Consider the following 72,089-nt stretch of genomic DNA (forward strand, 5'->3'; position numbering starts at 1 on the left):
ATACAAGGCAGGAAGAACAGTGTTATGCTATAGCAAACGTATTGCTCTACAGACATGGATTGTGGGTAGTTGCAAAGCTACTGGTAATTTACTGGAATCTTCAGTCATTTCAGTAATTCAGATAATCTATGCCATTTATTGTAATTTTGGTCATTTCTATTTGAATAATATACATTTAGTATTCATTTTTTAAAATCTGTGTCCATCTTGTCCATGCGTTTCTAGTAGATAAACTATATGGTTCAAGAGAAAACAGCCTAATCAATGAAAAAAGCATCTAAATCAACTCCGCAACTCTTTCAACTGTTGACTTTTTCCACAACTGGAAAAAGTCAATTTGACACAAAAATATTGACAACAAATACATACTGACATAGTCAAATAAGTGTTTAAAAATTATAAAGGATATTTCATGCTGAAACCCTCATATTAAACACCAATGGTATTCACTTAGTTTATGGTTTATATTTAGGATAATGTTTCACAGCTTTGTCATTCAATTTTTTGTTTAAAATCATTTGATTGATTTCATTATTTTTGCGTGGCAAGTCCACACAGAGGGCCGGAGATAATTACAGACACCTGTGATAATCTGAAGTTCCCAAAAGGGTCTTGTGATAGATTACATACAATTCTTGAAAGATACCAAATTTCTGGTCGTTTACTGGTAAACTTAGAAAGTTTCCAGTAATATATCCTCCCTTTGCAAATCAAATTGTGGGTACTGATTTGATGTCAGATACTACAATCACCACCAAGGTGTTCTAAAACATGGCCATGGCACAGAGGAAATCATATTCCTGGGACTTAAGTCTATGCTTTATCACAACAACTTGTGGTTAGACTGCATCATGTGAGAACAACCCAGAGCAGTCACAACTGAAGTTGGATATAATGTTAATACTGTCATAATGTCATATTAATAAGTACTTTTTTAATAAGTATTTTTTTTAGTTGTTGTTCTATGATTATTGTGCATAGTATGTGGTTATTTCAAAAGTTGTACTAAATGTTGCTTAAACAATGCACCCTAACGTGTAAATGATTCATCACACCTCTGTCTGGCTCATTTCCCTAGGTCACCCTGTAAGCACAGATGGTTCCTATTCTGGTACACTTGATTTAAGCTGCTGGGACAAAGTGTTCTGCAGCGGATCGTGAACTTTGTGTTGACAATGCTACTCCTTCTCATCACTCTCTCCCTTTCTATCACTCTCTCTTTCTATATATGACACTGGTTTACAAGCCACTCATCAACATGCTTTAAAGAGCCAATGCAGCCATTTTTATCTGAATATCAAATCATTTCTGGGTAACAATTATGTACCTTACTGTGATTGTTTTCATTTAAAATGGTTGAAAAGAAACAAAAATAGCTTCTTAGCCAAGAGCAATTTCTCAAGCAAGAATTTTGCTAGGACTGTCTGTGAGTGGTCTGAGTGAGAGGTTTGAAACTCTTTCTTATTCTTCTATGTACTAATTTACTGCCTGGCCATGTCAAAACTCCATCCCACCAAAACAGTCTGACATTTAAGATAGTCTTTTGAAACCACTCCTACACTAAAAGGGCCTCATTTTCACAATTTTAGTATTATTATTTTAGCAGTTTTAGCAGTATTATTCCAACCTCATACTATGGAAATATATATAAAACACAGGAAAATCACATTTGACTGCACTGGGCCTTTAATGATGTTTCTGTGGCCTATGACCCTGGCTGTGTATCAGTCAGCTGTCAGAATGCGGGACCTGACTTAGCCATTTCTGAAAATTACAGCATGTTTCTCTACCCCTCTCTTAGGGTGTCAAGTCCTCTGTGCTCCTACTCTTCAGGCAGGCCGTTTTGACCTGTTCAATTACGACTTGTGGTAGTTCAAACTCAGATATGGTTGTGTGAGGCTGAAATATAGATATGGGGTATTAAGTTGGATGGAGCCACATTTGCCACATCAAACCAATTACAATATCCGTTTTGCAAAGCAACGCCTGATAACAGCTCAGAGATTCTGCCAAATGGAATCAACCTTCGACATTTAACCTGGCCCTGCACACGTTGACAGATCGTTCAGATTCACAACAAAGATTTACCATCAGACAACTTCATTTCTGAGTGTAAAAACCTCAAAGATAAGTTTATTACTTGGGACTAGACAGTCATTTTTACAAATAAATAGAAACACAACATATCATCAACAGTCAGTTACATTACACATCATAGACTTGCTCTAAAGATATACATTATAAACTGAGTGTACGAAACATTAAGAACACCTTCCAAATATTGAGTCACACCCCCTTTTGCCCTCAGAACAGCCTCAATTTGTCGGGGCATGGACTCTACAAGGTGCCGAACGCGCTCCACAGGGATGCTGGCCCATGTTGACTCCAATGCTTCCTAGAGTTGTGCCAAGTTGGCTAGATGTCCTTTGGGTGATAGAAAGAGCAGGTGTTCTTAATGTTTTGTGCATTCCGTGTAGCTCTACAGTCAGAATAGAACATGCATTATTATTAATTCATGTGACAGACTATGACATTGACTTATGATTAGTTACTTTGTAAGACAAGAAAGTGATAGATTAAATTCTATAGGCAGATTAGTGTAGTAAAACATAAACAGAAATATGTTGGTAAGTTTTCAGTCTAATGAGCAGATGTAATCATTTTGAGCCAACGGGTTGACGATACAAGTCTATCAGTCTTAGAAAGGGAGGCTTTCATAGTCACAGGCTACTTCTATGATAAATGTATCAAACATCTATTATTAGCTTCCTGAAAGTTGTTGAAGGCAGGATGGTGTGAAGGTACTGAATTACCCAACCAATCTGGGTTTGACTTACATGTGATGCTCTGTTTGTTTAAATGATAACGCTAATGAGTGTGCCTTTTACTTTTCAGATTTATGTTGATAATGCTTTGTTTAACCAAAGAACGTTTCTGACCAAAGGATTCTCTTTACATTGGCAGTCTACCAGGCAGGCAGAAATAAGGCCACAAAGCTACTTACCGTAATAGTTAGAGAGATAAACAAACACACAACCAGACACAGTCATGGTTCCACTGCTACCATAGAAACAGGAGCTCACATTTCTTATTACTACCAAACAAGTGAAAGATTCTGCTGTGCCCATCAACAGGCAGCAAATACACATCCTGGACCTCACAAGACAATCTATATCTCATGACACAAGTAACATTCTTTAACCAGCAAAGCCTTAGTTTTGAATATTTATAACAGTGTAATACAAATCAAGCTAAGAAAATACACATTTTGACCTCACAAAAATACACTATCTATACACAAAAGTATGTGGACTCCCCTTCAAATGAATGGCCACACAAGCTCACAGAAAGGGACCGCCGAGTGCTGAAGTGCGTCTCTCCTCAATTGCAACACTCACTACCGAGGTCCAAACTGCCTCTGGAAGCAACGTCAGCACAAGAACTGTTCGTCGGGAGTTTAATGAAATGGGTTGCCATGGACGAGAAGCCAAACACAAGCCTATGATCACCATCCGCAATGCCAAGCGTCAGCTGGAATGGTGTAAAGCTCGCTGCCATTGGACTCTGAAGCAGTGGAAACACTCTGGGGTGATGAATCACACTTCACCATCTGGCAGTCCGACAGACAAATCTGGGTTTGGCTGATGCCAGGAGAACACTACCTGCTCGAATGCATAGTGGCAACTGTAAAGTTTGTTGGAGGATAAATAATGGTCTGGGGTTGTTTTTCATGGTTCGGGCTAGGCCCCTTAGTTTAAGTGAAGGGAAATCTTAATGCTACAGCATACAATGACATTCAATACGATTCTGTCCTTCCAACTTTGTGGCAACAGTTTGGGGAAGGCCCTTTCCTGTTTCAGCATGACAATGCCCCAGTGCACAAAGCAAGGTCCATACAGAAATGATTTGTCGAGATCGGTGTGAAAGAACTTGACTGGCCTGCACAGAGCCCTGACCTGAACCCCATCAAACACCTTTGGGATGAATTGGAACGCCGACTGCGAACCAGGCCTAATCGCCCAACATCAGTGCCTGACCTCACTAATGCTCTTGTGGCTAAATGGAAGCAAGTCCCCACAGCAATGTTCCAACATCTAGTGGAAAGCCTTCCCAGAGGAGTGGAGGCTGTTATAGCAGCAAAGGCAGGACCAACTCCATATTAATGCCCATGATTTTGGAATGAGATGTTCAATGAGCAGGAGTCCACATACTTTTGGTCATGTAGTCTATATCAAATTCTATTTTTGAAGGAATGTAATTCTAAAGTACATTTGGAAAGGAATCACCTACTCTCCTCTTACTGTGAATCTCATAGCTGCAGACTGAGTCACTCTAAGCCAAAGCCCTCTGCGTTTGAGATGGCGATGGTTAACTTCTGCTTCAGTTCCTTCCTGCTTTTATAAGGTGGGAGGCAGATCTGGTTGAAGCAGGTGTGAGATATGGGTAACCTGAAACAGACAAGGATAACCTGTCTAAACAATTACTGTAAGGGCCCTTCTGTTGCCATTGCACTAAACCTGGCTGCATTATAACAGATTACAATGACACCACATAATATCTGTCCACTTACACTCTACAATACTGTATGCTGCTCCTCAACATATAGCATTTGCAGTCAACCAGTTAATTAAGTCAACATATAATAGCTGGTCTATTTAGATATTGTTCTATATGGTTGGATATATGTGAGAATAAGAGGCAATGAGTGATGAGACGACTGTACAGTACCAGTCAGTGGACACGTCGATCTTGGCGATCTTGAAGTTGAGGTCGGCCAACCCTCCCACGGGGACACGGTCACTTCCTGTGGCGAAGTGGAGCAGCTTTTTCTGCAACTCCAAGGGGAAATCCAGCACCACATCCCAAAAACAGCTAAACACACACACAAGAAAAAAACATAGCCAACGTGACTTTTCTGTAAGGAAAGGGGGGTGGGGGGAGTGCAGCTGGAGTAAACAGGCCTGGAAGGGAGCAGAGTAACTTACAGCTGTAAGGGGGCACTGGCTGGCTGCAGGCATCCAGAGAGTGGAGGAGGTATGAAGAGTTCAGCTCTAGGTTCCTCCAACAGAGTGAAAGGCCCTATAGCACTGCATGGGTGTGTCATAATGGCTTGTTGCTGTAGGCTTTGTGATATTGGATATTTTCTACTCCACAGCAGGATCAGGGGTTGCTGGCCAGGTGAAAGATGAAAAAGGTATGCAGAGTTGTATAGATTGGGTGCACTGGGTGTTTGTGTGCATGACCCTTACCGTACTGTGAGGTCAGCTTTGCTGTAGCCCTCGTACTGAGCTGCTCTCTGTAGGGCGCTCATGTCCAGCTCTGGACTCCCACACACCAGCATCTCCACCTCCTCTGGCCTCAGCAGCTGCACAACCACAACATCATCACTAAGGAGTGCCCTATATTGTAAACCACAAGAGGCTGGTGAAGGGAGGATGACTCATAATAATCTCTACAATGGAGTGAATGGAATCAAACAAATGGAAACCATATGTTTGATGTATTTGATACCATTCCACTAATTCTGCTCCAGCCATTACCACGAGCCCATCCTCCCCAATTTAGGTGCCACCAACCTCCTGTGATATAGAAATAACGTCTTACATTATGCCTACTGTAATTCAGTAACATCACATATTGTACTATGCACCCAGGGCTTAGTTTGAAACATAGCTTTAGATGAGGGATTTATATCACACAGCTGAGCGCAGAGCTTTGACTTGGTCCCTGACATGAGGGATTTGCTGACAATGCCAACAATACATACGATGAGATCTTTTTTAAGTTCAGTGCTTTATCTTGTCTATCAGTATTGTGTTTGAGTCAAAGCACATAAATTCATTGTGGCCTACAATGTGTGCTTCACAGTGATTAGCATATATTCTACATGACCATACATCTTGACCATACATCTTGGTGGTAATATTTGATCTTAGTTTAATATTTGAACTCGTTTAGGATTGGCTCAGACATACAGTAACTTGGCAGGGTGCAGACCATACCCACAGTGGGTGCGTGTGTGTGTGTGTACACTTGTGGACAGACCAACACTGAACATAGACAACCAGCCACAGATCCTGGAGATGCACCAATATAAACAACGATCTTACTTATTAACTCAGTGTGTTACAATACAGATGAAGGATCTTAATTTAATTTGCACTGTATTTTGAGGTTTAAAAAAAGCTTCTGATGTTTGTAATTTCCCTTACGAAACATGTGTGAACCCCTACAAAAATGAATGACAATCCACATAATTATTCACATTTCCTCTTGCTGAGCATTATTTTCCTGCTGCAGCAAACTGGCTCAAATTAAAGATCCTACATCTGTAACTCCAAACTATTCTGTAGGTCATCAAGTTCTTCAGTGTCAGCAGGTTTTCAACCAATACTGAATGTCTATTTTAGGACGCTTTAGTGTCTCTGACAAACAGATATGTACCACCAACATTAGTATTTTGTTTGTTTAATTACCAGGCAGGTAACAAACACTAAATTACCTCTCTGTCAGGAGATAAATAAATTGACAAATCTATTGAGAGTTCACAATCTGAACAAAAATCGATTCCATTGTATTTTAGCTAAAGTATTTCAGGAATGTACAGTATGAGTAAGCATACACAGTAACAGTCAAAAGTTAAGACACACATACTCATTCCAAGGGTTTTCTTTATTTTTACTATTTTCTACATTGTAGAATAATAGTGAAGACAAAAACTATGAAATAACACATTTTGAATAATGTAGTAATCCACAAAAATGGTTAAACAAATATATATTCTATAATTGAGATTCTTCAAAGTAGCCACTCTTTGCCTTGATGACAGCTTTGCACAATCTTGGCATTCTCTCAACCATCTTCATGAGGAATTCTTTTCCGACAGTCTTGAAGGAGTTCCCACATATGCTGAGCATCATTTTTGATTGCTTTTCCTTCACTCTGCAGTCCAGCTCATCCCAAACCATCTCACTTGGGTTGAGGTCAGATGATTGTGGAGGACAGGTCATCTGATTGTCACGCCTTGGTCATAGTATTTTGTGTTTTCGTTATATATTTGGTCAGGCCAGGGTGTGACATGGGTTTATTTTGTTGTGTTTCGTATTGGGGTTTTGTAGGCATTGGGATTGCGGCTGAGGAGGGGTGTAGCATAGGTTTGGCTGCCTGAGGCGGTTCTCAGAGTCAGGTGATTCTCGTTGTCTCTGATTGGGAACCATATTTAGGTAGCCGGGGTTTCACTGTGTATTTTGTGGGTGATTGTTCCTGTCTCTGTGTAGTGTTCACCAGATAGGCTGTAATTAGGTTTTCACGTTTCGTTTGTTGTTTTTGTATTTATTTAGTTATTTCATGTATCGCTATTTTTTCATTAAAGAACATGAGTAACCACCATGCTGCATTTTGGTCCGACTCTCCTTCAACAGACGAACGCCGTTACACTGATGCAGAACTCCATCACTCTCCTTGGCCAAATAGCCCTTACACAGCCTGGAGGTGTGTTTTGGGTCCTTGTCCTGTTGAAAAACAAATTATAGTCCCACTAAGCGCAAACCAGATGGGATGGTGTATCGCTGCAGCCATGCTGGTTAAGTGTGCCTTCGATTTCTAAATAAATCACAGACAGTGTCACCAGCAAAGCACCATCACACCTCCTCCATGCTTCACGGTGGGAACCACATGTGGAGATCATCTGTTCACCTACTCTGCGTCTCACAAAAACATGTTGGTTGGAACGTTTTTGTTGGCCCAAGCAAGTCTCGTCTTATTATTGGTGTTGGTGGTTTCTTTGCAGCAATTCGACCATGAAGGCCTGATTCACGCAGTCTCCTCTGAACAGTTGATGTTGAGATATCTGTTACTTGAACTCTGTGAAGCATTTATTTGGGCTGCAATCTGAGGTACAGTTAACTCTAATGAATGTATCATCTGCAGCAGAGGGAACTCTGGGTCTTCCTTTCCTGTGGCGGTCCTCATGAGAGCCAGTTTCATCATAGCGCTTGATGGTTTTTGCCACTGCACTTGAAGAAACTTGAAATGTTCCGTATTGACTGACCTTCATGTCTTAAAGTAATGATGGACTGTCATTTCTCTTTGCTTATTTGAGCTGTTCTTGCCATAATATGGACCTGGTCTTTTACTAAATAGGGCTATCTTCTGTATACCACCCTACCTTGTCACAACACAACTGATTACCTCAAACGCATTAAGGAGGAAATAAATTCCACAAATGAACTTTTAACAAGGCACACCTGTTAATTGAAATGCATTCCAGGTGACTACCTCATGAAGCTGGTTGAGAGAATGCCAAGAGTGTGCAAAGCTGTCAAAGGCAAAGGGTGGCTCCTTTGAAGAATCTAAAATATTTAGATTTGTTTAACACTTATGTTATTTCATAGTTTTGATGTCTTCACTATTATTCTACAATGTAGAAATAAATTAAAATATAGAAAAACCCTGGAATGAGTAGGTGTGTCAACTCTTGACTGGTACGGTTGTAGAATTACAGTAATTTCGGATGGAATTCCATCTATTGCAGAATGTGGATAGCAGGCGGACGCCATTTTCACCCAGATGAATTCCATCATTGACGAATTACCTCTGTTTTTTCCAAAAACAATCCAAATTGGCAACAAATGACGTGCCCAAGTCTTTAGAAAGGCGCATTAGCCATAGATGAAAAGACCACATATGATAAGCACGCTCCATACACTAAGGTTAGAGTAAAGAATAGATCAAACCCATAGTTTAAGTCCGACATTTCTGATGCTATTTGTAAAAGAGATGTAGCATGGGCGAAGGCTAGGTAAACTTATTATAGCTCTGACTGGTTGATTTTAAGGCAGCTAAGAAACCTGTGCATCAGACTTGTTAGAAGAACAAAATCGGATTACTATGTGACTAGTTTAAAATGACTGTTATGGGAATCCAGACCAATTCTGGAAAGTAGTTAAAACATTAAAAGAACAATATGCACTCTACACTCCCAAATCAGATAGGGTTGGATACAGGTCTCATTACTGATAAGAACGCCCATGCTAATGCCTTCAACAATCACTTCATTGCAGCAGGCAATCTCGTTGAGAAAATGCCAACCACAAATGAAGAAAAGATACATATGCATTATGCATGAGCGAGGATACTGATGGTCAGGGTTTCTCACAAAGCCTCTTCACAGAGAAGAAAGTTATTGGTGCCTTGCTAGCCATAGACACTAAGAAAGCGATAGGGGCTGACAAATTTGACCCAGAGTTGCTGGCTAGAGCTGCACCACTTCTCTCTGGTGCTCTTACTCATATTTCTAACCTCACGTTGACCTCTGGGGTCATACCTAAGATTTGGAGAACTTCCTATGTGCTGCCTCTGCACAAAGGTGGGGATACTGGTGACCTTGATAATGATCGACCAATCTCTAAGCGGTCTTGTTTTGTAAAAATGTTAGTCATTGGTAAATGTACAGCTGCGCTCTTTCTTGTCTGACAACTGCATACTGAACAAATTTCAGTCCAGTTACCATCACAGCCACCACACTGGTTATAAATTATATTGTAAGAGCTTTGGATAAGAAGTTGAACTGTGTTGCTTTGTTTGTTGACCTGTCAAAGGCTTTCGACACAGTTGATCATTCTCTTCTGCTGAAGAGGCTGACCTCATTGGGGTTGGCCTCAGATACATGTTTATGGTTTCAGAATTATCTCAGTGATAGATCTCAGGCTATTATTGCAGAGGAGGTAAAATCTGAGTTTGTCACTGTTCACAAAGGAGTCCCGCAAGGTTTGATTTTAGGTCCTTTATTATTCACTATATACATAAATTATATCTGTATCTCAGTGAAAAAAATGCTGCTTTAATTTCTATGCTGATGACACAGTACTATATGCCACAGCCCCATCACTCACTAAAGCATTTGACTTTCAATTGCTTCAAGATGCACTTGTAGATCTTAGGCTGGTGCTTAATTCAAGTAAAACTAAGTATATGATATTTTCACGATCCAAAAGTATACAATTTGAATCTCTGAACAATGCTAACCATGATGGCTGTCTTTTGGAACATGTTCCCACCTATAAATAACTTGTAATTTGGTTAGATAATAATCTCTCTTTTAAAACTCGTATAACTGAGCTGGTAAAGAAGCTGAAATTGAGAATAAGATGTTTTTGTAGAAATAAATCTTGTCTGTCATCACAGCACAGAAAGAAAATTGTACAGGCCACTTATGTCAGTGCTTGATTATGGTGATGTTTTATATATGCATGGATCAGCATCAGTAGTGAAGAAATTGGATGCATTGTATCATGCAGCGTTGTGCTTTGTTACTAATGAAAACTTTTGCACACATCATTGTCTTTTGTACACATCGGTTGGCTGGGACTCCCTGACTTTTAGAAGGGCCAGACACTAGTTGATACTTGTCTATAAAGCGGTCTTATAGAAATGTCCTAATTATCTTAACTCAAACATTCAGTGGTCAAACAGTATTTATCAGACTCGGTCACGGGACATGCTAGTGCTAGAGATACCCCCGATTCACCGAGTTAGGCAAAACGGCATTTGAATATCATGCTTCACACTCATGGAATGAATTTCAGAGAGAACTCCAGTTTGATGTTTTGGTGCCTGAAAGACAGTTTAAATGCACATTACATTAACTTTTTATTATAAACTGTGATTGCTTTTTGTAATGTGTGTTTTTCTTTTTCTTTGTTTGGTTTTCAATTCTTATTAATTGTTGTGTTGTTTTTTAATTGTTGTATCACAGGGCACAACTGTAAAAAGAGACCTGATCTCAGCTTGTTTCTCCTTATAAAAAAAGGTTAATAAATCAATCAATCAATCAATAAATAAATGAGGCTACCCTGCTGGCCAAGTCTGGGCCAGGGAGAATATAAACTGGCCTGTGTCTCTGGCTGATCGGTATTCAATGGAAGTCAGCTGTGTTAGATTTGTGCTGCTGTAACGAGATAAGTAAAAACATTCTTCCCAGAAGGCCCTAATCCCTATAGTCTGTCTACATAACTAAATCAACTCATCACCTCTATTCTTGACCCACTTAAAACGGTCCTGTTTCGCAATATAGGGTGGCTACAGTATCTGAGCAATGTCAGTCAGTGCAAAATATACCCTAGCAGAGGGGGTCAGGAGGTGGCAGGTGGGTAGAAGTTGTATATATTTACATTAACAGTCAAGAGAGACTCCTTCATACAATTGTGTATGTGTGAGACGCAAGCATGCACACCACAGGTGGCTAGTGGCACCTTACTTGGGGAGGACAGGCTCATAGTAATGGCTGGAATAGAATATATGGAATATATTCCAGCCATTATTATGAGCCATTCTCCCCTCACCAGCCTCCAGTGAGGTACACATATTGATATTAGCTTATCTCCTCCTCTTACTATAAAACCTGTATTAGAACTTTCATCTGGAGGTTCTGACCACAGTGATGTGAATAACTTATTGTAACCCTCCAAGAACCTGGGAGCCGAACCGACCTTAACCCCACAGAAAGCCCAGAGAAGTCCCGACTCACCATCAGAGCGTCTGACGCACACACACTGTGGAAGCCACGATAGAAGGCTGCAAACTGCTTGTAAATTGACTTATTAAGCAGGAAACCAGCATACAGCTGAACATACTCTGCATAGAAAGAAAATAATTTAATAAATCACTCAAGCACCCATAAATTGAGACATACTCAAACAAGTTTCAGTTTTCAAGTCTTGTGCACGTGACATTGAAGCATAAGTACAGTGTGATGCATTTCTTCAAGCTCCAAAACCAACAATGCAGTAATCGATATCAACGTAGCACTAAACACAAGGTAGAACTAAAACACACAAGAAATAAAATAAGAACATGAGAGAGTAAGAAGCTACAGTTGAAGTCAGAAGTTTACATACACCTTAGCCAAATACATTTAAACTCAGTTTTCACAATTTCTGACATTTAATCCCAGTAAAAATGACCAGTCTTAGGTCAGTTAAGATCACCACTAAATTTTAAGAATGTGAAATGTCAGAATAATAGTCGAGATAATTATTTATTTCAGGTTTTATTTCTTTCATCACATTCCTAGTGGGTCAGATGTTTACATACACTCAATTAGTATTTGGTAGCATTGCCTTTAAATTGTTTAACTTGGGTCAAACATTTCTGGTAGCCTTCCACAAGCTTCCCACAATAAGTCGGGTGAATTTTGGCACATTCCTCCTGACAGAGCTGGTGTAACTGAGTCAGGTTTATAGGCATCCTTGCTCGCACACGCTTTTTCAGTTCTGCCCACACATTTTCTATGGGATTGAGGTCAGGGCTTTGTGATGGCCACTCCAATACCTTGACTTTTGCCAGAACTTTGGAAGTGTGCTTGGTAGGGATTTCTATGCATTTGCAACCGAGCTTTAACTTCATGACTGATGTCTTGAGATTTTGCTACAATATATCCACATAATTTTCCCTCTTCATGACGTCATCTATTTTGTGAAGTGCACCAGTCCCTCCTGCAGCAAAGCACCCCCCCAACATGATGCTGCCACCCCCGTGCTTCACGGTTGGGATGCTGTTCATTGGCTTGCAAGCATCCCCATTTTTCCTCCAAACATAACGATGGTCATTATGGCCAAACAGTTCTATTTTTGTTTCATCAGACCAGAGGACATTTCTCCAAAAAGTACGATCTTTGTCCCCATGTGCAGTTCCAAACAGTTTTTTATGGTGGTTTTGGAGCAGGGGCTTCTTCCTTGCTGAGTGGCCTTTCAGGTTATGTCGATATAGGACTCTTTTTACTGTGGATATAGATACTTTTGTACCGGTTTCCTCCACCATCTTCACAAGGTCCTTTGCTGTTGTTCTGGGATTGATTTGCACTTTTCGCACCAAAGTACGTTCATCTCTAGGAGACAGAACGCGTCTCCTTCTTGAGAGGTATGACGGCTGCGTGGTCCCATGGTGTTTATACTGGCATACTATTGTTTGTAAAGATGAACGTGGTCCCTTCAGGCTTTTGGAAATTGCCCCCAAGGATGAACCAGACTTTTTTTCCTGAGGTCTTGGCTGACATCTGTTTAAATGCACAGCCAACTTAGTGTACGTAAACTTCTGACTCACTGGAATTGTGATACTGTGAAGTGTAAGTGAAATAATCTGTCTGTAAACAATTGTTGAAAAATGTCCTAACATACTTGCCAAAGTTAGAGTTTGTTAACAAGAAATTTGTGGAGTGGTTGAAAAATGAGTTTTAATGACTCCAACCTAAGTGTATGTAAACTTCCGACTTCAACTGTATATACAGGGTCAGTTCCAATACCTTATTAACAATGTGCAGGGATACTGGAGTGATAGAGGTCGATATAGTGCATTCGGAAACTATTGAAAACCTTTGACTTATTCCACATTTTGTTATGTTACAGCAACATTCTAAAATTGATTAACTCGTTTTTCCCCCCTCAACAATCAACTCACAATACCCCATGATGACAAAGCCACAAAAAAAGCAAATGTATAATATATGTATATATATATTTTAATATCACACTCAAGTACTCAAAAAAAAGAAAAAGAAAAAAACAATTATACATTTGCTTTTTTTTGTTGCTTTGTCATCATGGGGTATTGTGAGTTGATTGTTGAGGGGGGAAAAACAAGTTAATCAATTTTAGAATGATGCTGTAACGTAATGAAATGTGAGAAAATTTTAAGGGGTCTGAATACTTTCCGAATGCACTGTATGTATAAGGGTAAGTTGACTAGACATCAGGTAGAAGAGAATTGTGACATAACATGGGGAACAGACAAATACACAGAAAGGTGAATTAGCTTAAAGTGAACGGCACATCGCCGATTTTCTAACAGAAATGTGGTCCCAGAGGCCCGACGTGTGATTTTATTGCGGTGTGGTCTAAATTGACAAACAGAACTAGTTGAATCAGCTGCGTTAGAGATGGGATGGAACAAAACAAAGCACATCTGTGGTCCTGTACATGTATGTCTACCCTTCATATATTAATCTACAGTATAGGCCTACTCACCCTTTCTGTTCTGTTTGTTGACTGGAATCTTGTCACCTCCAGGTTTCAGGTTATAGGACCTGACCACCCCAAGCTCCTCTTGGAAAACCTAGATATAATGATACAGTCACTAACTTAAAATGATGAGAGTGGATTTCTTGGGAAAGGCCAAAGCTTATTAGTTTATGGTCAACATTCACTTACGGTAAACATGTGGGCTTAAAAATAGCCTCTGTAATCAGAAACTAGAGGTATAGATAATGTATTTGCTCTGGTGTTGAACTCAGCTGATGAATAAAGGATGTAGAACATATGATACAGTGCCTTCAGAAAGTATTCATACCCCTTGACTTATTCCACATTTTGTTGTGTTACAGCCTGAATTGAAAATGGACTATATCGATTTTTTCCCCTCACCCACCTATACAAAATACCCCATAATGACAAAATGAAACATTTTTTGCAATTTTTGCAAATATATTGAAAACGAAATACAGAAATCTCATTCACATACTGTAAGTATTCACACCGCTTTGCTAGAACACTCCATATTTAGCGCAGGTGCATCCAATTTCCTTTGATCATCCTTGAGATGTCACTACAACTTGGAGTCCACCTGTGGCCAATTCAATTGTTTGGACATGATTTAGAAAGAAACACCGGTCTATATAAGATCCCACAGTAGACAGTGCATGTCAGAGCATAAAACTATAATGAAGTCCAAGGAACTGTCCGAGTTATAACAATTCTAAGGCATACAGTACCAGTCAAAAGTTGACACACCTACTCATTCAAGGTTTTTTCTTTATTTGTACTATTTTCTACATTGTAGAATAATAGTGAAGACATCAAAACTATGAAATAACACATATGGAATCATGTAGTAACAAAAAAAAGTGTTAAACAAATATTTGACATTCTTCAAAGTAGCCATCCTTTTCTTCAAAGTAGCCACCCTTTGCCTTGCTGGCAGCTTTGCACACTCTTGGCATTCTCTCAACCAACCTTCATGAGGTCGTCACCTGGAATGCATTTTAATTATAAGGTGTGCCTTGTTAAAAGTTAATTTGTAGACTCTTTCCTTAATGCGTTTGAGCCAATCAGTTGTGACAAGTTAGGGGTGGTATACAGAAGCTAGCCCTATGTGGTAAAAGACCAAGTCCATATTATGGCAAGAACAGCTTAAATAAGCAAAGAGAAATGACAGTCCATCATTACTTTAAAACTTCTTATAGCTTGGAGGCAGTATTGAGTAGCTTGGATGAATAAGGTGCCCAGAGTAAACTGCCTGCTAATCAGGCCCAGAAGCTAAGATAGAAAACACTCTGAAGTTTCTAAAACTGTTTGAATGATGGCTGTGAGTATAACAGAACTCATATGGCAGGCAAAAACCTGATTAAAAAATCCAACCAGGAAGTGGGAAATCTGAGGTTTGGAGTTTTTCAACTCTTTGCCTATCCAAGATACAGTGTACATTTAGTCCGATTGCACTTCCTAAGGCTTCCACAAGATGTCAACAGTCTTTAGAACATTGTTTGAGGCTTCTACTGTGAGGGAGGAGAGAATGAAAGCTGATTGAGTAAGAGGTCTGCCAGAAGGCCATGAGCGCATTCAGGTGTGCTCCCGTGAGAGGTAGCTGCTTTCCATTAAATTTCTAAAGACAAAGGAATTCTCGGGTTGAAACATTATTGAAGATTTATGTTAAAAACATCCTAAAGATTGATTCTATACCTCGTTTAACATGTTTCTACGAACTGTAATGGAATATTTTGACTTTTCGTCTGGCCTGCGCGTTGTGAATTTGGATTTGTGAATAAAAGGCGTGAACAAAAAGGAGGTATTTGGACATAAATGATGGACTTTATCGAACAAAACAAACATTTATTGTGGAACTGGAATTCCTGGGAGTGCATTCTGATGAAGATCATCAAAGCTAAGTGAATATTTATAATGCTATTTCTGACTTCTGTTGACTCCACAACATGACGGATATCTGTATGGCTTGTTTTGGTCTCTGAGCGCCGTACTCAGATTATAGCATGGTGTGCTTTTTCGGTAAAGCTTTTTTGAAATTTGACACAGCATTAAGGAGAAGTTTATCTAAAGTTCCATGTGTAACTCTTATATCTTTTATCAATGTTTATTTTGAGTATTTCTGTAAATTGATGTGGCTCTCTGCAAAATCACAGGATGTTTTGGAAGCAAAACATTATTGAACGTAACGTGCCAATGTAAACTAAGATTTTTGGATATAAATATGAACTTTATCAAACAAAACATACATGTATTGTGTAACATGAAGTCCTGAGTGTCATCTGATGAAGATCAAAGGTTTGTGATGAATTTTATCTATATTTCTGCTTTTTGTGACTCCTCTCTGTCTGGAAAAATGGCTGTGCTTTTGTCGTTAACAATAAGTTTATCTTTAAAATGGTGCAGCCCAAATAAATGCTTCACAGAATTCAAGTAACAGACACATCTCAACATCAACTGTTCAGGACTGCGTGAATCAGGCCTTCATGGTCAAATTGCTGCAAAGAAACGACTACTAAAGGACACCAATAGACTTGCTTGGGCCAAGAAACACGAGCAATGGACATTAGACTGGTGGAAATCTGTCCTTTGGTCTTATGAGTCAAAATTTTAGACCGCCATGTCTTTGTGAGACGCAGAGTAGGTGAACAGATGACCTCCGCATGTGTGGTTCCCACCGTGAAGCATGGAGGAGGTGGTGTGATGGTGCTTTGCTGGTGACACTGTCTGTGATTTATTTAGAAATCAAGGCACACTTAACCAGCATGGCTACCACAGCATTCTGCAGAGATACGCCATCTCATCTGGTTTGCGCTTGTTGGGACAATCATTTGTTTTTCAACAGGACAATGACCTAACACACCTCCAGACTGTGTGGGCTATTTGACCAAGGAGAGTGATGCATCAGACCTGTCCTCCACAATCACCTGACCTCAACCCAATTGAGATGGTTTGGGATGAGTTGGACCACAGAGTGAAGGAAAAGTAGCCAACAAGTAGCTCAGCATATGTGGAAACTACTTCAAGACTGTTGGTGAAGCTGTTTGAGAGAATGCCATAGTTTTCATGTCTTCACTATTATTCTACAATGTAGAAAATAGTACAAATAAATAACCCTTGAATGAGGTGTTTCCAAACTTGGCTGGTACTGTATGTAAATAAGGTATTTCTGTTTTTTAATAAATGTGCAAAAAAATTAAAAAGCCTGTTTTTGTTTTGTCATTATGGGGTATTGTGTGTACATTGATGAGGAAAAACATTTACTTAATCCATTTTAGAATAAGTCTAACAGTGGAAAGTCAAGGGGTATGAATAATTTTCGAACGCACTGTATGTCTATATGATATACTCAGTGGCCAGTTTATTAGGTACACCCATCTAGTACCGGGTCGGACCCCTCTTTTCCTCCAGAATAGCCTGAATTCTTTGGGGCGTGGAATCATTGCTTAATTTGTATCAAGGAACCTAATGTGTTCCAGGAAAACCTTCCCCACGCCATTACACCACCTATAACAGCATGTACCATTGACACCAGGCAGGATGGAGCCATGGACTCATGCTGCTTACAAACAACTCCTGACTCTGCCATCACTATGACGCAACAGAAATGGGGATTCGTCGGACCTGGAAATGTTTTTCCACTCCTTAATTGTTCAGTGTTAGTTATCAAGTGCCAACTGGAGACGCTTCTTCTTGTTTTTAGCTGATAGGAGTGGAAACCGGTGTGGTCGTCTGCTGCAATAGCCCATCCATGACAAGGACCGATGAGTTGTGCATTCCAAGATGCCGTTCTGCACACCACTGTCGTACCTGCACCGTTGTTTGCCTGTTTGTGGCCCGCCGGTTAGCTTGCACGATTAATGCCACTCTCGACCTCTCATCAACCAGCTGTTTTCGCCCACAGTACTGCTGCTAACTGGATGTTTTTGTCGCACCATTCTCGGGAAACCCTAGACCAGGGATATTCAGCTTTTACCCTACGAGGTTCGGGGGCCTGCTGTTTTTCTGTTCTACCTGACAATTATTTGAGCCCACCTGGTTTCCCAGGTAGAAAATCTGTCCCTGATTAGAAGGCAACAATGAAAAAGTGCAGTGGAACTGGCTTCGACGTGAAGAGTTGAGTTTGAGGGCCCTAGACACTGTCGTGCATGAAAAGCCCATGAGGCGGGCCGTTTCTGAGATACTGGACCATTGTCACCGACGATCGTCCCACGCTCAGCAGCTTAGGTCACTCGTTTTGCCCATTCTTACGTTCAAACGAATAGTAACTGAATGCCTCGATGCCTGTTTTATATAGCAAGCCACGGCCACTGTTTGTAGGAGCAAACCATTTTATTGAAATTGTACCTAATAAACTGGCCACTGAGTGCATGTCTATATGATGTGATATGTCTATAGATATAGCATAGAGGGGTAATGTATGGTGGTGGTCAGGAACTGAATACAGGTCAGTGAGTATATCTCTGCCTCATTAAAAGGGTGAAAGACCCTGAAACCTTGGGCCTCAACTCAGAGGCCAAAATGCACATTTCCAAAATAATTATCTCACAATTTTATAATAGTTCAGAGGTGTGACCACCTAACTCATGATTAGTGGTGATGGATTGATTTTGACATCTGACGTTCTTCTATCTCTACCGCAGATTCAGTCTAAGTTTCATGATGGCAATTCAGACACAGTGATAGTCACTGCTTTTCACACTGGAGTGTTAGTCTTGAGGAGGGCGTGAGAGAATGCATCTCCACAGCCTTCAGACCCTCCATACCCACACACAATGACACGTAGCTCTATTACCTGTGACACACCACCTATTAACAACCATACTGTAATACTGAATTGGTGAAGTCATGTAACTGAGTCACTCTTTAAAATCATTAAACAGCTCCTGGTCATCTTTTCTTTTTTTTACCCCCTTTTCTCCCCAATTTCATGGTATCCAGTTGTTAGTAATTACTATCTTGTCTCATCGCTACAACTCCCGTACGGGGAGAGAAGGGAGAGAAGAAGGTCGAAAGCCATGCGTCCTCCGAAACACAACCAAACCATGCCGCACTGCTTCTTAACACAGTGCGGCTCCAACCCGGAAGCCAGTCACACCAATGTGTCGGAGGAAACACCGTGCACCTGGCTACCCCGGTTAGTGAGCACTGCGCCTGGCCCGCCACAGGAGTCGCTGGTGCGAGATGAGACAAGGATATCCCTACCGGCCAAACCCTCCCTAACCCGGACGACGCTATGCCAATTGTGCGTCGCCCCACGGACCTCCCGGTCGTGGCCGGCTGCGACAGAGCCTGGGCGCAAACCCAGAGTCTCTGGTGGCACAGCTAGCACTGCGATGCAGTGCCCTAGACCACTGCGCCACCCGGGAGGCCTAGCTCCTGGTCATCTTGATGGAGTCTGTAATTAAAACCTTGTGAGGCCAAATCCTTCTGAAGGTTTGGGGAACACTTTAGCCAAACTAATTGATCCTTTTCTTTTTTTGATCTATGTACATTTGAACTTTTTAATTAAATATTTCTCACTGGGGCAATTTGGTGAACTTGTCTTGCTCAATGTGTCCTGTTCAATAGTGCACTGTTGGCCTTGCACTGTTAATGCATAGAAGAGGTCCATACCTGGAAGGTCAGATAGAAGTCTTCTTCCACATTGCCCTCATAGCAGAGCAGCTCTCCAAGCCCATGAGCCAGATCCTGAAATAGCAAATACTTTGTCACTTTTATTATTTCCTTTCAAATGGACTGTACGTTGCACACAGCGTGACACGGGTCATGTATTACTGTGTGTGCTGCATGAATAAGCATGTTATGGTAGCAAGCTTCTGTTCTAAAGCTAATGATGAATAAGCATGTTATGGTAGCAAGCTTCTGTTCTAAAGCTAATCAGCTGTCGTATTCAGCAAACCATTCAACACGTGAAACACATGTAAGCCAGTGATTGCAGTGGGAAAAATTTAACAAAAAAAAAAACTATTGGTTAGATAATTGAACAGTGCACCAGGGGTACTGTGATTCCTGAAATGCAGAGTCTGTTGGAGTATTTTTTTAAAATCTGAAATTATACTTTTGTTACATTGTTTGCTAGCTTCTCATTGACTACCCAACTTTGCTAACACTAGCTAGCTAGCCAGTTTTCTAAAAATGTGTGTTAGCTAGCTAAGTCAGCCATGTTATAATACAACTCTCATCTGCTGTCGACATCAGGATACGATTTGAGAGCTTTAGTTAGCTCGAAAAATGGTTAGTAGCTTTGGCTACACGCGGACAGTGAATTCCGAGACATTCAATGGCTAGACACACTACAAACGATTTTACCAGGTTCCCATTTAGCAATTGTAATGACAGTCCACCACAACATACCTGAGAGTTTGCTAATTAGCATGGGGTAATCTGTGTTTAATTTCATTATATACTAAAAACACAGTTTGAGATTTCGCCAGTGGTTCATACGGGGAAAATAGGCTTCCCATAAAAATCTTGTCAGAAATTGCAATAGTAATCAAGGGGGGCGGGGCTTAGCAAAGGGTCAATTGCCTTTGCAGATGGGACTGTACAGCAAAGCGACTTTCAACCGTCTTCTTGAATCGGCCCAGCTGCAAAGCAATTACATAGGATGAAGGGACAGTCTCTGATCAGTGGTATAGTGGCTGTGCCTGCCTTTCATGCCCCAAAGGGAGCCAGGGCAGCATTACTGTGGCACTGGGTGTATGCCAGGTCAGCCACCCTGCTTCATCAAAGCCACAGTATTATTAAAACAAAGTTTTTTTAGGACAGACAGGGCAGAGAACACCACCCCACTCTTATGAAACTATGAACAAAGCCCCAAGAAAGTAGGAGGCAAACATCTGGCACAGTTTAACAATTAAAAGCAAATTCTTACACAGAGAAACACCATCTCAGCAATGGGTGTGTACATTTTAGAATAAGAGACCGTAGAGTTATTTCACATTGGACAAAATGAATGAAAGGTGTAAAATACTGATACATTTTTATGAATTCAGATGAGTTTCAGAGATTGGATCCAGCCCAAAGGAAAACATTTGGGAGTAAAGAAAGAAAAGCTAAACTGTGGTTCCCCCAGCTGGTTAAAAAGGGTATTGTGATCCTCAATGGTCTGACTGACCTACTATTGAGGATGCCTATCCTTAATGAGTACATTTCTTACTCTAAATGCTGTGCTTCAGATGAACCAATCAGAGAAGACATACCGGCATGACCTGCTGCAGGTCGCCCAGGGTGGCGGTTGCCATGCCGATGGGAGTATTCTGGTCACATGGCACAATGGGTGGAGTCAAGAGCTTCTTGTAACAATAAGGAGGGAAGTGGATATCCAGAGCAATGCTGTTGTACACAGCGAGACCCATGAGCTGGCACAGAGTCAAGGACCAGACATTGATTCACAGACAGATCAGGCCATTTTAGGTGATCACTGTTCACCAAAGCAGGATCAGTGTCTTATATTAATGAATGTATTAGTGCAACACAATAACACAGGAAACTTGAACATAACGTACAGTACCATATGACTGTGAATGTTTGGGCTGATGCCCAGAAAGCACACAGAGACCAGACTGCACGAAGAATGTTTCTAAATTACACCAAGACAGAGTAAATGACTACATTGTGTTACTGTGTGTGTGTTCAGACGACGTCAGCCACCGCCCCTTCCCCACAAAACCCAGCAGGTGGACAGGACATTTATCCCATTAATTCTCCATCACCTACACACGCACGCATGCACGCAAACACGTTCATAGATGCCTAGTCTCCATATTGCCTCCAAATGAGGAAGCTACTCTGGATGTATTTCAGAGTTAAAGCCCACACAAAGATCACTTTATAATGTGTTAACTGCAGGTAGAGTGGGTGCCTGGATTCAAGAGTACACACACAAACACACATGTATGCAAACTGCACAGACACGCACAACACTCTAAGACATGCACACATACACACTTTTGTGCACACGCTTTCACACTCACAGAACCATGAGAAATTCAACAGGGTTGCCGTAGTGAAGGAAATACACTGCCACCTACTCGGAAACTCTAATGTCATTGGCTTTCCAAGTACTTCAACGGTTGGAAATCTCACCGTACAATATTAGGCAACACTGAGGGAAGGAGCTTCACACAACACTATTTTGGGGAATTTGAGGGCAAAGACCTAATACACTAAACAAAAATATAAAATGCAATGTAAAGTGTTGGTCCCATGTTTCATGAGCTGAAATAAAATATCCCAGAAATCTTCTAAATGCATAAAAAAGCTATTTTCTCTCAAATTCTGTGCACAGATTTGCTTACATCCGTGTTAGTGAGCATTTCTTCTTTGCCAAGATAATCCATCCACATGACAGGTGTGGCATGTCAAGAAGCTGATTAAACAGCATGATCATTACACAGGTGAACCTTGTGCTGGGGACAAAATGCCACTAAAATGTGCAGTTGTCACACAACACAATGCCACAGATGTCTCAAGTTGAGGTAGCATGCAATTGGCATGCTGACTGCAGGAATGTCCACCAGAACTGTTGCCAGATAATTGAATGTTAATTTCTCTACTAAACAAGTATCGGGTGGCCAGTACGTCCAACTGGCCTTACAACCGTAGACCACGTGTAACTACGCCAGCCCAGGACCTCCACATCCAGTTTCTTCACCTGTGGGATCATCTGAGACCAGCCACCTGGACAGCTGATTAAACTATGGGTTTGCACAACCAAAGAATTTCCACACAAACTGTCAGAAACAGTGTCAGGGAAGCTCATCTGCATTCTCGTCATCCTCTCCAGGGTCTTGACCTGACTGGAGTTTAGCGTCGTAACTGAATTCGGTGGGCAAATGTTCACCTTCGATGGCCACTGGCACGCTGGAGAAGTGTGCTCTTCATGGATGAATCCTGGTTTCAACTGTACCGGGCAGATGGCAGACAGTGTGTATGGCAAGTGGGTGAGCGGTTTGCTGTCGTCATCGCTGTGAACAGAGTGCCACATGGTGGCGCTGGATTTATGGTATGGGCAGGCATAAGCTACGCACAACAAACACAATTGCATTTTATTGATGGAAACTTGAATGCACAGAGATACCGTGACGAGATCTTCAATGGGCTTCAGGCCCATTGTCGTGACATTCATCCGCAGCCATCACCTCATGTTACAGCATGATAATGCACAGTCCCATGTCGCAAGGACCTGTACACAATTCCTGGAAGATAAAATTGTCCCAGTTCTTCCATGGCCTGCATACACATCAGACATGTCACCCATTGAGCAAGTTTGGGATGCTCTGGATCGACGTGTACGACAGCGTGTTCCAGTTCCCGTCAATATCCAGCAACGTCTCACAGCCTGATCAACTCTATGCGAAGGAGATGTCACACTGCATGAGGCAAATGGGGGGGGGGTAATCAGATAGGTAATGCCAAGACAACCGTGTGGCTCAGAGCGGTAATGCCAGTGGTCCTGTGTGGCTCAGTTGGTAGAGCATGGCATTTGCAACAAGGGAACAGTTTGAAAAATAATCTCTTCCTTTGAACTTGTCCCTGTAGTCTCGTTTTGCAACACGTGTCTCTACCCATCCCATTGCAAGTTAAAGCAATATGCAGGCTCAATTCCAGCACAAGACTACTGCAAAGTGTACAAACTGCAAACAACATGCACAAAGTAGGAACAGCATGCAGTGTGCACTGTCTCTGCACCGTGCAAAGCACAACTCTAACATCATGGAAACACACTTTCAGTGTAAACAAATCTCAGAGGTAAGTTGCTGTGATCCACCATCCGTATCAAAGTCTGTGAGCTATAAGAGGCTTCTTCCTCATCCATCTGGCTTTTATTTGACAGGCTGCCTTTTACTGCCTTGAGCTCTCGAATAGGAGAGGGATTCAGAGACCTCAGATGTAGTCTCAGATCTATAACTCTTGGCCTGTTCTGCACGCAGAGACATACAAATGGTATCCATGAGTTCATCTGACTCTGGACAAGTAGAAAAGGGCTTAATTGCCAAAATCTCACACTATCCCTTTAAATCTCCACCCAGAACAGCCAGAAGAGGACTGCCCACCCCTTGGAGCCTGGTTCCTCTCTAAGTTTCTTCCTATGCTCTTTCCATGACCGCCTGACAGACTGCCAAGACTACGGGAACAGGTTGGCTAATTTAGCACTTAGCTAGCACACAGCCCTGCTAGGCCACTAGCCACAGACCAATGTTATGTAACACAGAGCTTTGACAAGCACCGGCTCACCTGTAGGTAGGAATAGACTGAATATGATCTACTTCGCAATGTGGTAATACATCACTCCCTTGAAACATACATAAGGGAAAACGTATTCCATCTATTTCTTTAAAAACTTGTTATTGCCGTCTCTTGAAAACGCACTAATGCAATTTACTTCAATGAATTGACACCCTATGGCAGTTCATGAAAACAGAGATGGTGCATTATAGAAACCAGTAACAATTGGACTAGATGTTGACAAAGATATTTAACAAGATCGTCCTCGAGCTCAGAAAATCTAAAGCCGACTTCTTCATTAACGTCATAAATGAGACGAAAGGTGACTAAACAAATTTGGAAAAACATAGTTTAAGAGGCATGGGACATTTAAGGGAGATATAAAACTGAAAGTTGACGGAAGATTGGTCGAGGATAGCTACTTCCACTTCTTTTAACAATTTCTTTGTTCAGTCTGTACAACATCTGGGGCAAATGTTTACAGTGAGAGACTCACTCAAAATATTCAATATGATTCCAACTACTGAGGTGAAAGTTAAAATATTAAATGGATAGTGAGATTTTTCCACTTATCCATGGGTTCATCTGACTCTGGGTACCATTTGTATGTCTCTGCATCCAGTTTGAAGGAAGTTGCTAACTAGCATTGGCGCAATTGCTAACTAGTGTTAGCGCAACTTCCAGTCATTGTGCTAACACTAGTTAGCAATTGCGCCAACGCTAGTTAGCAACTTCCTTCAAACTGGATGCAGACATACAAATGGTATCCATGGGAAAAGTGCTTAATTTCCTAAAATCTCACACTATCCCTTTAAATCTCCACCCGGTATAGCCACCCCTTGGAGCCTGGTTCCTCTCTAGTTCTTTCTAGGTTCCTGCCTTCTAGGGAGTTTTTTTCAAGCCAATGTGCTTCTGCATCTGCATTGCTTATTCTTTGGGTTTTTAGGCTGGGTATCTGTAAAGCACTTTGTGACAAATGCTGATATAAAAAGGGCTTCATAAAATATATTTAATTGCTTAATTGTAACATCCCACTAGGAGGCAGACACCCAATAGGCCGGCCAATCACAGCACAGTGGTTTCTGTGTTGGCGCTGCAGTCACTCGTGATCAGTCCTAACAGCACTAACACCACCACACCCATGGATCCCACTTCTGTATCGACAGTGTCTTCTTCAGGCACTGCGACCCAGTAGATCAAGTCAAGAGAGGACAATCCTAGGTCAAAGTTTGCAAGTCATGAGTTCTCCATGAGGTCTTTACAGACAAAGGAAGACTACCTACAGATAAAGGATATTGCCCACTCCAGGCTGTTTACAATATAAAGTATATGTAATAAATATGTTAACTAAAACACAACAGGTTTAACATTCGTAGATAAATAGGAATATACAGTGGGTTAAGTGAGGACAAGTTGTCAGATTACGTTGGCGTACACTGACATGACATATGAATGTAACGGCATTACTAGGTCAATATGATGATTTGGTGGCTGCTGGCATCCTAATATATAGACAGACCAGCTGCCCAGATCAGCTTTATCTCAGGAGTGTTAGGAATGTTATGTTCAGTGGTTTGAAATGTTACTTTTTTGTATCTCTTACTTATTGAATGCAGGAAACAACCTCATGCTTAACATTATATCATGAAGATTCTGTTATTGTTCATGTCTTGCAAAAGGGGTTTACATAATACAGTGAAAATTTCATCTAAGTCCTATTAAATATAGATAATAAGCATATATTGCAATGGTTAAACTGATTTATAGCATCGCAAATACATTAAGTATCAGTTTCTCCAGTGTGGTTTTCCAACACTGCCTCATCTGTGTGTGTGGTGCAGATTGCTGCATATCTGAAACCGTTGACACAGTAATTCCTGGGTTAGGAATGAAAGGATACAGTCCCGACCAATTGAAACTCTGAGTAGTTGTCACATTTCCAGCTGCTGAACCAATGACAACGGGAATCCTTCAAGTAGGTGAACATGCCTGAAAAAACAAACAAGTTTGATATATAATCCAGTGAAAGGAGTATAAATGGGACTGGGAAAACCCCTCCACAGGCCTAATGTAACACAAACGTCTGTTCAATGTCTAGTCTAATAATATTATATATAGTAGTATTCTAAAAGTTAACCGAAAACATTCACAGGTGCATTCAACAGTTCCCTTAACCAGATGAAAACTCTGACCTTCAAACATGAAACATTATTGTGCCTAACATTAACTTTTTGACAAGAAAAAAAAACTTGAGTGTAGATGGGTTGGTTGGCGTTTTAAATGAGCGGGCACAGTTCTCATATAGTCTAGGCAAGCAGCCCGCATCTCTGAAAATATATCTATGGAAAGAATAACTGGGCTTGGAGGACTGAGAGAAAAGGAGACTCTGACTCCAAAAGCAACAAGCTCACGCCAGTGTTTCACAGTTATTAGGTTTTTATTGGGAATGTGAGAATGGCTTTATGGATAATATTCTAATTCTGCTGAGATTTAATAAAAGCTGATTTGCTTTCCATTTCTTCCAGTATCTCAAATGAGAGGGAGAAACATTTGATTAATTTTGCATGGGTTTTAGGCAATATATGGATTCTATGTGAAAGTTTCTAAATGAGGCCAATATATTCTGTCCTGCATTCCATGTCTCACCATAGTCAATGTGGAAAATCTGTCGAACCAGCAGCAGGAACCACTCCTTGGTGAGGCCGCCCATGTCGAGCCCCGCCTCTCCTACGAAAGTGACCTTGAGCTTTTTCTTCAGGTCTGCTCTCTTCCTGCTCAGCTGGACAAGGCGAGGGAGGGGTGGAGGGGGAGGGGAGGAGGGGAGACACAAACTCTGCGTTTTACGGCCAGGAAGGTTTTCCAAATCAAGCCGTGGTGACAGAACCTCCAGAGCAAAATACCAGATGGGCTTTAGAGGGGGAAGCAATGGGTCCACTAACGGCTCTGTGCTGTAGTGTTATGTGCTTTCTATCACCATTAGAACCAGATAACTTAATAAAAGTGTACATTTCTTTATAATAATATATATGTACATTTATTATATATATATATATATATATATATATATATATATATATATATATATATATATATATATATATATATATATATACACACGAAGTCAGAAGTTTACACCTTAGCCAAATACATTTAAAAACTCAGTTTTTCACAATTCCTGACATTTAATCCTAGTACAAATTCCCTGTCTTAGGTTAGTTAGGATCACCACTTTATTTTAAGAATGTGAAATGTCAGAATAATAGTAGAGAATTATTTTTTTCAGCTTTTATTTCTTCCATCACATTCCCAGGGGGTCAGACTTTTACATACACTCAATTAGTATTTGGTAGCATTGCCTTTAAATTGTTTAACTTGGGTCAAACGTTGCTTCAATATTTCCACATCATTTTCCTACCTCATGATGCCATCTATTTTGTGAAGTACACCAGTACCTCCTGCAGCAATGCATCCCCACAATATGATGCTGCCACCCCCATGCTTCACGGTTGGGATGGTGTTCTGTGGCTTGCAATCCTCACCATTTTCCCTCCAGACATAACAATGGTAATTATGGCCAAACAGTTCTATTTTTGTTTCATCGGACCAGAGGACATTTCTCCAAAAAGTATGATCTTTGTCCCCATGTGCAGTTGCAAACCGTACTCTGGCTTTTTTATGGCGGTTTTGGAGCAGTGGCTTCTTCCTTGTCGAGCGGCCTTTCAGGTTATGTCGATATAGGACTCATTTTACTGTGGATATAGATACTTTTGTACCGGTTTCCTCCAGCATCTTCACAAGGTCCTTTGCTGTTGTTCTGGGATTGATTTGCACTTTTCGTACCAAAGTACGTTCATCTCTAGGAGACAAAATGAGTCTCCTTCCTGAGCGGTTTGACGAGGTCCTGGATGATTTACAGTCTCTTATGTCTCTCTGGAATGCTACCCTTGCTTGGATTTCATCAACCTTGTTGTCAAGAGACTGGACATTGGCGAGTAGTATGCTCGGGAGCGGTGCGCGATGTGCCCGTCGCCGGAACCTTACCAGAAGACCGCTTCGTCTGCCCCTTTTACGGCGACATTGTTTTGGTTCGCTGGCTGGGATCCGATCCATTGTCCTGGGTGGGGGCAAAACAGAGGATCCGCTTCGGGAAAGTCGTATTCCTGGTCGTAATGATGGTGAGTTGACGTTGCTCTTATATCCAGTAGTGCCTGGGGGCAAACTACCTGCCCTCCAGGACACCTACAACACCCGATGTCACAGGAAGTCCATAAAGATCATCAAGGACAACAACTACCCGAGCCACTTCACCCCGCTATCATCCAGAAGGCGAGGTCAGTACAGGTGCATCAAAGCTGGGACCGAGAGACTGAAAAACAGCTTCTATCAAGGCCATCAGACTGTTAAACAGCCACCACTAACATTGAGTGGCTGCTGCCAACATACTGACTCAACTCCAACCACTTTAATAATGGAACAATTGATGTAAAAATGTATCACTAGCCACTTTAAACAATGTCACTTTTAAATATTTACATACCCTACATTACTCATCTCATATGTATATACTGTACTCTATATCATCTGCTGCATCTTGCCTATGCCGTTCTGTACCATCACTCATTCATATATTTTTATGTACACACACATACATATATATATATATATATATATATATTTTTAATTACCCCTTTTTCTCCCCAATTTCGTGGTATCCAATTGTTAGTAGTTACTATCTTGTCTCATCGCTACAATATGTAAATATTCTCCATCCCTTTACACTTGTGTGAAATTGTTAGGTTAGATTACTTGTTGGTTATTACTGCATTGTCGGAACTAGAAGCACAAGCATTTTGCTGCACTCGCATTAACATCTGCTAACCATGTGTATGTGACAAATAAAATTTGATTTGATTTCTTTTTCCCATGATGTCAAGCAAAGAGGCACTTAGTTCGAAGGTAGGCCTTGAAATACATCCACAGGTACACCTCCAATTGACTCAAATGATGTCAATTATCAGAAGCTTCTAAAGCCATGACATAATTTTCTGGAATTTTCCAAGCTGTTTAAAGACACAGTCAATTTAGTGTATGTAAACTTCTGACCCACTGGAATTGTGATACAGTGAATTATAAGTGAAATAATCTGTCTGTAAAAAATTACTTGTGTCATGCACAAAGTAGATGTCCTAACCGACTTGCCAAATCTATAGTTTGTTAACAAGAAATTTGTGGAGTGGTTGAAAAAGTGTCGACCACACCCAACGCTAGGTGTGTTAGGTCTTACCTCATCCAATGAGTCACTGAGTAGCTGGGCCCGTCGTACCTTGATGTTGAGGAACAACAGGTTCATGTCCACTCTCTGCCTGCGAGAGACCTTGTTCACCAGGCTTTGCTGGAGAGAGAGAAAAAACACATAACGAAAAGGTTTTAATATGAATGCAGGTCACTGTACATCATATGCATCTCAGTTCATGCACAGCTCAGGGACAACTGTGTTGATAGAGGAAGGTTGACAGAAGATAATAGGCTGTCTCTCACTCTGGCCATGCTTATCATCTGCTGTTCTGAGTCTCTCTGAATGATGGCTTTCTTCACCACCGTTGACAGGATAAATGGGAACTGGCAGAAAGAGAACCTGAGGAGGAGAAGATAGGAAGAAAAAATGCACTTGGGAAGAAGATGATAAAATATGGACCCCCTAGGATTTCCAGAAAGAGGAAGAGAGTAGCCCACAGTCTCTGGACTGCTCCACAATCAGTTCCATCTTTAGAAACAGGAATCATTGTGCAATATCCTTCTCTCTCCATAATATGTGTCCCTTGACGGTCACACCATATGGAGGCGTGATGTGCTCTGTTTTGAGTTTCGGCTCTGAGATAGAGCTGTTCCACTGAGGGTTGTCACAGCGAGAGAAGAGCTGGGGAAGGCTAACCTTCAGTAGCGCTGCATTAGCACTTTTAGCTGTTCATATGATGTATGGCACACAAGAGGGAGCTGTATCATCAAAATCTTGGAACGGACACACAGGGAGAAAGGAAAAACATGTGCAGCTTATGAGAAGTATATCTAATGTGCCGTGTGTTCTGCTCTCAGTACCATGTGCTGTCAATCACTGGCTGATATGGGAAATGGGAAAACGACATGCTGTGGTTTACAATCTTCCCAGCAGGACTTCCTAACTATGTTCAGAATTGGAAGATGTTTAACCAATAAGTTATGGCCTATAAGAAGGGCTCAGAAAATGTCCTGATTAGGAAAAACACTGGACCCTGAATATGGGATCCGAGTGTTGATCCTGTAAACTGGGGACTCACTTGTTGGAGTTGCCGTGGCTCTGCCAGGTGCGGTACTGCTCCATGATGTCGATGTGGTCCAAGGTGATGTTGTAGAAGTCCGTGAAGGACATGATAGGAGGCGTGGATATGCTGTTAGCTGCATCTGGTGGGGACAGGTATACAAGGGCATTAGAGTTTATCTACACATGTCTAAATGACTTTACACCCGAGACAGAATCTCTACCTAGATTCTATATGCATGAAAAACCACGTCACCCCTCCGGCCCTCCTGACAGCACCTGAACTTACATCCTCCCTTGAACAATGACACTTTCACTTTGTCTCTGGTTTGTGTATCAGGTTTTACAGCACATACTGGATAACACAGGCTCATATTGTAGCACTGTGGGGTTACCCAGAATCCACTGAACAGCTCTAGGGGTACACCGGGTAAAATACCCTGTTTCTGATGTTGTGGACATGACTTACTGAAGAGGGCGAGGACCTTGGTGGCAGCAGGGATCCACCAGGAACACCTGGTCAGAGGGGGCAGTTCATCAGGAGGAGCAGGTAACAGACGAGTGGAGATGAAGTGAAGAAAACGCTCCACCAGCTGCCTGAAACGCCTTGGAGACAGTCTGGGGAGGGGCGAGGAGAAGGAAGCACACACACACACACACACACACACTACGTTTAGATTACCACAGGCCAGAGTGAACGTTAGGTAGTGTTTGGGTGTGACAGCGTGTAGGGAGAGACTGTGTAATGCCTACTCAAACTGGATACAGGCTGGGTGTAAGTCACCTCTATGAAGATCAAATACTTCACTACTCAAACCCTATTCATAACTGCGGGCTGTGTTAGTGTGAAACAAACACATGGTTTATAATAATAAATGTTTTATAATCCATGCAGGGGTGAGGCTTTAAAGACACACTTTGCAGACTGCACTTACTTTTTAAACCAGTGCACTAGGAAATGGTGGTCAGCCTCGGACAGGCCAGCTATCTGTCTCAGTAGGTGGGCATAGATCACATAGGTACTGGTGCTGGAATACTGAGGGTTCTAGAAAACAAATAAACACATGTCATCTGTTCTAAAAATCCAGAATGTACTGCAAAATGACCTCGCACCAATACAGAGAAAAGAGAGGCAAGAGAAAGCTTTAAAAGCTGACTATAGTCCAGTCTATTTCAGCGGTTTCTATGCACTGAACTTCAGTGAAAACCCATAAAACATTCAGCCTCTCCGAAAGAACAGCATCACACAGGAAACCGACATTCCAGCAGTCCAGGATGACCTCACCCAGTCTCCATGGAGAACAAGGAACATGACATCAGGGATCTGGCTGATCAGACGTGTGCTGTGTATCTCCCGGTCGAACAACCACCCACATTCTTTACACAAACGTGTAACAAGAGAATAGGCCTACACTTATATAGAGGAAATTAAACAAAAAACAGAATTGCTATAGACAATCTTGTTTACAAATTGTCCTACACTGTTAGTTACAGCAAGTACAGACTTAGAGTATTTCAATGAATGACATCATTAGCATTTTCCCTCGACGGACTAGGGTTACTAGTGAGGTGAAACAGGTGAAGTCAAATCAACGACTCTAATCACACAGCTAGCTCGGGGCACAGAGAGTAGTTGTTGCAGTACTGCTGTGGACTGACTGCTTGACATATGACTGGAGTCAATGGGGTGTATGGAGAGGGAGGAGGCCTAAGGATTCCAGCTGGTCTTGCTTAACCTGGCCACTGTACTGTACAGCTAGGCATTAGACCAACAGACAGAACTACTGCTGCAGTAAAAAGTGCCCAGGTGTAAGAAGAACAGAGACACAGTGTACTGTTGGAATAGAAGAACATCCACAGCACACTGAAACAAGACATACTGAACCAGCAAAACACACTACCATCTGATATAAGCATCTAGACATCAGACCAAAACCAATAACTACTGTCTCTCTATGAAAAACACAGACACTTAGACCACCAAAACAAACAGAGACTCACTGCACTACAGCCAGAACTATCTTCAAAACTGACGTGAGGGCAGAAAGAAGTCCTGCCACTGAATCCAATGAGCCAGAACGGCTGCCTCTGTATCACTTCACATGCGACTGCAGTGGGATATAATACCACAGGGACTAGAGTACCACAGGGGCTAGAGTACCACAGGGGCTAGAGTACCACAGGGGCTAGAGTACCACAGGGGCTAGAGTAACACAGGGGCTAGAGTACCACCGGGGCTAGAATACCACCGGGGCTAGGATACCACCGGGGCTAGGATACCACCGGGGCTAGGATACCACCGGGGCTAGAGTACCAAAGGGGATAGAATACTACACTGGCTAGAGTACCACAGGGGCTAGAGTACCCAAAGGGGCTAGAATACTACAGAGGCTAGAATACCACAGGGGATATGGGACCCTAACAGTCCCTTTAAGCCTGTGGCAGTGGTGGTTTGGAAAGCACAAAATAACCCATTTTCCACAGGAAATGACAGGGATTAATGGAAACCAAGAATCTGATGACGGGAGCATTATAGCCATTTATTTCTGTTCTGAAATTAACTGTTTAACAACATGGGGATTTACTAAGCATTTACACCAATCCAAGATTTTTCACAAGGGGATGCAACACAAAAGACAAAGCATAAAACATCATTTATACCTTATAAAATGAAACGTTTACAAACAAAACGTACTGGTGCATGTACTTAATAAGATGTTATCTTAAGAAGTAAATGTTACCTGAACTAAGATGAAGTATGCCCTCAGGTCATCTTTCGTTCTGGGACTGAAAACACAACACATTGTTTTCAGCAAAAGGAGGAAATCAAAATGTATACCGTCAGCCTAATGAGACATCATATTTCATCCAAACTAGCACAATGTGGCAACAAAAAATGGCAACAAATTTGAAAAGAAATGTTGTGTTTAATTAGATGCCAAACTGTATGAATGTCATTTAGGTCTCATAAGCAATGCTCTATTTATGGTAAATGGTTGCTGCAGTGTAACAACAGGTAGCATAGTAACAGTAAATGGTAGTAGCGGTATAAATTGAAAGCAGCACTCACCCTTTCCACTCTCTTAATAAGCTGTTAATGATTCCCTTCAACACTGATTTCTGGATGTCTTGGGGCTAAAACAACACAAACAAACATGAGTTAACCTCTAAATTGGATGAAATTACCCAAATTCTGCTAGTTTCAGGAAGCACTTTCATGGTAAAAAAATCTGAATAGGACTTCATTTGTTTTCTCATATGATATCCTCTTCCATAGAAAGGTCACGTTGGCAGTACTTACTGTGCAGAGTAAAGCATCATAAACAGCATTCAAAAATTTTGAGTTGACTCCAGAATCCTCGATTGTGTTAAATGGGGCGTTAGCTTCTCTCTAAGGAAGGAGGAAAAGGAACATTTTACATTTCTCATTGTTAAAATGTTTTTATTTCAGGCCTTTTTAACAACAGCTCAAACAACGGGCACTTGCTACAGCCAAAACCTGGGCTTGTCTGCAGTGAGGACATATAGTGTGTGTGTGTGTGTGTGTGTGTGTGTGTGTGTGTTAAACAATGGCAGTGTGTGTTGAACCAATCTTGCTCGATGCCAACTAAACAAGGTTCGGACCTTATAAGTGCATTTGGAAAGTATCCAGACCCTCCCCTTTTCCACATTTTGTTACGTTACAGCCTTCTAAAATGGATTAAAAATGTTTTTTTCCCCCACATCAATCTAAACACAATGCCCCATTAGGACAAAGCGAAAACAGGAATGTAGACATTTCTGCCAATATATTAAAAATTAAAAACACCCTTTGATATGAGACTTGAAATTGAGCTCAGGTGCATCCTGTTTCCATTGATCATCCTTGAGATGTTTCAACAACTTGATTGGAGTCCATCTGTGGTAAATCCAACTGATTGGAGATGATTTGGAAAGGCACACACCTGTCTATATAAAAACCTCACAGTTGACAGTGCATGTCAGAGCAAAAACCAAGCCATGAGGTTGAAGGAATTGTCTGTAGAGCTCTCCTCAGTAAAAGGCACATGACAACCCGCTTGGAGTTTGCCCTTAATTAAGGCACCTAAAGGACTCTCAGACATGAGAAACAAGATTCTCTGGTCTGAAGAAACCAAGACTGAACTCTTTGGCCTGAATGCCAAGTCTGGAGGAAACCTGGCACCATCCCTACGGTGAAGCATGGTGGTGGCAGCATCATGCTGTGGGGACGTTTTTCAGTGGCAAGGACTGTGAGACCCTCGAAGGAAAGATAAACAGAGCAAAGTACAGAGATCCTTGATGAAAACCTGCTCCAGAGTGCTAATGGACGTCAGTCTGGGGTGAAGGTTCACCTTTCAACAGGACAACGACCCTAAGCACACAGCCAAGATAACGCAGGAGTGGCTTCGGGACAAGCCACTGAATGTCCTTGAGTGACTCAGCCAGAGCCCGGACTTGAACCCGATCTAACATCTCTGGAGAGACCTGAAAATAGCTGTGCAGTGATGCTCCCCATCCAACCTGACAGAGCTTGAGAGGATTTGCAGAGAAGAATGGGTGAAACTCCCAAAATACAGGTGTGCCAAGATTTTAGCGTCATACCGAAGATGACTCGAGGCTGTAATCGCTGCCAAAGGTGCTTAAATAAAGTACTGAGTAAACAGTCTGACTTCTTATGCAAATATGATATTTCTGTATTTTCTTTTTTCTACATTTGCAAAAAACCTGTTTTTGTTTTGTCATTATGGGATATTGTGTGTTGATTGATGAGTTTAAAAAAAATCAATTTTAGAATAAGGCTGTAACGTAATGAACATTTGGAAGAAGTCAGGGTCAGTACTTTCGAGTGCAGCTTTTCTCTTACATTATGTACCGTTGACTTCCTCATAACACTTTCCAGAACACATGCTCTGCATGCTTTCCTCAAGAGAATTCACAATGGAGAAAGAGGTGCTGCAAATAACAATCATTTAATACAAGGAACTAAACCAAAGGGTTTGGAATATTCAAAAATTGATAAGGTATGTTTGGGGAAAGCATAACTCACAACATAATAACAAAATGCCTGCATGAGCCATTTCAAGAGCCATTACCTTGAAGGCAGCATTGATCTCTAGAAAGGAGTCAAAGGTGGTTAGGTAGAAATCCCTCACATCCCTCCAGTCCCCTGAGGTTGTGGCTCGATCCATGTCTTCCCTGCAACACAGTGGAAGGAATCCATCAATAAATCATTGCCATAGCGAATCATAGCCCAGTGAGCAAAAACTGGTTGAATCAACGTTGTTTCCACGTCAATTCAACAAAAAAAATGTTGTGTTGATGTTGAATCAAAGTGGAAAACTGATTGGATTTGTAAACAGTCAATGATTTTCACCCAACTTTTAACGTAAATCCAATGACATGATGTTATTTAATGTTGAATTTACGTTAGTTGACAACTCTACCAAATTGAAATCAAAACGTTGAAATGACGTCTGTGCCCAGTGGGAAGTCGTGACGATCATAAAGGTATGCTACTCACTGTTAAAAGGTCAAATGGAGGTCATGGGGAGAGGTGTTACTCACTGGAACTCTTTGATGGTCTTAGTGCGGAGGGGGATGACAGGTTCAGAGGGGAACGGGGCCTTCACCTCGGGGGGAAGTGTGTCGATGGAGATCCTCTGTTTCTGCCTCACGTCACTGCAAATAGGAGGTAGCTCCCTCCCTGGGAAATTACAAGACCCACATAGTTAGTTCCCTTCACACAGAGTATCATACACATGACTATTGTGTTGTGTGGCAGATATGTACATATATTTGTTACTGCTTGCAAAGACGGCACACATAGCTTCCACAATGGACATGATTCACAAGGCTTTGATTGCGAGATCCTTAGATTGCGACTTGCTCAGACTGGCTTCACTAACAACACTAATTAAACTCGACCCAATCAGTCTGTAATCACATAGTACATTCACTGCATGACCTTAGTTAACCAAAGCCGGCTTTCTGTTAAGTATGGACACATTATTGCCTCTACCAATCTTTTTCAGGACCTAACAGGCCAGGACAACAATGCATTCAGACTAATGACAGCATTCTCACAAGAAGACACAATGAAGTTGTTAAAACTATTTCTGCTGGCTGTTGCCAGGTCATAACAATTGATGACGTCCATCATTACCTCAGATAGCTGACCCATCTCATCTCATCCTATTCATGTTGCCCATGCTTTTGTTTTCCTATCAAAACCCTTTTATGCATAGACATCTCATTTGAAGATCAGAGGAAGAAAATCTTAAACTTCTGCCAAATATCATGTATTAATTTACATTGGTAACAGAGTTTCAATTTCAGTGAGGTTACAAATATCAAGTGATGGAACATATTGATTGCATAAATGGCCAGGAATCTAAACAAGTACATTTGAAATGACAAACGCTTGGAAATGCTTTCCTGCTGCATGGTTCCTCTCCACCAACATGTATACGCCATGAAAATAAGCCTTCATATGGCTTTCATTTGACAGAGATGTTCGCATAATTATTTTGGCATCAGTAACAGCAGCGAGTAAATCGATTTAGTGTGCACTGCAGGCCTGACAACTGTTCTTTAATATACTGTCATTTTGTTCATTTAACTAAATAAACAATGTCTCCATTGCCGTACAGTGGTGAGTGACATATCGTTGTATCCAGTGGAGAGACCAGCTTCGGTGTGAATATAGGGAAGCCCATCAGGAATCAGGTTGGAAAGAGGAGAGATTATTGTCGGATACGCGAGGGCTACGTTTCTCCAGTGTCTTTGTAGACCACCACAGTGTGTGAATCTGCCCAGTGTTGTTAACTCACCATGTCGTCCACCTGGTAGACACTGGTTTGTGCCCACGCTGAACCGGCCTCCCGTCTCCCTCCGCTGGTTAAGGGAGGAGATGAACGTGCTGAGGGAGGGAAAGGGCTGTTTCGCACCACGCCCCAAATCCTGTCACAAGAAGATGACATCATTATGGGAGGAAAACTAAACTGAAAACAATGTACAATTATGTATGTATGCCTGTGTGTTCTTGTAGTGGGCTCAGAGTTCAAAGGGCCTTTGAGTCTTACACTTTAACAGCGATGGAGTCATGGAACTCCTGCTACAGTTTGTGCTGTTGGGAAACGTTTCATATAGGAGTTAGAGGTTAACTTTGCTCAAGAATGACTTTGTGATGGTGACAGGCGTGTTCAAGTTCAAGCCCTCCTCTCCCTTGTGTGCTCTTGACTTAAAGGCCCAATGCAGCCATTTTTATTTTAATATGAAATCATTTCTGGGTAACGTGGTACCTTACTGTAATATTGTTCAATTAAAATGGTCAAAAATAGCTTTTTAGTTTTTTTTTTATAGCAAAAAACACTTTTTCAAGCAATACTTTTTCTAGGACTGTTTGGGAGTAGTCTGAGTGAGGGGCCTAAGGGAGTGAAAAGTTTCTGTTATTAGAGAGGTTTAGAACTCTTTGTTATTGGTCTATTAACTTATACCGCCTGGTGATGTCCACCCATACAAAACCTGCTGATTAGAAGATCCAGTGTAAATTGTATTTTAAACCTGCAAATATCAGGAATTAACACTGATAAAAAGTCACACTTTTACAGTGTTAGTGTCATCAGCAGTTGTACAATATGATACAAAACACAGGAAAAACCATTTTGACTGCACTGTGCCTTTAAGTCTGATTTGCCCCCATTTTCTTGATAATTGAATGTCTGAATCATGAGCTTTGTTGCTATTAAACTTCCCTCTTGTCCTTAGACTATGTTTGTTAATCAAGTGAAGTTATTTTCCTTCAGTTTGTGCATTTATTTAGGTTGATTACTGTGTGTGTTCTTGTTTGTTGCTGCTTCTCAGAGCTCCAATTGGACACGCAGATGTGTGAATGTACACACACCTATGAATGTGATGCCATGATAGACTAGTTAGTCTGCTTTTAGAGTTTTCTATAGCCACCGTGTTGGCTAAATGATTGCACCACTGCTCATTATGGCTATGTTATAGCCCAGGAAGTGGCACAAGGTATTTCTACCTGGCTCTGCCAGTGTTCTGTAAACTCTGTTGGGGAGAATGTCCCCAACAGTTGCCAACATTATTTATCCTAACAACTGCTACTTACCGCTACCGTTATTTTGTGAATAGAAAAATAATAATTGCACTTTATCCTTTGCCAGAGGAAACCCTATGAGGCCCACACATTAGACTCATGAATCAACATGAATCATAGGGATAGAATACCATATCATATAATTGGCATTTATTTCATTCAGTTAAGTGGCCCACGTGATTTTTCCACCCAAGGTGAATCCGACAACCAGTTTAGAAAATATATATGATGTCAATTTCCTATTTCTTGCTTGCTGCTCTCACCAATGCCTACAGCCAACTGTTCTGGTAGCCCAGACAGCAAGGAGGGTGGGAGGTAGGAACTGAGTACAGTGGACAGATTGAGAGAGAGAGGAGGGCCAACTAACAGCATATGCACAGCAGCAGGTCCTGACACCTTAAAACTCTCCACCGAACGAAGAGGAGGGGGAGAAAACACATGTCTTACAGATGACATGGAGAGAGAGAGAGGGAAGGGAACTTCTCAAGTCCAGACAATCCTAATGAGATCACTGAGATTAGAATTACATCCATAAAAATCTTCCCTGATTATGCCACTAGCACTCCACATGGAGTTACTCTGATACAGACAGTAATATTGTCTCCAATGTCTCATATTGTAAAAACTATTGTTAAGCACAATTTCAAAAACATTTTCAGTTTGTGCTAATCAAACTGACATCTATAAAAATAAAATGTAAAAACCTGCACCTCAGTGGAATATGGTAGATGCTTAATTTCAGAGGGATAAAAGACATCTCCTCCCCCATATCCCGTTGTTTAATTCGATCCAATGGATTCTATTCAACATTCGTGTGTACAAAAAGGGCAGATCAAACAAACTCTTCATCCGAGACACAGACAGGAACAATATCTCCAAACAGCACACTCCATTAACATACAAAAAGAGGCTGCCACAGATACACCTAGTGTGTATTATCTCTCCATCTCTCATATTAAAACGCTCTTAAAGAAGTATGCATTTACATTTGTACATTCTAGTCATTTAGCAGACACTCTTATCCAGAGCGACTTACAGTACCTAGTGTTAAGACTATTGTTTTTGTACTGGTCCCCCATGTGAATAAAACCCACAATCCTGGCGCTGTAAGTGTCATGCTCTACCAACTGAGCTACACTGGACACGCTCTTAAAGAAAAAAAAGAACAGTACGCGCATGCACACCACACATACATTAGACACACACAAACCTTTCAGTTGATTTTAGTGTTGTAGTTTACCCATTGCTCATAATAAGGATACATCTTCTAACAACATCAATAACCAGAAATGCCTATAACTTCTGGGTTATACTTTCCATGCGTTCGAATAACTGCTTAGTTTGTTTAAACTTTATTAGTGTTGCTTTTAGTGTGCCTTTGGTATTTAAAAAAAACAAACAGTTAAACATTTCCTTTCCCAAGCGGACTCAGAGGATCTAATAATGTTTTTGTTTACGGAGGGAAAAATAGGAATAATGTGTTATTTATGGTGAGGCGAGACACACAAGGCAGTTGCTGTGTTCAGCATTATGTGTAATGATACACAGGGCCAGGCTGGACTGGACTTAGTGTGTGTGTGTGAGAGAGAGAGATAACAGCATTACCACTAATATTTCCAGATATTAGGCCTACATTAGTCTGAAAATGATGATGTGACACAACAACACATATTGTATCATGGGCGAAGTGATTCTTGGTGTGGCTCCTCTCCTCTGAATTACAGATTTGTTCTTTATATTACAACCCTAACTTCTGGATAAAAACATCACTCTCCTCCTTCCTCTTCTCCTCCCTCCCCCCTCGACCACTCCTGTCCTTCTATTCTGTTATTCATGGCTGTGCCAAAATGCAGCACTTTATGAGAGAATAACCGTCTGTGTCTGTGGAAAAGTCTGCCTCACTCCTAAATCTCTTCCCATGTTGCTCTTCCAGGACGTTTACTATCTAGATCACTACAATGATGCTACCGTGTGATGAGTGTGTTGGTGGGAATGTGTGTGTGTGTGTGTGTGTGTGTGTGTGTGTGTGTGAGAGAGAGAGGGAGAAAGAAAGAGAGAGCAAGAGAGCGAGAAGCAGCATTGACATTTCCAGACATTATGCCTACATTAGTATGAAAAATTATGGGTTCCATATTGTATAGTTAAAGGGGGAATCCGCAGTCAAAACAATAACAAAGCGGTCCCACCCGCCTCTGTACGGTAAAAAGTTGAGGGATTGGCCTGGAGAAATCTAACCACTCTTAAATTCATAGACAAAGCTTTTGATGTAAGGACTGACCATCCAAGATACAAAAATTATAGTTAAGCATTTGTTTGTTTACATTTACAATGTTTACAAACATTGGATTCAAACAAGCTTATATTTTGGGTTCTGATGGGGTATGGCGGTTGAACTAAGCTCATGAGGAATTTACAAGTTATAAATTAATTGATTCTTGAAGAATATAAGTCCAAAAACGGATGTAGCAACTGCGGATTGCCCCTTTAATTTAAGAAACTCTTCCAATGTTCATCTTTTGAGGGGGACTGTTGGGGAACAAATGTCAATGCTTTTTCCAATGACAAATATCCTGGTTCATCAAACTGTGAAAATTATTGGTATAGGTCCTATTCTGATACTTTAAGTCCTTGAGTCCACTTACTTTGTGAATTAAATCACTAAGCATCTTGTTCCACAGGAGAATTAAGCAATAATGCCTGAGGAGGTGTACTATATGGCCCATATATCACAACCCCCAAGATGCCTTATTACTATTATAAACTGGTTACCAACATAATTAGAGAAGTAAAAATACATGTTTTGTCATACCCCTGGTATACGCTGTCAGCCAATCAGCATTCAGGGCTTGAACCACCCAGTTTATAATGCCATTTATAGTAGGGATGCTGACAATAACAAATTATAATAGTAGCCCATACTGCAAAATAAATACTTCACATTGTTTGACTGGGCCAGTTCAGTAATGTCTTTAGGATGTAGTTGAATAAAGGAAATATTGTGTAAGAAAAAACAGTACAGAAAAGAGCTCAAATAATTAACTATTTTTTACAGCAACAAGTTGTAAGCATTTTCTGATTGAATGTAAACAATTGTGCACTTACCATAGTTGGTGACGTATGGTATATTGGAGGGAGCTTTTCCCTTTCCACCTCCGATTGCGCACAATTCTCTTCATTCATTACAGAGTGAGCTTCTTCTTTTTTTAAAGAGAAAGTTATTTATTGCACTACAATGAGTCTACGGAGACGTTTACGCGTTACCTCGCTGTCGAAGAATATGCATAATATTGCAGGTCTCTATCAAAGGATATCGCCCACTATATTGTCAGGTTCAGGAGATTCATATTGGTCCACCGTCGTCACAGTTTCTCCGGCAGGTGGGCTCATGCGCAACCTGTCACTAACAAACTGTTGCTGCACGCAGAATTTTACATGAAAAGAACACAAGTATTATTTATAAGAACTACGGTACCGTTATCCTTTTTGTAGTTAACTGTTACTTTCAATAATCATATTTTCCTCTTACGGCGCGGTTTTTGGCATCCCTTTGGAAGGCAGCACCGCTGTAAACTGGCGCCATGTTGTTAGAAGGCGGTGCATGGAAACGAGCTTGGAAACGGAGGCAGTCTCCAAGATGAGACATCCTGCGTCATCGGGGCAATTTAACTAACATCCATAATTAGAGAAATAACCTAGATATTTGCTCCCTAAAAATCATATCCTATTAATGGGATATTTAAATCGTGGCTCTCTGGGAAGTCTTGAATATGCCAGTTTCGTAGCAGTTTGCAGAACTCCCCTACCCAGCTAACAACAAACGTTTCCACAACTTTAGTAAAACTGTTCCCTTAAGAGTCTCATTAGGTCATCAACTAACGTTTTCATAGGAATGTTCCTGTGACGTGCAAGGATTGTTTCCAAGAGACCATTCACTTAAAATAGAACTTACCCAGAACGTGGTTACCAAGTTCTCAGATATTAAGATATTGTTGAAGACACGTTTCATGGGAACGTGCCAAGAACATTCATTTTTCCAGTTTTCTGTGGGTTAGGAGAACATACCATCAACATCACACTAATCTTTGTTACCCAGAAGTAAATTTCTCATGAAAGTTGTCACTTCCTGTTTACACTGGAATAACATCACACTCAACATACACAGAACATGGTTGCCAAGTTCTTAATATATAAGATATTGATGTTCTAGACACTTTCATGGGAATGTTGCAGGAACATTTCTGTGTATCAGTTGTCAGGACTTCGCCTGATGGTCCCAAAGAAACATTCTCCCCCACACCTGGGATTTGAACTCACAACCTCTTTGTTCACGGTTAGGGTTGCAAAGCTACCAATAATTTACCAAGTTACTGGAATCGTCAGTAATTAACAGAAAATCTATGGCAATCTATCATAACTTTGGTAATTTATACTTGAATAACTTTTAAAAATTGTATTCATATATAGTATTCATGTTTTTATATCTGTGTTCATATTGTCAATGAGTTTCTAGTAGACAGGCCATATGTTTCAAGAGAAAACAGCCTAATTAAGTATTATTTTCAGTTACCTCTGCAACTCGTCCAACTATTTACTTGTTTTGCAACTGCCACCAGTTTGACAACAAAATATTGACAACAAATAGATATTGACATGGTAAAATAAATGTGTGACATGTCTGGTGAGTATACAGGCCATGAAAGTACTGGGACATTTTCAGCTTCAAAGAACTGTACAGATCCTTGCGACATGGGGCCGTGCATTATCACGCTGAAACATCAAATCAAATAAAAATGTATTGGTCACATTCACATGATGTCATAGCCAGTGTTGCAAAATGCTTGTATGAGGTGTTGATGGCTGATGAAGGGCACGACAATGGGCTTCAGGATCTCGTCACGGTATATCTGTGCATTCAAATTGCTATAGATAAAATGCAATTGTGTTTGTTGTGTGTAGCTTATGCCTGCTCATACCATAACCCCACCACCACCATGGGACACTGTTCACAACATTGACATCAGCAAACCGCTCACCCACACAACATCATTCTGCCATCTGTACATTTGAAATCGAGATTAATCCATGAAGAGCACACTTCTCCACTGTGCCAGTGGTTTATCGAAAGTGAACATTTACCCACTGAAGTCGGTTACGACACCGAACTGCAGTCAGGCCAATACTCTGGCGAGGACGACGAGCACCCAGATGAGCTTCCCCGAGACGGTTTCTGACAGCTTGTGCATACATTCTTCAGGTATGCAAACCCAGAGTTCCATCAGCTGTCTGGGTGGCTGGTCTCAGACGATCCGGATCCTGCAGGTGAAGATGGATGTGGAGGTCTTGTGCCTGTGTGTTTACACGTGGTCTGCAGTTGTGAGGCCGCTTGGACGTTCCCACCAAATTCTCTAAAATGATGTTGAAGGCAGCTTATGTTAGAGAAAGTAACATAACATTATTTTGCAAAAGCTCTGGTGGACAGTCCTGCAGTCAGCATGCCAATTGCACCCTCCCTCAAAACTTGAGACATATGTGACATTGTGTTGTGACAAAACTACATTTTAGAGTGGCCTTTTATAGTCCCCACTACAAGGTGCACCTGTGTAATGATCATGCTATTTAATCAGTTTCTTGATATGCCACACCTGTCAGGTGGATGGATTATCTTGGCAAAGGAGAAATCCTCACTAACAGGGATGTAAACAAATTTGAGATAAATAAGCTTTTTGTGCACATGGAACATTTCTGGGATCTTCTTTCTGGGAGCTATTTTTTGTTTGGCATTTGGTTTGGACTCCCTGTTTTGTGCATGGTTAGCTTGGAGCACCGTGTAGGGGTAGTAATTGGTGCTAAATTGGGTTCAGCTGTGTTGCTACAGTTCTTCAAGTGCAATGTGGTGCTATTTGTTTGGCAGTCTTCGTTAAAGACAAAGTTTGCTAGTATCAAAGCCGAAGTTTATTTTTTCAGGGTTTTTCCTTAATTGTGTAGGCTTTAGGGGTTTTGTTTTGGTGGATTCTGGAAGGGAAGCAGCTTTTGTCCTCTGGGTGTTGCCCTACAAAGCCATTTGTTTGTACCTATTTCCTAATCACTGGGGTTTTAGGTGCTGTTACATTGACTTGGTAAGGATAGCCACTTAAATTGATAGGATCCCATATCCCCTTGTAGGTTTCAGTGACCATTTTTGTTTTCTCTCTAGTATCGTGGAGACCGCAGGTAGAGCCAATTTGTGATAAATTGCCCCTGGAGCACTTCCTTGGATTCAGATCAGTCACTGGATTTACGGTTGTCTTTCTGTTTCTGATGGAACCAGTGCATAAATACCCCCTGCCAGTATCTGCATGAAGACTAGGGTTGAGATTAGCTAGTCAGTTAGATAGGCATATTAGTTAGAATGGGGCCGGGGAGGTTCCATTTTGAGTTGGTTGTCCTTCAACATTAGTGTAAACCATGTACCAGCCCTAGTTGTGTAAGCTTGTCTCAATCTAAATTGGTATTTCAATTTTTTATCATTGCTAGTAATCTAGACAAGTTTATTTAGTGCCCATTTGAAGCACTTTTGGAGCAGTGCACCAAAGAGCAGATGGCACAGATTACTGAACACTACAATATTGGATTGAAAAATATTATGAAAGCCAGTCTAAAAGCCAAACTAGTTGAGGAAGGAATCCTAACTGTTCGAGATCCACAGTTTGTTACTCCATTTGCATCACTATGTGTCGCTTGTTTAAGTTTTGAGCGACGAGATAATGCTACAACTAGAAATGGAGCAGATTAATACAAACTGAGTTGGTAAAACAACAGATGGAACAGTATAAGCTAGACCTAGTCAAAGGGTCAAATTAGTCATCAGTTTCTCCAGTAACCAACTATCCAACTGAGGACATTGTAAGAAATGTTTACTTTTTTGGTTTAATGAGAAGGGCCGGGAAACATTTTTCTCTTTGTTTGACTAGTAGTAGAATCTGGTCTGATGCAGACCGTACTTTACTGCTACAGTGTGTGTTAACTGGTAACGCTCGTCTATGAAACGGTGACACCAGCAGTGTTAAAAGCCTACAAATTGGTCCCAGAGGCTTTTAGGCAGTGTTTTCGCAATTGGAAATTAGGTGACAAGCAAACCTATGTAGAATTTGCACAAAATGTAGTGTTTCAGTTTAATCATTGGTGCTCTGTCTCAGAGGTAGATGGATACATTTGAGGAATTGTCTGATCCAGTGGTACTTGAGCAGTTTAAGAATTCAGTACCAGAGCGTGTTAGTGAGCACACGATAGAACTGCTGCCTGACTAGGAGTTTATCAGAGGAGTATGTCTTGATCTATAAAAGCTTTTTTATAAAGTACAGAGTACTTCTCCCCTCGCCAAAAATGTTCAATGTTGGGAGCAGATCAATGTTTTCCTAAGGTTGATCGTGGCATATGAGGTAGAAATGATCTAATTAGAGTTTGTAACTACTGTCAAGGTAAGGGACACTGGAAAAATGAATGTCCTGAAAGCTCAAAATTCTGGTGGCAACTCAAAAGTACAGTTCTCTGGCCTAGTACTTTATCTCAGCTTGAGAAGCATGCAGAACATTTTGAAAAAGCCACTGCTTATGACTATGCTGCTTACATTCCTGAAGGTTATTTCTCCCTGGTAGGACGTGATGAGAAAGTGGCAGTCAAAATATTGTGAGACACAGGCTCTGTGGAATCATTTGTTTGTGAATCTGTATTGCCATTCTCTTGAATCAGATACAGGCAGTGGCTATTTTAGCATGGAAATCTTAGTGGGCAAAACATGTGGGATGCATGCCAACAAAGCCACAACACTAAACAATATGTTAATTGCACTATAACGGTGACAAACGGTGCCCACAAACTGATATTGCCTACATAAAGCTGTCCCGACAGCAGATTCCCAAAGCCTTACCACTGTTACACCTGGCTTTCAGCTGAGCTTTGTCTGGCAGTGAAATAGTTCATTCAGCCTCATTTACTGCCTTTAAAAAAACATAGCTGATATGGTAGACTTGTTTAAACAAATGTGGTTTCTACTGACAATTGAGTACAAACTATGGCATAGGGGGACGAGAAACAAATAAGAGGCAATCCAGAATTTTGATTAAGACAATGAGCAAGCGACGACAGACGCAGTCAATATAACTATTTGTTCAGCACTTTTGAACAGCAACAGCTTTCAGAACATGGGCCATTCTTACAGTAGAAGTCAGAACCGTAGGATAAGTAAAGGGGGCAGATAAACAGACAATGATATGATACAATATTCGATGATTACATTTCTCTAAAACAGGTTATAGGCTAAATGTGCACCACCAAGTTAGAACAGTAGGTGAAAATATACCAAATTATTAGGGTGGGACACATGAACGCCGTTTGGGTCTTTGCGTGTCAAAAAAGATACCGTAATACACTGCTCAAAAAAATAAAGGGAACACTTAAAAACAACACAATGTAACACAAATGTCAATCACACTTCTGTGAAATCAAACTGTCCACTTAGGAAGCAACACTGATTGATAATAAATTTCACATGCTGTTGTGCAAATGGAATAGACAACAGGTGGAAATTATAGGCAATTAGTAAGACACCCCCAATAAAGGAGTGGTTCTGCAGGTGGTGACCACAGACCAGTTCTCAGTTCCTATGCTTCCTGGCTGATGTTTTGGTCACTTTTGAATGCTGGCGGTGCTTTCACTCTAGTGGTAGCATGAGACGGAGTGTACAACCCACACAAGTGGCTCCGGTAGTGCAGCTCATCCAGGATGGCACATCAATGCGAGCTGTGGCAAGAAGGTTTACTGTGTCTGTCAGCGCAGTGTCCAGAGCATGGAGGTGCTACCAGGAGACAGGCCAGTACATCAGGAGACGTGGAGGAGGCCGTAGGAGGGCAACAACCCAGCAGCAGGACCGCTACCTCCGCCTTTGTGCAAGCAGGAGGTGAACTGCCAGAGCCCTGCTAAATGACCTCCATCAGGCCACAAATGTGCATGTGTCTGCTCAAACGGTCAGAAACAGACTCCATGAGGGTGCTATGAGGGCCCGACGTCCACAGGTGGGGGTTGTGCTTACATTTGGCATTTGCCAGAGAACACCAAGATTGGCAAATTCGCCACTGGCGCCCTGTGATCTTCACAGATGAAAGCAGGTTCACACTGAGCACATGTGACAGACGTGACAGTCTGGAGACGCCGTGGAGAAAGTTCTGCTGCCTGCAACATCCTCCAGCATGACCGGTTTGGCGGTGGGTCAGTCATGGTATGCGGTGGCATTTCTTTGTGTGGGCTGCACAGCCCTCCATGTGCTCGCCAGAGGTAGCCTGACTGCCATTAGGTACCGAGATGAGATCCTCAGACCCCTTGTGAGACCATATGCTGGTGCGGTTGGCCCTGGGTTCCTCCTAATGCAAGACAATGCTAGACCTCATGTGGCTGGAGTGTGTCAGCAGTTCCTGCAAGAGGAAGGCATTGATGCTATGGACTGGCCCACCCGTTCCCCAGACCTGAATCCAATTGAGCACATCTGGGACATCATGTCTCGCTCCATCCACCAACGCCACGTTGCACCACAGACTATCCAGGAGTTGGCGGATGCTTTAGTCCAGGTCTGGGAGATCCCTCAGGAGACCATCCACCACCTCATCAGGAGCATGCCCAGGCATTGTAGGGAGGTCATACAGGCACATGGAGGCCACACACACTACTGAGCCTCATTTTGACTTGTTTTAAGGACATTACATCAAAGTTGGATCAGCCTGTAGTGTGGTTTTCCACTTTAATTTTGAGTGTGACTCCAAAACCAGACCTCCATGGGTTGATACATTTGATTTCCATTGATCATTTTTGTGTGATTTTGTTGTCAGCACATTCAACTATGTAAAGAAAAAAGTATTTAATAAGAATATTTCGTTCATTCAGATCTAGGATGTGTTATTTTAGTGTTCCCTTTATTTCTAGTATATTCTAGTATAGAATGTTGTGGGTGCTGAATTTGCACTTGCAAGCCAAGCACCACCACTACTATCAGTAGCACTGTCAAAACTGTACAAAAAAGTAGCCAAACAAGCACACACCGGGCCATGAAAAATGTGTTTACAATACCACGTTGGTGAAAATAGACCAAATTATTAGGGTGAGGCACATGGGCTACTAACAGCTTACTACAAAACATAAAATTAGTATTACTTTGTTAGCTACAGTATACATTTCTCTTCTATTACGTAATTTATGCAGCAGCATACAATACATTTTTGGACTCACCTTGTGAAGATTGCAAATTTAGTCATCAAACTTTGTCAACAAAGTATGCCTTTCTCTGGATTCATGGTGGGAACTCTGGAGAAAAACACAGCCACTCCATTGAATAGCAGGCTAACTTTAGTGGTTTCTTTGCAACTCTTGCAGTTAGCCACTGACTCCTTCCAAACGACTCATTGTTGAATTTGCGATTTCCAACTTGTTGTGTAATCTTTATGTCCAATGGCCAATGAGCACCGATATGTTTTATCTACAATTTCTCTTTGTTATTTCTCTTCATATAACAAGGATTAAAAAGGATTTGCCAGTAGATTGTCTACTTGATTTATGCTGACTGCAAGCTAAGATTTTGAAAGTTAATCCAATCAGTCCAATCAAAGCTACTGTAGATATGCGATTTGAAATCATTTTATCTGTGGCCAACGACCTTGAGCCTTCTTGGAAGGGCATTTCTAATCTAAGTCTATGGCAGGACCCAAAGGGCTCACATTCTTGATGTCTACCCTTACTAAAGGCGGATGACATGTGTCCTCATGAGTGATAGAACATTGAGCCAATCACGGTGCAATGCTCCGATTTTCTGCTGACCAGCCCCACCACCACAGAAAGCACTGAGCTAGGCTGAAACACCTGCATTTTGGAGCTGCGTTACTCAAGACAACAAAAAGGGACCATGTTTGTGTGGCTTTATTAACTCAATGATATATATTTTTTTACATTGTTTGCAAACTGATATGTGACAAGTATTAATGCCAAAATAACATACATAACAGGCAAGCCCCCTCCAGAAAAGCAAAACAATATATATAATAAATATATATGTACATATTTATTTCCATTTTATTTTTTGCAAAAAATGTAGGGTCGCCACTGGATACAGGTGATTCTACACTAATTCGTGGGTTGTTTGTTTTTCCTGTTCCTGTGCATACAGTGCAACTTGACTCAGATCTTATGAAAGGTGTGTTTTGTGGTGCGTCCTCATCTACCAGAGGACGGTATTGATCTCATTATACAGGGCTTCGGTGCCACCACGTTATGTGGCTACACAGCAAATCCCTGTTCTCCCTGCTCCTGAGGAGTCAAACCCCTGCTCCTGAGGAGTCAACCCCCTGTTCTCCCTGCATCTGAGGAGTCAAACCCCTGCTCCTGAGGAGTCAATCCCCTGTTCTCCCTGCATCTGAGGATTCAAATCCCTGTTCTCCCTCCATCTGAGGAGTCAAACCCCTGCTCCTGAGGATTCAAATCCCTGTTCTCCCTCCATCTGAGGTGTCCGAGAACTCTCCAGATAGTACAGTTATCTGTGCAGTGACATGTGCTGGGAGGTGTCAGTAACTGAACAAAATTCTGTCTGTTACAGAAGCGTTTTACTCACCTTTGCCTGAGCATATCTTGTCTGTTTCTCGTGATGACTTGGTGAAGGAACAGCAGGACGACCCCTCTTTGAAGGAGCTGTTTGACAGTGTTGCTAGCTGATGGGATAGAAAGCTCTGCACAAGGTTACTGCCTTCAAAACAGTATGCTTGTTCGCAGGTGCGTGCCTCATGGGGAAAACGTTGAAGGTGATCTTATCATGCAGATTGTAGTTTCGCCAGACAGTGCTTCAAATCTCCCATGATAATGTTGCTGGACATTTGGGAGTTAGGAAAACATATGACCATATTTCTTTTTCTGGGCAAGGTTGAAATGTGACATCTCTGCTTACATAAAAAAAAACGTCACACATGCCAGCTGACTGGTAAGCCAAATCAGTCAATTAAACCTGCTCTTCTGTATCCTATTCCTGCCATTGGTCAGCCTTTTGAACATTTGATCATTGACTGTGTTGGTATTTTGCCCCATTCTGTCTGGCATTAGCTATTTGCTTACAGTGATGTACCCCACAACCAGGTACCCTGCTGCTTATCCGCTACGCACAATAACTAAGTCTGTTGTGAAGGCTTTATCTCAGTTCATCTCTGTATTTGGCATTCCTAAGGTCATTCAGAGTGACCAAGGCTCTAATTTTACCTTTCATGTTGGACAAGTGCTACAGCAGCTTTGTGTCTAGCAGAACCAGTCATGTACAGTCCCAGGATGCGTTAGAGCATTTTCATCAAACCCTAAAGTCTCTCCTGCCTGCATACTGCATACAGCTAGATTGTGCTTGGGAAAAAGGTTTGCCATGGTTACTGTTGGCAGCTAGAGAAGTTGTCCAGGAGAGTGTAGGATTTAGCCCAAATTATCTGTTTTTTGGACATGCAGTGCGTGGACCTCTGGCTGTGTTGCATGACAGCTGGGGAACAGTAGAGCCACCACTACATTTACTTGGTTATGTTAACGGTTTTCGTAATTGTGTTCTTAGCTGGTGAAATGGAAAATGAGAAACTGGAAAGTGCACAAGTAAAGATTAAGCATATTTATGACTGTTGGACTGAACGGAGACAATTTAGCCCTGGTGCTAGGTTTTTAGCTCTGTTACCAATTGTAGGTTCTTCTTTTTATGCTAAGTTCACTGGGCCTTTCACAGTGGTGTGCAAAGTGTCTGAACAGAACTATCTGGTTGCAACTACTAAGAGCAGGAAGGCACCCAACTTTTTCATGTGAATTTGTTGAACCTCACTACCATCGTTCATCGGCATCGACTCCTGTTAAGTCAGGTGATAGTTAACTTAGTTCTGCCCTTTCCGCATTCTCAGTTGCCCTAGACTCCTTTTCGCCTCATACTTTGTATGAAGAAGGTAGTTTGAACAATTCAGAAGCGTTGGGGATTCCTTTCCTCTACCTCATATGGAGGATTGTGTTGATTGTGTTGAAGAGGGTTCTGCAAAGTTTCGGAGCAAGTTCAATTTCCTTAAAGGGTACTGGAAGGTCCTCTTGTCTACTAGAGCAAGGGAGAGTTGTGCTTTCATCACAAATTATTGGACTGTATTCTTATACAGTTATGCCTTTTGGTTTGCATAATGCACCTGCAATGATGTATGGTGTACTTGGATAACGTGGTCATTTATAGTGACACCTGCTCTCAGTATGTCCAACGTATACAAGCACTGTTTGATAGGTTGGCTTGGGTACGTTTGACATTTAATCTTAGTTTAATAAATGTATTCCTTTTACCTTTAATGTATCACGCTCAGTCTCCTTTTGTTGTTACGAACTATGAGCCAGGGTTCCAAACTGCCTCTGGAAGCAACATCGTTGGGAGCTTCATGAAATGGGTTGCCATGGCTGAGCAGCCACACACAATCCTAAGATCACAATGCCAAGCATTGGCTGGAGTGGTCTAAAGCTCTCCGCCATTGGACTCTGGAGCAGTGGAAACGCTTTCTCTGGAGAGATGAATCACGCTTCACCATCTGGTAGTTTGAAGGATTAATCTGGGTTTGGCAGATGCCAGGACAACACTACGTGCCCCAATGCATAGTGCCAAATGTAAAGTTTGGTGGAGAAATAATGGTCTGGGGCTGTTTCATGGTTTGGGATAGGCCCCTTAGTTCCAATGAAGAGAAATCTTAACACTACATCATACAATGACATTCTAGATGATTCTGTGCTTCCAACTTTTTGGCAACAGTTTAGGGAATGCCCTTTTCTGTTTCAGCATGACAATTATTTATTTTTAAAATCTTTATTTAACTAGGCAAGTCAGTTAAGAACAAATTCTTATTTTCAATGACGGCCTAGGGACAGTGGGTTAAATGCCTGTTCAGGGGCAGAACGACAGATTTGTACCTTGTCAGCTCGGGGGTTTGAACCAACACTCTAACCACTGGGCTACCCTGCCACCCCAAATGACAATGCCCCCGTGCACAAAGCGAGGTCCATACATAAATGGTGTGTCAAGATCGGTGTGAAAGAAGTTGATTGGCCTGCAGAGAGCACTGACCACAATTCTATTGAACACCTTTGGGATGAATTGGAACGCCGACTGCGAACCAGGCCTAATCGCCCAACATCAGTGCCCGACCTCACTAATGCTCTTGTGGCTGAAGTGAAGCAAGTCCCCACAGCAAAGTTCCAACATCTAGCGGAAAGCCTTCCCAGAGGAGTGGAGGCTGTTGTAGCAGCAAAGGGGGGTACCAGCTCCATATTAATGCCCATGATTTTGGAATGAGTTGTTCGATGAGTATGTCCACATACTTTTGATCATGTAGTGTATCTATCTCCCTTTAACCCTCTCACTCACTCTCACTCTCTTCAATTTCACTTTTCAGGACACACTTTTGATTCAGGCCTCTCTCTGACATGTGGACTGTCCATATTGACCTCTCGTCTCCCTTTATGCCTTGTGTTGCATAACTGCAGATGTGCCCGGTCGTGAGTCGTGCCTGTTGACTCTGCTGTGCAGGTGTGGAGAGAAGGGAAGGGCCGCCGGAAGGAGATCCCAAAACCACTGTGTCCAAACGGGTGAGTCTGTGGCAGGGTTCCTACTCCATCCTTCCTCCCTCGTTCCATCCCTCGCTTCCCTCCCAAAACCACTGGCTCCTGACTGGGCCACTGTTTGCAGACCAGGTGTGAAAACAGTGCAGGCATAGAACCAATCAACAGCAGCGGCAGCCCCGGCCATACCTACAAATATATCACAGTTTGAGCATTTTCTCTCATACCTTTTTTTTTTTTACTCCTCGTTCATATACTGCTGAATAAGAGAGATTATATGGAGGGAGAATTAATCATTTAAGTACAGTGTATGTTTGTCTAGTACATTTTAGGGTTGATTTATTTGACATAAACTAAGTTAATCACCAATTGCCCCCCACCAAAAAAAAAGGTTATGTCACAATGTTTTTTTTTGCAACTCTCATACATGGAAGTCAAATACATATAAACATTAATTGGATAAGTGGTTTGAAAATAGACTATAGTTACTATAACTAATACTATAGTTATACCAAATGTGAGTCGTACAATAGTTACATTGGGGAGGGATCAATGGACATCCACCCACTGCAGATGGAAGAGGTCCTCTACCTAGTTTAAATGGATCGTAAATGCTATACTTTCACCTCTACTCCTATTGTTGGAGCACAAACTACAAAAATATAGAAATACTATTTTTTTCTCTTGAATACTTTCACTGACATCAAGCTGATTTGTAGCTTACATCATTAGACATGGTCCAAGCATGACAGTGGTACAGATACAAAGCAAGGCACAGGAATGTAATAGGTTAAGTTTTGTGGAGGAGAGTATTAGCTCTGAAGTTAAATCTATCATACTGTTGTGAGAGTTATACCCTAGTCTCTGCGGTCTTTTATTGATGGTTCGAAGGTGCACTCCACTCCTGGGTGGGTGGGTGGGTTGGTTGTTAGGGGTAATATTTAGTTTGATTCATAGCAACCCAAAAAGCGTGGGAGCTTAGTCTGTTCACAGAGCCTGCTGTGACTTTTTCTTACAGCACACTTTGTTCATTGTGTAGGGCAGAAAGGTGCACACAGAAGCACAAGGTTACTCTAGTTCATAGCCTGGTTGTGCCTGTTTGAGTAATTAAGCCGGCATATTATGTAATGGTTATTACTAACATAGTACAAGAAAATGTGATGCATTACATCCACCATCATGAAGAAAACTGAGAACAGTTGCTTTTAATAATCCACAAATATAGAACCAGACTGAACTATCCTAACGAACCTCAACAATTTTTGTGACATTTCTGGGGGAAATACTAAAAAAGCCTCACATCTACTTGGACAACTATAGATCCTGAACCCGACTCATTCCAGTCCCATTCTGCTATGCATTGTCCTCAGTAAATAATTTTTTAAAGAAACAGCTACACCTGCTGAATTATTGCTGGCATTACCGATATAATGTAGGCTTTTGATGACTCAAGTCTCAAAAAGGCACATAACAAAATGTTGAATCAAATCATAAAGAGTGAGTGATGTCATAGGGTAGGCTAAATCCATTAGAATTCAATCTCTTTTTGACAGCATCCATTTTGATATAAACCAAACTTTCCATACATGTTTGCCAATGGAGGAAGTTGTCAGGAAGTGACTTTTTGGATGTGAAACATTCAGGAGATAAATATGCTCAAAGTTGACACATTTCGCATACCCCAGATATCCATGTCAGTTAAGAAGTTTCGGTGGCTGGCGGGCTGGTTGAATAAAGACGAAACAATACCTTAAACGCATAAATGTGTCATTCTTGTGCAATTTATATTTCTGGGCTACATTGAGGGTTTTTTTCTCATTATTTTAGGGTAATATTTAAAAAAAATGTTTTATCCTTAAACATCTTTGCTCTGCGAAAGAAGCAGAGATGACAGAAAACCGATGTCAACTAGATAGAAGCATTCATTCTATAGATTCATAACATCATTATTTTGAACAAGGGGTTACGTTTATTTCGTCTTCTAGGGCAATATATAATGACAGAAGAGAAGCTGCATGTATCTAATTATAGACAAGTTGCCTTATAAATAGGCTACTGAAATGTCGGAAATTATACGCAGAAACATGTCTAATTCAGGCAACAACAAAATAAATCCTGCTCACCCTGTCAGAAAATCGTTCTGCTGTCTCTGACTGTAGCTAGACTACAGCGTATTTTCTATATTAGTGTTAAAGCCAATTTATGCTTGATCTGCAAATGTGGTCAGAGACTCCATTTGGAGGGTGTGCCGCAATTGCGGAGCCTTCAGAGGCATGAAGAGGCCAAATTGACCTCTGTACCGCATCGCTGTGCCCCTCCCAAATTGTGTAACAATCTGGAGGGCTCCATATAGCTCAGCATTGACATGATTGGTTGATGGTAGTTGGGGGCAGGAGGTCCTGTATAAACACAAACTCACGTCCTTGGCAACTTCCTTCACAACAGCTCTGTGCTGCTCCACACAGCACAATAATTATGAATGCCCTCACTTCTGCAGAGGCCTTATCAGCGTAAAGGCTGCACGGCCAATGCAGATGTCGATTTGACCATGCAGTGCTTTTTAGGGTATGGTGCAGGCCTCACATTTTCACTTTATCACATATAGTTAGGCGGTTTGCAGATGGGTTACTAGTAGTGCGGGCAGGTGCAGGTAAACGGCACTACATGGTCAATCCGAGGTCTGCATTGGTCATGCAGCATTTACGGTGATACAGCCTCTGCAGAAGTCAGGGCATACTTCTTGCTTCGCGGAGCAGCGTAGAGCTGTTGAGCAGAGCTGTTGTGAAGGAAGTGAGTTTGTGTTTATACAGGACCCCCCCCTACCATTAACCAATCATGTCAATGCGGGGTTATACGGAGCTCTCCGCATTGTATAAAAAATGTGTAGGCGCACAGACTCCACAATTGCGTCACACCCTCCATACGGAGCCTTCGAGTACATTTCCAGATCAAGCATACATTCGCTTTAAACAAACAGCTGACTTGTGCACCACTAGCAGGCACAACACAAAAACCTCAGATGATGTAAAATAGGGTCTAACTGCAACATATGCTAACATGAAGAAAATCTGACTTTACAAGTTTTTATATAGGCCTAATAATTTTTACAATTTATTTTCAAGAAATTATAAATAGTTTGGCAACCCTGTTTGTAAGCATTTAAATTATAGCAATCTCAAGATTTTATATTTTACACTGATGAAGACATGGATGTCTCATGGTAAGGTGGGCTATGCAAAATAGGTCAACTTTGAGCACCTTTGTCTCTTTGAATGTTTTGGCATTTAGGTCCAAAAAGTCACTTTTTGAGCACTTCTACAATGAGCAAACACGTATGGAAGATTTAGTTCAAATCAAAAGGGGTTCTGCAAAAGGGGTGTTTTTTGTGGTTGCATTAGACTCTTGCTGTGTGTGTGTGTGTGTGTGTCATTTATTGACCAACATATATAATGCCATTTATTAACCATATTCATTGGTGATGGGGCTATCTTTGAGGATATTTTATATTTCCATAAAGTTAAAGATATGTGTTTAAATAGATTATTACTCAATCAATTAACAATTCAAGTTCTGACTTCTAACTTTGTAACAATGACTAACAACATAAAAACAAACAACTTTTAGTTTTTATGGTTGCCTAGTGGTTAGAGCGTTTGGCCAGTAACCGAAAGGTTGCTTCAGCAGTGATAAATTCATGAACTTCTTTGACAAAAAGATCATGATCATTAGAAAGCAAATTACAGACTCCTCTTGAAATCTGCGTATTCCTCCAAAGCTCAGTTGTCCTGAGTCTGCACAACTCTGCCAGGACCTAGGATCAAGGGAGACACTCAAGATATTTAATACTATACAGTATCTCTTGACGCATTGATTAAAATAATCATGGCCTCAAGCTGCGTACTGGACCCTATTCCAACTAAACTACTGAAAGAGCTGCTTCGTGTGCTTGGCCCTCCTACATAATAAACGGCTCTCTATCCACCGGATGTGTACCAAACCCACTAAAAGTGGCAGTAATAAAACCTCTCTTGAAAAAGCCAGACCTTGACCCAGAAAATATAAAAAACTATCAGCCTATATCGAATCTCCCATTCCTCTCAAAACAATTTGAAAAAGCTGTTGCGCAGCAACTCACTGCCTTCCTGAAGACAAACAATGCATACGAAATGCTTCAGTCTGGTTTTAGACCCCATCATAGCACTGAGACTGCACTTGTGAAGGTGGTAAATGACCTTTTAATGGCATCAGACCGAGGCTCTGCATCTGTCCTTGTGCTCCTAGACCTTAGTGCTGCTTTTGATACCATTGATCAGCACATTTTTTTGAAGAGATTGGAAACCCAAATTGGTCTACATAGACAAGTTCTGGCCTGGTTTAGATCTTATCTGTCGGAAAGATATCAGTGTGTATCTGTGGATGGTTTGTGCTCTGACAAATCAACCGTAAATGTTGTGGTTCCTCAAGGCTCCGTTTTAGGACCACTATTGTTTTCATTATATATTTTACCTATTGGTGATGTCATTTGGAAACATAATGTTAACTTTCACTGCTATGCAGACGACACACAGCTATACATTTCGAAGAAACATGGTGAAGCCCAAAAATTGCCCTCCCTGGAAGCCTGTATTTCAGCCATAAGGAAGTGGATGGCAGCAAATGTTCTACTTTTAAACTCAGACAGAACAGTTCTAGGTCCAAGAAACAAAGAGATCTTCTGTTGAATCTGACAGTTAATCTTGGTGGTTGCACAGTCGTCTCAAATAAAACTTTGAAGGACCTCTGTGTTACTCTGGACCCTGATCGCTCTTTTGACGAACATATCAAGACTGTTTCAAGGACAGAGTTTTTCCATCTACGTAACATTGCAAAAATCAGAAACTTTCTGTCAAAAATTATGCAGAAAAATGTATCCGTGCTTTTGTCACTTCTAGGTTAGACTACTGCAATGCTCTACTTACCGGCTACCCAGATAAAGCACTAAATAAACTTCAGTTATTGCTAAACACGGCTGCTAGAATATTGACTAGAATCTTGAAATGTGATCATATTACTCCATTGCTAGCCTCTCTACACTGGCTTCCTGTTAAGGTAAGGGCTGATTTCAAGGTTTTACTGCCAACCTACAAAGCATTACATGGGCTTGCTCCTACCTATCTTTCCGATTTGGTCCTGCCGTACATACCTACACGAATGCTACGGTCACAAGACGCAGGCCTCCTTACTGTCCCTAGAATTTCTAAGCAAACAGCTGGAGGCACGGCTTTCTCCCATAGAGCTCAATTTTTATGGAATGGTCTGCCTATCCATGTGAAAGACGAAGACTCTGTCTCAACCTTTAAGTCTTTATTGAAGACTCACCTCTTCATTAGGTCCTATGATTGAGTGTAGTCTGGCCCAGGGGTGTGAAGGTGAACGGAAAGGCACTGGAGCAACGAACCACCCGTTCTGTCTCTGCCTGGCCGGTTCCCCCTCTCTCCACTGGGATTCTCTGTCTCAAACCCTATTACAGGGGCTGAGACCCTGGCTTACTGGTGCTCTTCCATGCCCCCCCCCCCTCCTCTGTACAGCACTTTGTGACATCAGCTGATGTAAGAAGGGCTTTATAAATACATTTGATTGATTGATTGGTTGCTGGATCAATCCTTGAGCTGACAAGGTAAAAATCTGTCGTTCTGCCCCTGAACAAGGCAGTTAACCCACTGTTCCCCGATAGGCCGTCACTGTAAATAAGAATTTGTTCTTAACTGACTTGCCAAGTTAAATAAAATAAAAATGTGTTAGTCATTGTTACAAAAAGTCTTAGGAGACATTTTTTCGTCACATCCAGTAAGGGGAGCAGGCCACACCCGGACAAATTGGGCGTGGCTTCCTGCCCTTTCGGGAAGTCGAGAATAAAGTCTCCAAATAGTTTTTAAAACTCAGCCAAGCCAACAAAGCGGTGAGTGTTGAGATAGCGACGAAGAAAATAAGTATTACGAATTGATTAAATGTAACGAGTTTGCTAGCTACAGTAGTTATAAAAAAATATATATAGTTAGCTAAACAACGAAGCTAGCGTTAGCTGACTCCTAGTCAATGGCTAGCTAACTTAACGTTATCTAGCTAAATTAATTAACGTTAGCATCTAGCAAGGGAACATTAGAGACTTAGCGGCATAATTATTGAATGGCACATTTGTTTAACTTTCCAATGAATCACATTTATGTCCCGGGAAGCCACCATGGCTAGTAACGTTAGCTAGCTTGCTAAGTTAGCTGTGTTTACATGTAGCTACCATGTTATCTAGCGATAGTTAGCCGCAGTATAAATTGTTTGTCTTGACCGACTAACGTGGTAGCCAGGTAAAGACTAACGTTAACTAGATTGAAAATGGTAAACTAACGTTTAGCTAGTTAGCTGGCCAAATAAGTTATAAAAGCAAGCTTGGGTCTTGTCAATAATCAGTTGTAGATAACTTACCATTATGTGTGTCAGTTGCGCTAACCAAACATGTATGTTTCTGACCTTTATGGAGATGCAGCTGGATTATACACAAAGCTAACTAGGTAAACCTTTCACATCCTGTTATATCCGTGCCACCTAGCTAAATGTTATGTCTCGTCTCTCAACACAAGGGCAAAGATGCACTACTATCGTTATGAAAATGAAGAGGTCAGCTGCTGCTACAAGTACCTCATGTTTAGCTACAACATAATATTTTGGGTAAGTAGCACTAGCGGTAGCCCTGTAAACCTTTTAAGGCAGGCACATGTTTAGCCTCTCTTTAGAACCCGAGAGTGTGATCCTTACTCATCTCTAACATGTAGGCTCAGCATTCCCGAACAGTCCTATTACAAGTCAGAATTTTGAACAGACTTCACTTCAACTTACTTTACCTATTGTCTGCTGCTTTTCTCTGTTGTCTGAAGTAATCCGAGACAAAATATCCGCAGGGAAGTGTTATCAACCAGACTGAGTACGCTGGCTTGTATTTCTGGTTGTGTTTTCAATACTGACAAAACAAACACATGCATAATATGGCCGAACCACAGACCGAACCTGTCCCCGCCCAATCAGCTGGCAAACTTCACAAACACTTCAAGCTGATTGTGAGGAAACGTGCTTTGGTTGACCACGTTCTGGTAAATTCGGCTATTGGTTACATATTGTGCAATGTGTCAGGAGATTGAAAATCTAAGCGACGGATACTACCGGCACCGCAAAAAGTTGAGTTAACAACACTTTCCTGTGGATCCCTTATCTCTACCACCTACCGTCAAAAGCAAAGACAACCGGTTAAGTAAGTGTAAATATAATTGTATTCAACATTCTGGCTCGTAGACCCCTGCTTCTTTTTTAGGCAGACCTCTTTCCTCTTGAATATAGGCATACAAATACTATGACACCCCCATGTCTCATTTGGTGCTAAGCAATGAATGTAGCTATGAATATACTGTTGGCTATGAGTCATCCATGAGCAGTACCTGAATCAGATACTAGAATACTGCAACAATAGGGTGGTGCCCATTGTTTTCTTTTCATGCAAGAATTTCTTGGAATCCCATGTAGGAAACACATTGATTCACTTCAACCATGTTCTGCCTTGGAGGCCAGATGGCAGCCTCTGCAGGCTGACCCGGTGCCACTGTCTATCTACACAGAGTACTTTTTCCATAGCCTCTCCCTCTGATAAAATCCTCCACTGGTAACAGCCATGGCTTTGGTTTATTTGGTCATTTAAAGAATAGTGCAAAATATTGCTTTGTGCTGTCACTTTACACATTTCTATCAATTCCCTGCCAACATTGAGTTGAGAATGAACATTGACAGCCCATACTTCCTGCTTTAGAGTGAACAGGACTCAGTCTGATGGGTGCTAGTTTCCTCTCTTGGTGTCAACAGGAAATGTAGAAATGTTTCAGTTTGTTTTCTGGTTAAGTGTTACTTCGTCTCTTGATAGGGAAGGGGGTGTGGTAACCATTTGTGACTGCTCATCCTGTTTTTAAAAATGTATTATGTTGCTCCCCTTTGTAATTAAAGCGGTTGTCAGTGTTTGTGGTCAGCAGGATTCCTCTTTTTTTCCCTCTTTTTTTATTTATATTTATATATATATATATATATATATATATATATGCTTCTCTGCACACTAAAGAACATTGGTCTACCTAATGCCCTGGTTAAATACAAGTAAACACACCTGATGTAAATAAATTAACACACCAGAAAAAATAGTTTCTATGCTTCTTTCCTCAGCTGGCTGGAGCAGCATTCATTGCCATTGGGTTCTGGGCCTGGAGTGAGAAGGTGAGTTAGCAGCTTCTCCCATGGCCCTGTGAATGTTTCACCACTGGACAGAGTCAAATGACTATAATTGTGTTTGAGATTGACCTTAAACACACAGACTGATTGGCTGTATAATACTTAAGCCAGGATTATCCAGTCACTTCTCTTCACAGCTTTTGAAAGCTTCACAATTATCAAATTCAAATGTAATTTCCCCTCTTGTTACACATGGCTTAACTTTAGCTGATAAGGCATTTTAATGTAAATGTCTGTTGTCTAGGGTCAAACCGCTTGACTACATTAGAGGTTATTCCAATGCGTATTGGACCTATTTATTTGACTAGGTAACACATCAGCTTTTAATCACAGGTACGCCGTGATTTATTCAATGTTTAAAGTAATGGCTGCATGTTGATGCTATTCTTGAAATTATATCAGTCTCTGTGTCATCAGTGTTTAGTGCTGAGCGATTAGTGCTTTTTTAGGCCTGTTTTTTTGTTTGATTATTAAAAATCCTCAGTTTCTATTGAAAAAAAGTAAACATTAAATGCATTGTGTTGAATGCTGTCCCAACACAGAATAAAACAATTAATAAAATTCCAATGTTAGTGACTGCCCATTACTGCTTATCACTTATGAATGATTTATTCACTTTAATACAATATTTCAATTGTGTATATTACTCTTGTTGGTCATCTAATTCCATAGAGCTGCTTCCTATGCTGTTTGACAAAATCACTATTGTTTTAGTTCTTTAAAGTAAATAAGGCAAACTTGTCACTGCTGGATACCAACCATGTATTTTCAGGTAGAGAGACCTTGTGAAGCAACTGCTCTCTACCCCCTCGCACATTCTAACCTAATTTAGCAGTCCTAAAAGAGAAACCGGACAAGTAGATGGATTGTAGTTAATTACAACATTTTCTGCACAAAGCTATATAGGATATTGGCTTGTTGGAAACCATTACTCCCTACTACATTGCACAGTAAAGGCTTGATATGATTTATATCTAGAGAAACTGCAATATGCAAATTGAGCTCACTGGAAAAAAAATGAGCAAAATAAATTTCAAATAATTGACCAGACTTCGGTCCTGTGTCGCCATACACAATAGCCTGGGCGTCTGTTGGCTCAACTGTTAAAGGTCTGATGCAGCTGTTTTATCTCTAACAAATCCTTTCTGTGTACCAATTAAGTACCATACTGGGATTGTTTTTCAATTCAAATGGTAAAAAAGAAACCAGCCCTCCCGGGTGGCGCAGTGGTGAAGGGCGCCAGTACTGCAGCGCCAGCTGTGCCACCAGAGACTCTGGGTTCGCGCCCAGGCTCTGTCGTAACCGACCGCGACCGGGAGGTCCGTGGGGCGACGCGCAATTGGCCTAGTGTCGCCTGGGTTTAGGGAGCTTGTCGCCCGGGTTAGACACCAGCTTGTTAGCAAAGAGCAATACTTTTGTTAGGGCTGTTTTGGGAGTGGGGGAAAACTAGCTGTTATTGTAAGATATTTGGAACTTATTGGTCTAACTAATTGTGACCGCCTGATGATGTCACCGTTGAAGGCCAAACCTCCATCTCACCAAAACAGGCAGTCTTTTCAAACAGCTCTTGGACTTAAAGAGCATTATCATTTTTGCAATACCACAGTATTATTCCAACCTTGTGTGGCTATATCTATAATTTAGAAATCTCGTCTTTGACTGCACTAGGCCTTTAACTTGACTGCTCTGTCACCTATAGGGTGTGCTGTTGGACCTGACCCAGGTGACACGGCTGCATGGCTTTGACCCTGTGTGGCTGGTGCTGGCTGTGGGAGCGATCACCTTCATCCTGGGCTTCGCAGGATGTGTAGGTGCACTCAGGGAGAACATTTGCCTCCTCAAATTTGTGAGTACCGCACCCCTTCAACAATCCTTTTTCTCTGTGTCTCATAGCATACTGGTAAATATATTTTAGCTGCCCTTACAAACATGCACCTCTGTTGGCCCAGCTTGTGCTCCATGAGTCAGACATGCTCCACAGTTGATTCCACATCCTATGACTAACAAGGGGTGTCTATCTTATTGAGTGGAAATCTATGAATAAGGGATTCCTTCATTCACCACATCCTGCATTGCAGTGTTGCACGTAAATATTACAGTATCAAAATATCACGATACCAACTCTTAAGAAAACCGTAGTAAAGTTTCATGTGACAGTACCACATTTTTCAGCCCTACCAATCTAAAGAATCTGCTGGCGCCTGTTATAAAATGTTAAGTGTTTTATAAATTCAGTTGGATTTTTTTTAAGCAACGCTAGTCTCTTGAATGCCCCAGTCCAGTAATATCCACTTCACTTTCATGCATATATCAGGTGTGGGAGCTGTAATCAGCCAGCCGGCAGCCACATCCCCTTCCAGCCACCACTCACCTGCTTCTCTCAGTCCGCTCTGTCTGCGCATCTATTCCGCAATCAGTTTTTTAAATAGAATTTAGCTGTGATGGCGAGTGGGGATGCACACCCTGATGAGTCTTCTGTTACATTGGAGCAGTGCAAGCAAAGTTGATACAATGTATAATTTCATAAAGCACAGGCCAGTCTGGGTAGGCTGTGCAAGTTCACTGTCAAGCAGCCTTTGAGTGCCAGAGGACAAATACAGCTTAGTGACAGGCATACTTGCAGCTTTACAGCAGAGAGATTCTTTTCTCTAGCTCAAATGGCAATAAACCATTACCCCGTATTACCGGAGCGACCTTTTTTAATTTTCTGCTCGATTTAATGCAGATTTTATATACACTGAAAAAAATATAAACACAACATCCCAGAAACTTTCTATACGCACAAAAACCTTATTTCTCAAATTTTGTGCACAATTTTGTGTTATTGGAATGCTGACTGCAGGCAATGTTCACCACAGCTGTTGCTAGAGAATTTAACAGGTAGGCCTAGTGTGTGGGAGACGGAGGGAGCATCTGTCTGTTTTTAATGAAGAGGTAAAAGTTTCATGCCGCGTTTTCCCCCATATTGCCACAATGATATGCAGATCATTATGCATGTGTATTCCTCCAGCCAAAACACAGGTAGGCCCTTGAAAATGTGAGAAAATCAGCTGTTCTATCCAGTATTATGTTAGTGTGATGTTGAGTGGGAGTGTGAATATCAGTGAAAGGTTGTTGATGTAGCACATGCGCATAACGTTTAGAAAACAGGAACCAGTATCACAGGGACTTGGATGAACCGGGTGCTAGGCCACTCAGAATTGTTTTCCTCTGTGGTATCGCTATTCTTGGCCTGGTATCGAATCATTAGTACAATTTTGGTATTGTGATAACACTACTCTATTGATAGGGTTATGCAATTGTTTTTTTGTCTACTCGTGCTACCACGAACACGACTGTCCTGTCTTTGTGTCTGACTCTGATGCCCCTCTATTAGTCTCACCACGGGTAAATGGCTTGTTTCTGTCCTTCAGTTCTCAGGGGTCATCGGGTTCATCTTCTTCCTGGAGCTGACAGCAGCCGTGCTGGCGTTCGTCTTTCAGGACAACGTCAGGGAGTGGATCAATGACTTCTTCCTGTCCAACGTCAAGGCCTACAGGGAGGACATCGACCTGCAGAACCTCATCGACTCCCTGCAAAAGATGGTAGGAGAGAGGGCGAGCTATGCAAGGTCTGGCTGTGGGGGTGGGTAATGGGATATAGAGGCAGAGAAAGGGATTGTGAGACACAAGGTGATGTTTTAACCAGTGCCTCTTTCCCCTCCCTGATAATGTCTTGCTGCTGTTTTTGTTTCATGCGGTCTCTCACATCCTTTCTGTCAGTGTTTCCTTTCCTCCTAACCGCTCAGAGATTGTTCATACATTCCAGTGTTAGTGTGTGCTTGTTTTCACAAGTCTCGCTGCAATGGCCTGTTCTCGGGGACCTGATGAGACCTGAACTGTTGTCCTCCTAATGTATATGTACTGTATGCTCAGTCCTACACTGTCAGATGTGTGGTATGAAGATGCTTCAGTGTGTTTGGTTAGTTAGAACCATCTCTGACTCAAACTCCCCTCTACTGTCTGTCCTAGAACCACTGCTGCGGAGCCAAGGAGCCTGATGACTGGAACCTGAATCTTTACTTCAACTGCACCATCAACAACCCCAGCAGAGAGAAGTGTGGAGTGCCCTTCTCCTGCTGCCTCAGTGACCCTGCAGTAAGTACTCTCTGCCCGTCTCTCCATGTCTCTTTTGTGCTGCTTTTCCACTGTTACACTAGTGTATACACCCTTATGTTATACTAGGGAAAATGTGTTTGTATAGCTAGGGCTGACCGTGAGGACTTGTGAAGAGCAGAATCAACAACCTCTGCATAATCAAAACAGCTGCTTTGTGAGATGGTGTTAAAGTTCAATTAGCCATTATGTAAATGAAAGCTGAGTACCAATGGCCTGGGCTTTGGCCCCAAGTGTGACACCGGGTGCTGTGCTGCGTAGGTTGAAGCCGAAAAGTCTGATTTTATTTAGGGTGAAACACTGGTCAAATCCGTAATGGAAATACGCCATTGGTGTCATTGCTCCGTCAGTATTCGTCTCCTCTGAATAAGTCACTCTGTTCTCGTGTTACAACTCCCACTGTCATACTCATTTTTAGGTATGCTTCTTATTAGTCCTTGACACTGCCGGTACTAAATCAAACTGTTTCTCTCTCCTCAGGACACCGTTTTAAACACCCAGTGTGGATATGATGTCCGTAAAGGTCCAAAGGTAAGACCCTATCCAGCGCACACATCACATACATGTGTTCATACTATATGCTATTTAGTAGATGCTTTTATCCAAAGCTTTTTCTCTTCATTATATCATACTGCATGTCTTTTTAAAGGGATACTTCAGGGTTTTGGCAATGAAGCCCTTTATCTACTTCCCCAGAGTCAGATGAACTCGTGGATAAAATGTTTGTCTCTGCGTTCAGTTTGAAGGAAGTTTCCAACTAGCTTTACTGCAATTTCTAGTGTTAAATATCCCAAACTGTCTTTTATATCACCTATATATGCATCCATGTCTACTGTTTGTGACAATCTGCCTCTGTACTAGCTGTATTAAAACTACTGCTGTGAAAGTAAAACATTTTGTATTGTGAGTAAATGTTTAAGCAATTTCAGTGCAGAAAGAGAACTTCCATTTCTTAATAAGGGTAGATGATACAGGCTTTAGTGGCAGGTCATTTAAACTCTGTATTGACGTTGTCTTTTCTCCCCATTACCCAAATGGGATAAACTCATGTCGTGGTTGGCTCCCTTCTGCCCCTGTGAATCTCTCTCAATACGGAGAGCGGCAGGCTGAAAATAAATTATTCTTCTATATTTTGGCCTAGTGTTTCAGTGGTCGCTCTCCAAGTTGGGGTTTAAATTGGTGTTTTTCCATACAGGGGTTTACAACAAGATTTCAAGGCAGACTTATTTGTCTTTGTTGATCAGGAAGGACGTCTTAGACACTGCAGATGCGCATAGATAAATGTTTTTTTTATTTTTATGCTGAACATGGAAGAGCTGAGTTTTGTTTTTCATCATAGATGTCCTTTATGGTGCTCTATCAATTTCACAAAGATTTTTTCATACATAGGCTGTCATGGATGAAGGCTACACAATAGCAGAAAGTACTTTTTTGTTCTATTTCTGGAAACTTCTGACAACACACACTTGGTGTTAAATCTTTAGTATTTGAAAAAGCAATCTGTTGGATCTAGCCTTTATAAGATGCATTAAGTGCACCAATGGTTGTAGTAAGGTGATTTGAGTAAGCCGGTATATACGAAGGTATGGAAGAGCATTCTATATAGCTGTCATTTCCTGTTGCAGGGGGTCTGGAGTAACGCCATTTACGTCAAGGGCTGCATCCCAGCCTTGGAGGAGTGGCTGCCTCGGAATATCTACATAATAGCTGGAGTATTCATCGTTATATCTGTACTCCAGGTAAATATAAGTATATCCACGTGTAAATGACAGACTACATGTGGATATGTTCTAAGCTAATGCTATGAATTTTTCTCACTTCTCAGATGATGGGCATCTTCTTTGCTCGGACACTGATCGGTGACATTGAGAAGGTCAGGTTTAACTACTACTGAGTGGTGTGGTGAAATGCATAGGCCTACAGAGGACAGTACTGGGACTATCCACCATACATTCCTCCCTATCTCTGATCTCTCTCTGAGGCATGGCAAGCGACAAGAATACGTCTATACCCGTGGCTTGTTATCTTTGGACTGTTCTGTCAGTCTCTGGAGATGGGATACCTCTGCAGAGCCTGCACAGTGGACATTAATCCGCCTTATTCAACTCAAGACTCTTATGTGCCTTGTCTCACAGGATGGCAGTCGGACTTAAAAATACACCCTGGGTTTCCCTTTGTTTTTGTAATTAGATACATTTTTTGTATGGTTTGCCTCAGACACAGTGAATGTTTTCCTCTTTCCCGGCGACAGTCTTAACCAATAAACCCAGGTAGATTCCTGGGTCAATACATCATACCTCAATGATCCAAAAACAACAATTTAAGTTGCCGCACAGGTTTAAAAGGTGTGTTCTCTAGCCTTCAGCGTTTCATGAATAGAATGGTAGCATATCAGACTGGGGGAGGAGTAGGAGTTTACCATGTCAGTGCAGCTGCAATGGCTCCGATATAAGACCTCGCCCTAGAGCTCAATCTGAAACAACAGGATTTCGGCACTGTTATGTGACAGGCTTTCAACTGGCACCACCATTGTCCCTTACCTCAGCTGAACATGAGAAATGCAGCTCTATTTTAAAGGTAGACTCAATAGATGCAGACAGTAAACTGCATGGTGGGTCAATTTCCACAACAAAGTGTGAGCCTCAACTTCTTTTTTAAATTTAAAATTCTCTACCTACAATGCTGTAACAGAGTGAAGCGAACCCGTGCAGATACTGTTGAGCGCAAAGTATCGCATCTTGCTCATCTCAATATCTGTGGTGCTGCTGGTGGCAGTCATCTAGCGGAGTCTACCTTTTAAACCATTAGAATCAGTCTGCAGCCGGTCAAAACCAAAAGTGCACAGCTGAACCTCTGACCTATTGTCCATCATGCCTTGTCTTTTCTAGCAGTCATGTGTCTCACAACTTGTCATACATACTTGTCATTCCACAATGTGTACTGCATCATGCCAACTAGTGTTGCGTATCGGTCATGTAGACACAACTTAAGGGAAACAACTGTTGACGCAATGTGTGTGTAGATGACATGCTTTATTTTGATCAGTCTTAGATGACCCCTAAGTGAAGTATTAGTTGTTAGCTTGTTGACTCAAGAGTAGCTGAGTTAGATTATTTTACTGTTGTGTTGACTCCAGCCAAGGAAGCTTGGGCAAGTGCAGCAGTGGAGACCGAGCCCGGTGTCTCTCAGACAGACCGACAGGGAGACATCCAGAGCCCGGTGTCTCTCAGACAGACCGACAGGGAGACATCCAGAGCCCGGTGTCTCTCACCCAGACCGACAGGGAGACATCCAGAGCAGCATGGGCCACTTGAACCACAGGTGAGATCTGATCATAGCGCTCATCCCATCAACCTATAGCCGGGATCGTGCTGTGATCACATCACTAGACCTGGTTATCTGCCTGCATGGTGAAAGTTTTGATTGAGAGATTGTATTCACCTATAATGTCTTGAATAATTTTTACTGTCTTATCTTGATGATGATCTGTTTTTCTAAACACATTCACAAATGCAAACCCAGTCGGCGCTTTTTTAATTTTAGCTTGAAAATGTGCTGAGCTCTTCCACTCTGCTCTTGTTAGATATTAAATACAATGCTGTCTGATCGGGCTGCCCGGAGGCACTTTATGTAGAAAAGATACAATTACAACTGTACGGGATGTCTTGATGCCCAACTCGTGTCTCCTCTGCTCAGCCTTTACACCTCAACAAGACACCCAGCCCACATCCAAGTGACCTCTGGCCACAGAATGAGCACAGACTTCCTGAAACATTACTCCAAGCCTTCTGAAAGCGTTTTCAGCGGCGGTGTTTGCTGCAAGCTAGATAACTGCTTGAGCTTGCTTTACCTTCATCCTGTCCAATGATGCCCTGCTCATTCCCCCTCCACTGCTGTCCTCATACCAGAATGGGGTGCGTTACAGAGCCATCTATGGCAGGTAGCCTAGCGGTTAAGAACATTGGGCCAGTAATCGAAGGGTCACTGGTTCGACTCCCCAAGCCTGCTAGGTGAAAAATCTGATGTGCCCTTGAGCAAAGCACTTAACCCTAATTGCTCTGTGTAAGAGTGTCTACCGATTGACAATGTAATTGTTGAATGAGGATATCTTTACAGCTGATGAATGCTATACTTGAGCTATATGTCATACATTACAAGATCAAATTAAAGGACTTTCATTCAGGCCTTCAACTTCCATTTACACATCTGATGGTCTAGGTCTTTTATGTAGTTTAACAATTTTGTGTGCTTGTGTTAGATTGCTTCCATGTGATCATGGGAGTGTTTTTAACCAAAAGGGACTTTTTTTCCATATGTAGATGTTCTCTGTTTTACCAAATGACATTTTGTAAATGTGAATTTTCTTAATTCTGGATAGGTTTTTATAAGCAATAAAGTATGTTGTCCATTTTTGTTAAATTTCCCTGTGTAATTAATCATCACAGATTAAAATGGCTGCATTTACACAGACACCCCAATTCTAATATTTTCCTCCCACTATTTGTGGGAGGAAAATCAGATCAGCCTTGGCAATAATCACTAATCAGATCAGCCTTGGCAATAATTGGGCAAAATTTCAGAATTGGGCTTCCTTTATAAACACAGACATATTGGCTTTGCCCCAAAAAAAACAAAGGTAACTTTATTCTAAAAAGTACTGACTTGTATTTTAGAGCCCTCTTGTGTTCATAATGGGAAATTACCAGAAGTCCTGAACAGCCTTCATTTATTTTTGGTATCTTGCAACATTTTAGACTAGATATTACACTATAAATTGATAGTCATAATTGTGATTGTTTTGTTCAAGCCCTAGAATTAGCTTGTTATCTTTAGGGTGTTGGCAACTACTTAATTGTGGCAATTGTGTGAAATGTGACTACCATAATTTTGGTAATTGATTCCCTGCAGTTAAGAAATTCTCTACAAGTCAAGGCAGTATACTATTCACAAAGCAACATTTATGCAACGTATATAGTCTCTCCTTTATCTCAAAGAAGATGAAAGTCATTTATCGCATGAAAGAACAGATGTGTCATTTGCTGGTGACAGTGTCGCTTGCCAATTTCTGTTTCTGACAGTTTGTGTAATTTCTGTAGAATGTGCTGTGTAAAAACAACGGCCACAATAGTACAGGAAGGACAGTCCAAACAATTTAGAGCAGTCTGGCAGTAACTCCATATACAGCTATTGCCTACCTGGAAAAGGTGTTGCCTGATAGAGGGATTTTGTTTTCCTATATTAGACAAGGTGTTTTATTGTTTTTGGGGCAAAGTAGTAGGAACAATTCCATCTTTGATCCCTCCCTTTGATGCCCACGGGACCTTTTTTCTCTGTTTTCCATAGGTTGATGAGTGACAGACACTGATGAAGTTGATATTCAGTGTAGCTTTGGTGTCTGGCTGACTACTTACTGGCTGCTCTAAACAGATTGACCACCTAGCTCACTGATTAATGCTGGACCTACTGCTGAGAAACTGACACCTAAAGCTGGACAAAGGCTGCCTGCCACACAATCTCTCCTGCTGCGTTACTACAGCAGCCTATCTATACTAGCCAGGAAAATGCTGCGTCCCAGTGTTGTGGAAACCTGAGCTTATAATTGACTGTGTGTTTGCGGGGTGGGTGGGAGTGTGTGTTGATTATGTTAACTGGGGGGTGGCGGCATTAGCATAGTGCTGTTTAGTATAGGCTGATCTAACTGCCGAATGATTCTGGCTGTTGGAAAAGAAGAGCTCTGGTTACCCACTCGGGTCCAGTGAGGCTATCACTTGCATGGAAAAAGCTGTCAGTGCTTCGACAGCACTAGTCTTGTATCATGTACAGGAGGGAAATTTCTCCATTCATTTTAAAGATGGGTGGACCTCAAGGAATTATGAATACTTCCTTCTTATAGTACCTTTAACTGGGAGGAGGATGTGCATTCATTCGGTATGTGTAATTTCTATGTCAGTGATTTCTATGCAAATTTTCTCCTTCAACTGCATTATTGCCCAGGAACAAAGCCCAATCAGGATGACAACAGATTCCCAATAGGAATGAGTGCATAAAAACAAGTCCTCTATGACTCCACTTTGAAGCTTTAGTACTCCCTAAAAGCATAACATCTGAGACAACCTTTGTTTAATCTGAATGTGTTTTGTGTCTCAAGTGGGGAAGTAGCTCTTTCTCTCTTATCATAAGTTTGCATAAGTACAAAGTGAGAATCTTTGTCTTCAACAAGAAATAGTGTCAATAGGAGTGTTTGACAGATGCAAGACACTTTGAACAATCCACCTCTGTTCCTTGTTGCCTCTGGTGTCTGGGTTTCTGTCTGCTTACCCGCGTACACAAGTGTGCTCTTTCCCTAAGAGCTT

General features: G+C 41.5%; 2 protein-coding genes across 4 annotated transcripts; one reads left to right on the forward strand and one right to left on the reverse strand.

The window, feature by feature from the left end:
• Positions 1-4,112: 4,112 nt before the first annotated feature.
• Positions 4,113-42,486, reverse strand: LOC112253116 (probable E3 ubiquitin-protein ligase HECTD2). Of its 3 annotated transcripts, none has more exons than XM_024425049.2 (21): positions 41,777-42,480; positions 37,392-37,521; positions 36,127-36,265; positions 35,655-35,757; positions 33,863-33,952; positions 33,632-33,696; positions 33,303-33,348; positions 31,497-31,606; positions 31,031-31,179; positions 30,581-30,704; positions 29,805-29,901; positions 29,551-29,658; positions 26,913-27,045; positions 26,167-26,255; positions 21,239-21,397; positions 19,650-19,724; positions 14,022-14,109; positions 11,528-11,634; positions 5,250-5,365; positions 4,729-4,872; positions 4,113-4,448 (listed from the first exon to the last, which is right to left on the reverse strand). In XM_024425049.2, exons 1-21 carry the CDS (start codon positions 41,852-41,854, stop codon positions 4,328-4,330), a joined length of 2,271 nt encoding a protein of 756 aa, XP_024280817.1. In that variant the 5' UTR covers positions 41,855-42,480; the 3' UTR covers positions 4,113-4,327. The 3 variants fall into 3 exon arrangements, 1 of the variants encoding a protein (XP_024280817.1); XR_002953942.2 differs by lacking the exon at positions 4,113-4,448 and adding an exon at positions 4,986-5,170 and having other exon boundaries at positions 4,731-4,872; positions 41,777-42,486; XR_002953943.2 differs by lacking the exon at positions 4,113-4,448 and having other exon boundaries at positions 4,731-4,872; positions 4,986-5,365; positions 41,777-42,485.
• Positions 42,487-59,120: 16,634 nt separating this feature from the next.
• On the forward strand, positions 59,121-70,155 carry tspan14 (tetraspanin 14). The gene is made up of 9 exons (XM_024425050.2): positions 59,121-59,222; positions 59,899-59,986; positions 61,517-61,567; positions 63,282-63,428; positions 64,996-65,166; positions 65,593-65,718; positions 66,217-66,267; positions 67,362-67,475; positions 67,562-70,155. Exons 2-9 carry the CDS (start codon positions 59,906-59,908, stop codon positions 67,628-67,630), a joined length of 810 nt encoding a protein of 269 aa, XP_024280818.1. The 5' UTR covers positions 59,121-59,222; positions 59,899-59,905; the 3' UTR covers positions 67,631-70,155.
• The last annotated feature ends 1,934 nt before the right edge of the window (positions 70,156-72,089 follow it).

This window comes from Oncorhynchus tshawytscha, linkage group LG06 (assembly GCF_018296145.1).
Source record: "Oncorhynchus tshawytscha isolate Ot180627B linkage group LG06, Otsh_v2.0, whole genome shotgun sequence".
In the NCBI taxonomy this organism is placed as follows: domain Eukaryota; kingdom Metazoa; phylum Chordata; class Actinopteri; order Salmoniformes; family Salmonidae; genus Oncorhynchus; species Oncorhynchus tshawytscha.

Coding starts and splice junctions, on each gene's coding strand:
- tspan14 (XM_024425050.2), top strand. CDS start 59,906: ATGCACTACTATCGTTATGAAAATGAAGAGGTCAGCTGCTGCTACAAG. Junction 63,429..64,995: donor ACATTTGCCTCCTCAAATTT/GTGAGTACCGCA, acceptor TCTGTCCTTCAG/TTCTCAGGGGTCATCGGGTT. Junction 67,476..67,561: donor TCGTTATATCTGTACTCCAG/GTAAATATAAGT, acceptor CTCACTTCTCAG/ATGATGGGCATCTTCTTTGC.
- LOC112253116 (XM_024425049.2), bottom strand. CDS start 41,854: ATGAATGAAGAGAATTGTGCGCAATCGGAGGTGGAAAGGGAAAAGCTC. Junction 26,256..26,912: donor GATTTTCCACATTGACTATG/GTGAGACATGGA, acceptor TTGTTTTTTCAG/GCATGTTCACCTACTTGAAG. Junction 5,366..11,527: donor GTGCGTCAGACGCTCTGATG/GTGAGTCGGGAC, acceptor GTGGTTGTGCAG/CTGCTGAGGCCAGAGGAGGT.